General features: G+C 41.7%; 1 protein-coding gene across 1 annotated transcript; it reads left to right on the top strand.

Moving 5' to 3' along the window:
- Positions 1-29,996: 29,996 nt before the first annotated feature.
- LOC148023391 (uncharacterized) lies at positions 29,997-61,193 on the top strand. The gene is made up of 5 exons (XM_087695395.1): positions 29,997-30,273; positions 30,369-30,800; positions 57,208-57,922; positions 58,018-58,086; positions 61,141-61,193. Exons 1-5 carry the CDS (start codon positions 30,103-30,105, stop codon positions 61,191-61,193), a joined length of 1,440 nt encoding a protein of 479 aa, XP_087551521.1. The 5' UTR covers positions 29,997-30,102.
- Positions 61,194-72,089: the final 10,896 nt, after the last annotated feature.

Raw genomic sequence — 72,089 nt, 5'->3', positions numbered from 1 at the left:
CAGGGTTGGCCTAATAGGATATCGTAGTCCACTCCCTTCATGACTATAAAGTCCACAGAGAATTGGACACCTGCGATCTTCACTGGCCAATTCTTAAGCGCCCCGAATGGCTTGACTCTCATACCGTTTGCTAATGTGACATTAAACCTAGCAGTTTCGACAGGCGGGTTTCCCCAAGTCTGAAGCACTGCGTGGCTAAGCACACTAACCCCAGCTCCCGTGTCCATGATTCCCTTTCTCGTTGTATCGCTTAGGGCTAGAACCAGTAAGACCACATGCATCTCGAAACCTTCCCAGAAGGCATTGACGTGTAAGGATTTAGGCATAGAGTGCAGCGTCAAACTCGATATTTGTGTCTTTGCATCATGGTCATGAGGATCTATCGTGACCTGCTCTCGTGACCCTTCAACCCACTGCTTAAGATCTTGCCATAGGGTGGGATGCTGCCTAAGCAGATCTCCCAGGCTAAGTGTTACAAGGGTAGTCACCAATGTGGTTAGGAGATCGTTGGGTGCTCGTCTTTCTCCTAACTTGGATTGTCCTAGCCAATGGCTATGATTGATCTGTGGCCATGTAGCATCAAGGCTTGGCCTTAGCGGCACTACTTGTGGTGCAGTTGCTTCTCCTGACCTTGGTTGAGGAGGTGAGATTGGCGTGCTAATGCTGGAGTGATCATCGATCTCATCCTCTATGATGGGCTCAGCATCTTTTAGATGCTCTTGAGCCTCCTTCACCCATTCCTTCACTTTTTCTATGGCCTCTAACTGTCGCTTCGGATGCGGGTATTCCCCTACCTTAGCACTTCCCTTTTTGGCCATCTAAGGGGCTAATGTCTCTGCCTTCTTTCCAACAGGCAGAGTTGTAGCACTCTTCATTTTTAGTGCGATTTTAGCTTTCGACCTCTTCTTCTTCCGCCTGCGAATTTTCTTTCCTATCGAAGCTGCATCAAGGTTGCTAGGTCTTGGAAGTGATATGCCGGCCTACTTTGTCTAGGCACCGGTCATGACCCGCAATAGGATAGGTGTAGCCTCCCCATTGAGGTTCTCGACATCAAACAGTCCCAATGGGATAGATGGTACGTTGGCTAAGCTAGAAGATGGATTTCCCTTTGGGCAATCGACGAAGAGATGAGTGATTCCGCACTCAGCACACCTTTGGTCAGCCTTGTCTCTGTTTTGCTACTCCCTTTCAGGGCAGCGTGATGAGACATGACCTGGGTGACCAGAAGTCCAACAGGTGATTGGATCCTACGTCTGCCCTCCTAGGCCTCTACCTTGTCCTCTTCCTAACGCCATCACCGGCACGGGGTGATAATCCATGAGGACAACGTTGCCCTCATCTCATGCTAAATGTAAGGGCATATGTAAGTTTCTTCCACATTTGGTTCTTCCACGTAGTTGACTGGAGCATTGCTCGGTGGATGGCTCACATAAGGACCACGTGGTCTGGGTATGCCAGTAGGGTTTATGTCCATCCTAGGAATAGCTAGCTTAATGTCGTTAGGCACAGGAAGGGCCAATGGGGCTCCCCTTCTGAAGAATGGTTGCGGCCTATCTGCTAGGTAAGGCTGGCCGTAGGGTTGCGAGTACGGAAGTCTTCTTGGTAATCTACAATGCGCGACGTCATGACCAAACCTATCACAATTAGCACAAGGTCTTGACCTAGGGTCTTGACACTCGGCTGGCAAGTGGTTTCCGCCATAGTACACGCATTGGACGTGTGGGCGCGTTGGTCGCCTCAACATGTCTTGCAACTTGGCTAACTCCATCTTTACATCAACCAAGTCTTGGTTCATCTCAGTGGCCTTCCTCTTATCTTGGGATGATGGGACTGATCGTTCACTACAGGTTGACGCTCTCTCTGAGCTTCATGAGTTGGTCTCTTCTAGGTTCGAGCTCCTAGAGCTTCGCTCTTTCAGCTGATCATCGACTCTGATGGCTTCCTGAAACACTCTAGCTAGCGCGTCTTGTTGCAAGCTCGAATTGCCTGCCAAAGCCTTATATAACTCCTCGTCTCGAATTTTGCTGATGAATACAGTCGAAACTACTCTTTCAATCGGTCGCTCGCCCAATAGGGATTCTCTTGAAGAGACTCCTCTGTGGGTTACATAGTTGCAAATGTCCTCCTTCTCTTTCTGCTTGACGTTCATCAAGCGTATTAGTAAATTATCGAAGTATCCAGGCTTGGCAAATCTCTTAATGAAGAGATCCTTGAGGCCACTGAAGTTGGCTTGTTGTGCGATATCTAGGCTTGTATACCAAGTCCTTCCCTTGTCACCTAAGCAAAGCCCGAACGTTTGAGAGCGTTGAGTCAGGTCATTGAGACCGTTGGCTTCATAGACTTGCTCGAACTGCTCTACAAAGTTGTATGGATCGTCGTGGGGTTGGTATTTGTCGAGTTGCTTGGCAACAATAGGGATTTTAGACTGGCTTCTTGAGCCTTGGTTCGCTCCTAATCTTGTGAGCAGCGATGTCGCTAGTGCCGCGACACTTTGCTATGTTGTCGTGTTATCTAGCAGTCGCTTCATGAGAAGCTCGCTCAACGTCAAGTCTCTTTCTAGGGCTCTCTCGTGATCTGTTCAGTTTCTACCTGCTAAGTTCAGCGCACTCACTGTATCTCACACAACTCCGTGCTTTGCCTTTGGCTCCTAGCTTGCTGGTCCCTATTGTATTCGACTATGCTTTGTAAAGCCTTGTGGGCTAGTTTTCTCTCTTCCTCTAGGTCTGTGATGATAGCGTCTACCGTCCTGCCGTGGTGCTCGTACCGGGTGTGTGCATCGTAGCTGCGGACCAGCTACTGAATAGCCTCTAGGAAGACGTTCAAGTCGAGTTCCTCATTAGACCTATGGTCTAAGCCTCCTTCTGCCATAGTCGTGTTGTCATGCTCCACCAAGCTGTCGATCAGGTTGAGTAGATTTCTCAAATCCACGTCATTGACGCCACCTGCTTGGTCCTACTTTACACATTGATGGTTTGTCTACGTCTTGGGTCCTCTCCTACTGGTAGGTTCCTTGAGTGGTTTATCTGAGTGAGTTCCTTTAGTTATTGAATACAATCCTCACTTTATGGTCACTCAGTGTGCGTGTCGCTTCTCGTGCACTTGTGCTGAATCAGGCTTTCAATTTCCTTAAGTACATTCAAGTGCGAAAATTCAAGGTGAGTGCAGCAACCAATCTCGAAGCGTCTTACGCACTCTTGCTTTGTTTTGGGCCTGATAGGCTTGTTGGTCAATTTTTTGGCCACCTTGATAGGGTTCAGGGTTTTGCTAATATGTTGCCTTGTTTGTTTTTGGCCAATCAGGTTTTAACTACTCAGCACTTTGCATCTAGGTCTCTAGGTCTCGCTACTGCCTACTTCAAGCTGCTAAGTGGCTGCTTCCTACGATTTCATATATTTCGTGTGTCAGAATCAAGTTCTGAGCATCAGGACTTTCGACAGTTTGCGCTGCTGACTAGCTGGGTCAGGTCAAATTTCTGAGAATTTGATAAAAATTTATACTCAGCCCAGCTGGTACGAATTGCAGGGTCCGAGTGGGTCACTCATATGGGCCGAGGTACATGGGTCGAGGGCCGAATTTGTGAGTCGGACAGGGTAGACTTGGACGGGCCGAGACGCAGACTCGGACAAAGTCGCTCGGATAGGTTGGCTCGGATTGGCTCGGACGGCGGGCCGAGGGCCGAATTAGTCGATGGTTCGAATGGTTGACTCGGACAGGCCGAGTAGGTCTGGGTCGAGGGCTGATTAGGGTTTCGAGCTGAGTGGGCCGAACGAAAGAGGGCCGAGGGCCGATTCTAGGACTCGACCCAGAAGCGACCGCTCGGACGGGCCGAACGCGGCACAACGACGATAGCAAGAGGTTCGATTTTGCTGGATTCTTGCGATTTAATCAATCATAGCAAGCATAAACCTCCATATCCTATCTAGGGGGATAGGGGAAGGGATTCATATACGTGAATAGAGTGGTAGGCTCGTTGATGGTGTGATCCTATCGAATCGTGCGATGGCTCTCTCTCTCTCTCTCTCTCTCTCTCTCTCTCTCTCTCTCTCTGAAATGGTCACAAATAAGCTCTCCCTTGGCCTCTTGGCTCTTATACCCTTCGCGGGTATGGTGTTGATGCCCCCAATCACTCACTTGCCGATGTTAGGCATCACAAGTGAGTTTTTTACCATTTTTTGCACGATGTTTGCCATGTTTTGCCCTATTTTGCAACAGTAAACCCTACCCTTCTCCGGTGCAATTTCCTAATCCTAACCTACGCTAAATGCAATAATAATCTAAAGAAAAAAACTGAAATAATTTCTCCATGTTTCCCAATCATCAAACAAATAAAATATCCTAAAATACTTACTTGTTTTGAATATAAAAAACACCTAAACTTCCTACCTATCTCAAGCTCTGTTTCGGGGATGAATCCCTTACTTTGATGCTCGATATGAGGTGTGCAAGTGCTCAAGCTTAAATCCGTTGGTCCCAGCAATGAAACCAAAATGTAGTGGGAGCTCACGCTCAAACGCCAAGACCCATGGACCGGTTATTACTTCAAGCGTTTCAAGCGAGCTCTAATGGCTATCTCTCACCTAGCCGACGCGCCGTCGATCCTATGAGTGTAGTGAGCTTACCTTGATGTCGATACGAGTTGCCTCCTCTCTCGCACACCCCGGTAGCTCCACGATCCTAAATGCAAGCTCAAGTATTCTCAAGCCTCCTCCATCTCCAAGCTCCATCCTCCATAGCCGCACGCGTAAGAAAAGAGAAGAGAAGAGAAGAAGAGAAGAGGAGATAGTGAAGAGCTTCACCCTCTCGATCCCTCACTCTCACACACTCACTCCCTCACACTCTCACACTCCCTCTCTCAAGAGCACACACAAGCAAGAAGATGAGGAGAATAGAAGAAGAAGAGAGCTCTTGTTAGCCACACACCAAAGAATGAGCTTCCATTCATTTTTTGAACTTTATATACAAGCCCTAAAATCCCATGGGCAGCCATCCCTTTTTTACATGACCGGCCATTGTGGCAAGGTCCTTTTTCCATTTCCCTCTTCTAGCCTTATGCCTCTAGCCTACACCAGTCTAATATTTTACAATTGGCACAGGAGGGAGCCTGTTGCTCTTTTACAAGAGTTTTCCAAGTTTTTTGAGGTGCCTTTCATTTAAAATTGTGCTTTTTGCCCCGGCTTAGATTTGGAGGTCGCATGCGTGTCTTTGCTCTTTTTTCGTGTTTTTTTTAATTTTTTTCTTAATTTTTCCGCCATCTTGACTTGGGGTTAACAAGGCTTGAAAGTGAAGTGCTTGAGATTAGATAGAGGGAGAGAGTACATCTCTAATGAGTTTAGTGGCTTCTTGAGGGCTCATGGGATGAAAATGCAATTTACTTGCAAGTATATCCCACAACAAAATGGGGTTATAGAAAGAAAAAATAGGCATATTGCAAAAGTTGCACGGGCATTAATTGTTAAAAAGAATATGCCAAAATATTTTTGGTCTGAAGCTGTCCATACTGCTGTACACCAGGTGTACAGTGAGCTTATAGTAATGTAAAGGCTCCATTGAGTGATCTAGTGGTATGTAGGTCTAGCAGGGTCAGATACCCTATTAAAATATTTAGCTTTCAAGGTTATGCAACTCACTATTATGCTTATATGGTGAAACTAGTTGAGGATGTGGAGCCTACTTGTTTTGAGGATACTGTTGATCCTGCTCATTGGGATGTAAGATGAATGAGGAGATGGCTACATTAGAAGCCAATAAGACTTGGGATTTTGTACCCTTGCCTAAGGGTAAGAAAGCTATTGGCTATAAGTGGGTTTACAAAATCAAGCATAATGCAGATGGTTCAGTTGGCAGGTATAAGGCTAGGCTGGTTGCAAAAGGTTATGCTCAAACATATGCCATTGATTATGAAGAGACATTCAGTCCAGTTGCTAGGATGGAAATTGTCAAGTGTGTGATTGCCTTGGTAGTAGCCAAAGGTTAGAGTTTGTAGCAAATGGATGTTAAGAATCTAGAGCAGCCAGTAGGTTATGAGGATTTAGAGCATCTAATATATGTGTGCAGGTTAAAGAAGGCACTCTATGGGCTGAAGCAAGCACCTAGAGCATGGTATGACAAGATTGGAGAGTATCTAATCAATATTGGATTTTATATATCTGATGTTGATCAGTCACTTTATGTGAGAAAGGGAGATTTGGTCATCATAGTCATTTATGTGGATGACTTGATTATTACAGGTGACAATAACAATGGGATTACTGAAGTTAAGGACTTCTTAAAGAAGAAGTTTGCGATGAAGGATTTGGGTGATCTGAGATACTTTCTTGGTATTGAGGTTATCAGATGTGATGATGGTATATGGTTATCACAAAGGCACTATGGCTTGGATATGTTATCCAAGTATGGCATGATAGCATGTAAGTCTCTTTCAGTACCATTGAACATAATATTAGTGAGTTTGGGAATCTCCTAATTCCCATTTTTTGAATACTAAAAAGGTGGTACCCAGATAGCATGCCCATACATTTTTCAAAACTATATGATGTGACCTATCATTGGAAAGCACTTGAAAAATGGAATCTATTGAGCTATAGAATACTCGATTTGGAGTTATATTGTTCAAGTTAGGACAAATCCAAATATTTGACTATGTGTCCCAAACTTATGGGAAATTCCCATATTCTCCAATATGGTGTTATTGGAGCAAAATGTAAATTTGAGTGCCGATGTTGGGGATGAGATAGATGACCCTACTATGTTTAGGAGGATGGTAGGGAGTTTGATTTACATGACTATCACAAGGCTAGACTTGAGCTATGTTGTTAGCCTTGTTAGTCAGTTTATGCAGATGCCTAAAAAGCCTCATTTGGATGTAGTTAGATGTATATTGAGATATGTGAAGTCCACTTTACATTATCGACTTTTTTATAAGACAGGTAAGGATATACAAGTCTTTGGATACATAGATGCAGATTGGGATGGTAGCATGTCAAACAAAAGATCTACTAGTTGATTCATGTTTTCCCTTGGTAGTGCAGTAGTTACATGGAGCAGCAAAAAGCAACCTATAGTTGCTTTATCGAATACAGAGGCTAAGTATAGAGGTGCTGTTATGGCAGCATGTGAGGTGGTATGGCTGCAAAATTTATTAGGTGATTTGGATGTGCAGGGAGATGGTCTAGTTGTTATTCATTGTGACAACATGAGCAGCATACAGTTAGCTAGGAAACTAGTGTTCCATGCTAGGACGGACAAAACACATTAAGGTGCACTACCACTTTGTGAGAGAGAAGATACTTGCAGAAGAGATTGACTTGGTATATGTCATCACACATGATCAGATAACTGACATTTTCACAAAGGCATTGGGTGTAGAGAAGCTTAGAAAGTTCTGAAGCTTACTTAGAGTTGTAGAGATAGAGTTGAGCTTGAGGGGGAGTGTTGAGATGGCAAGTTGAGCACATGCAGACATTGATGATGGACCGCCTGGCTAGATGGGTATGCATGTCTATACTTAGCACGTTAGTGGTCACTATGATACTTACATGACCACTGACTTATCCCTTATTATATTTAGCTTGTTACACCTACCTACAGCTGGTAAAGATATAGCACCACTTAATTAGTGTAGTCTGTTATGCACTATTTGACTTAGTCACAGGGGCTAATATCAACATTGTGAACAAGTTTCCAACTGTCTACTTTTCGTTAAGCTCTACACTTTTTTGCCAATGATATTGGGTAGTTTGCCTACCTATGGCATCTAGGCTCTATCTATACAATGCTACGCGGGGTGTAAATGCATCTCTTAATATTAACTGAGTAGGTGAGATTGGTGTGCTCACGCTAGAGAGCTCATTGATCTTATCTTTGATAATGGGTTCCGTATCCTTCAAGTGCACTTGGGCTTCTCTCACATTAGGGCCAAAAATGCTTCAAAAAAGGCACTTATTACAAAGAGATTTTGGAAGAATGAAAATACCAAATTTGGTTTCTCAGATGTGATTAATGAGAGAATATTGAACTCATTAAAGAGCTCAACCATTAATTCTCCCTCATCTTTAATTTATATCAGGGTCACCTTTTTTATCATTTTTTATCTTGAAACTTGGGAGAATTTGTATTTTCGAGAAAGGTCCACCTATACCTTTGATCCATTTCTTATGCAGATTCTATATACTTTGTGGTCCATTGGTCAACCCAAATGGAACCATGGTCATTCCATCCAATACCCCGAGATCTTCGGCCTCTAAGGTCTCTCTATAGGGACATCAACAAGATCGTTCGCTATTAGAGGAACTTCTTTATATGCACTTTCATAACCTTCTTCATTTTCCTCCTCATTATTTTCATCCTCTTCCTTTGGAGACTCTGTCTCTGCTTCTGTAGAGGCTCTGTAGGAGAACAACAAATCCTCTGCCTCTGTGTCTGCTTCTACTTCTGCCTCCGTCTTTGGCTTTGTCTTTGCTTTTTTCTCTGCTTCTAACTCTGCGCCTGCCATGTAACAAGGATAATTGTACATCCATGCTTCTACTTCACTGCCAGAGGTGATTTCAGAAGTCAATTCTAGTTGAGGCAGGATGTATTCTCCCATGGACAAAGACTTTGCTTCCTTCGGTAGTTGGCTTACAGTGCCCACTGTTAGGGACTGTGCCTCTATTTTCTTGGGAAATATTTGTTTAACAACCTCTTTGTATCTTGATGTACCATCTGTTACTTCATTGGAGGAGTCTGCTATGACTTCGATGGATGTGGATCCATTGCCTTTTTGCGATCTATACAATTTCAATACCACTTCATTGGGTTCTCTGCCTAGGGTTAGGGTGCCTTTGAACCAATCCGCCCTAGCTCTTGCTTCAAAAATCCAAGGTCTTCCCAACATCAGAGGGTATGAATTCCCATAAGAATTTGGTTTGACTACTAAATATGTCAGCCAATAGTCTCTTCATGCTAGAGTTGTTTTTACGTATGGGAGGATGCCCAACGATTTAATTCTACTTTGTTCTGTCAATCAGATAAGCCACTGAGTAGGTTGCATTCCTTGCAAACCTAGATCCTTCATTGTCACATCCGTCATTATGTTTATTGATGAGCCTCCATCAATCCATGCATCTGAAATAAAGCATCCTTCTATCTATACACTGGTTTTTGGGGTTCCAAGATTTAGGAATGCATTACCCACCTCTATTTTCTTCACAAGTTCTGAGGCTTTGTTGGACTTTGTTGTTGTTGGGGGAGCAATCCTTAGTCCACGTCTTCTTGCCAAGTTGCTTTTAAATCTTTTTCGGCAACTAGGAGATATAATCAGTAATTGTTGGAATGTTAGGTTTGGTTTAAAGGTGTCTAGGTCTTTGACCAAATCATACTCTTTGATAGGATCCACAAGCTTTTATGAGGCCACATCCACTTTTATCTTCCCGTTTTCTTACAGGAGTGGCAACATATGCGCTTCGTCTTCATGAGGAGGGACTTCTATATCCTCTATTTCCTGGACCTCTAGTCCTACCTCTGCACAACTGTCTCTATAGCTCTCTGTGGCTCTGTGGTGTTTAGTACTTTCTTATTCTGGATTGCATTGTTTTGTTTTTCATGAAGGAGGTTAAACTTTATAGTCTTGGCAAAAGGAACGTTCTCTTTTGGAACTATGGGTTCTCCTTTCTTTGCTCGTGTTATTATGGCCACTTCTAATTCCACCAAATTGGAAGCAAGTTCTTGGGTCTTTTTTTCGGTATCACAAGTAGATTTGACATGGGTTGGACTTGGACAATCTTTTGTAGTATGACCTTCTCCTTTGCATCGGTTGGACAAGGGCTTATAATCCATAGATCTTCTAGGGTTTGGACAATTTGGGGAGATATGAACCTTTTCTCCACATCTGTAACATTCCACCTCTGATCTCTGACCACCGCCAGACTGTCGTCCTCTGTAACTTTGAGAGAGAAACCTCCTTGGACCAAAATTAGGACCAAACTCCCTAGGCTTTGGTCCAATGTCGTGTGTTGTCATTTTGGATTCTAGCAAGTTGAATCTTGCATTTCATCTTTCCGTCTTCATTCGTGTATCTCTTTCAGAGAGCAAATATCCTTTGTATGGTTCTTCCTCAAACAATATGAACAGAAGGCTCTAGGAATGGTTGGTTTTCCGGTACGTTTAGTGGCTAAATATCTCACTTGATGAAACTTTTTGCACCATGTATTAGAACACATCACATCTCTCCCACCTCCCACAGGAGTGGATATATTGGTGGTATTCACCTTTAGTGTGTCTATAGCTGCTTTGTAATCACATCCGTAAGCTCTTTCTTGATACTTGCGACTGAGTTGGATAAGTAGTCCTTCAGATTTTCACTTCCTGGAGTATTGTAGTAGGGTTTTGAGAAGCTTCTGTTATCACTGCATACACTGGTTGGGTTGGTCTAGAGGGTCCTCTGTTTTGGTTCTGATTTAGAGCTTTTGTTAGAACTTGGGGTTGTTGATTCCAATATGTAGGGTTCGACTATTGTTGAGTCACCATTGGAGGAAATGTTTGAGGCCACTGATGTTGTGGTTGAACCATCATTTGAGGCATTGTTGTTTATGGCCACTGTGGATTAGGTGCATTATAATGCGGCACTATTTGCATCTGGGAATAGGGGTAGGGAACCATCCCTGGGACTGTATTTGGGGGTATGCCATTCCTGGCATGGGAGGAGGTAAGATTCCTCTTCTTGAAGTCATTGATATCCTTGCTTCAACTTTGTCATATAGTCTTGCACCTTCCACTGCAGCTTGCAAATTTTCTGGTCTTCTCAATTTCACGAACTTGCGAATTTCTTATTGTAGGCCTCTAAGGAACACTCCTTTCTGGATGCCTTCATCCAAATGATGGTTAGTCCATCTCTTCAGGATCGATTCCATTCGCAAGACATAAGCTTCTACTCTTTCTCCAAAGGACTGACTTAAGTTCATGAACTCCTCTCCCATCTGCTCTTTTTCACAGATTAGCCCATGAGTAGCTAGGAGTCAGGTCTCAAAAAGGTATTCTAGCTCTACTAGGCATTTTGTCCATGCCTTCTTTCCATCCAATCTCTCTTGCATTGCCACTCTCACTACAAGGATATAAGAGAATAGCAATGGCCATTTCCGACGCAAATTAGCAGCGTCGTTATTTGCATCGCAAAACAAATTACGACGGTACTTAGATGAGAAAAAGTGGGCCAAAACCCGAGCACGGCATTTTGCGTGAAAGAATGAAAGAGGGAGCGAAAGAGAGAGCGAACTGTATCATGAAAATGATTTATACTGAGAGAGAAAGAGAGGAAATGAGGGAGGGAGAAGAAGAGAGAAAAAGAAAGAAGGAACAAGAGAGAGAGGGAATAAATATGAAACATAATAAAGAGAGAGAAAGAGAGAGAGAGGGAGTGAGAGAGGAGAATGAATGGATAAAAAACAAAGAGAGGGTAAGATCTTGTTATTTAATTTCTTCTTTTCTTGTTTGTAGTAGTAGTAGTAGTAGTAATAGTTCTTTAATTTCTTCTTTTCTTGTTTGTAGTAGTGGTAGTGGTAGTGGTAGTGGTAGTAGATATATATATATATATATATATATATATATATATATAAAATTAAAGGTGCACCTTGGATGTGTTCAACACTTCGGGAAGGCGAGTAGTGGTGGTGATGGTGGTGGTGGTAGTAGTAGTAGTAAAGAGAGAGAGAGAGAGGTTTTGTTAAAGGTTCACCTTTGCTGTGTTTGAGAAGCCGAGTACTAGTAGTAGTAGTGGTCTGGTACAATACCACGGGATGGGAAACACTTGGACATAGGGTAGCTACTCCCTTGTCCCCATGCATAGCATATTAGATTTGACATACTGTAGGCCCGGTCCGTAGGTAGGTGGAGACTTTACATATGTTAATTTTGTTGAGTTACAAGAGAAGAAATCCCTTCTCAAACAACTTAAGAGAGAAAAAAAAGAATGATAACAAAAACAAATTGTTTGTCATAACGTAGACCAAATGGAAAACGATGAAGGCCGTGATGTTCAAGATCGCGAGGCGTATCTTAATCAGCGTGTCCCATATCCTTGCTCTCAATTTAAGTTGGAAATTAGATAAAAACATGGATTGTCTATGGAACACCTACGATACTTCAGTGAGTTTCAATTAGAGATCATTGATCAGGCGATCTAAGATTTTGAGCAAATGGTAAGAAAAGTGTATATCAATCATGCATTCTATTCACAAACTAATTGAATATCATATACAAAAACTTTGGATGTGGCGTATAATTTATTATAGGGAGGTGACATCTCATCCCAAGGAGAAGTGCACCCTTTGTGGCCAGTTAGAAGAGTTCATGGGCGTGCGATGGATAGAGTGCTTGAGCCAATCCACCACTTGTAAGGTACTACCCAATCTATACCATCAATTCTAGAGGAGAGAGGTAGTCTTCCAAAATGTTCTACAATCTTGGAGTATGAGATGGAGACAATGATCGATGCATTGATGCCCATGGATGTCGAGACATCTGATCTGCTTAGAGAGGAAGCATCCATACCATTATATGATGGATACCGAGTACCTCGCTTGAAGACACTGTTCACACTCCTTAGTGTGCAAGAAAAATACGGGTGGAGCGATGTGAGTGTGACTGAGTTGTTCAAGTACCTTCTATGTATGCTTTGTTGATTTCTTTTCGGCACCTTCATAAAAAAAATTATGCTTTTTCAAGGTGTTTTATGATTTTCTTTCAAGTTACTAAAGTATCATATATTACCCAAGTTTCATGATGATGCGTGACATGTTTTACGAAAGCTTGGTATAGACTACAACAACATCCATGCATGGGCCAAGGATTGCATACCATTTTCGAGGAGAGTACGAGAATATGGAGACATGTCCAAAGTGTGGTGCTCACAAGTATCGACAGGACTTGCAAGGACAAACCATCCCTCAAAAAGTTCTTAAACACTTTCTGCTTATCCCTCGTATACATCACATGTTTCGTACGTCCAACATGGTGAGCTTGACAATGCGGCATGCACATAATAGATCCACAGATGGAGTCTAATGAATATCAGCGGATTCATGCATATGGAGCCACATTGGTTCTATCTTTCCAGGCTTTGTTCGAGAGCTAAGGAATCTTTGGCTTGGTCTTGCTATGGAAGGTGTGAACCCATTTGGTTTAAGCTCAACTTCTTACAATGTGTGGCCTGTAGTCCTTGTTAACTACAACATCCCTCCATGGCTTTCTACGAAGAAAGGATACCTCATCCTTAGCTTGCTCGTTTGTGGCTGCTAAAAAGTTAAGAATATGGACGTGTATCTTCGTCCATTAGTCACTGAGCTTAAGATTTTGTGGGAGGAGGGGGTCACTGTGGAACATATGAGCAAGCGTGATGGTCGATTGTCTGCCAATATTCGAGCCATTCTCATGTGGATCACCATGCATGAATTTCTGAGATTTAGGGAGTGCTTAGGTAAGTAGACTTCCGTTCTTGTTGGTAATATCTATCATAGCTCATTCAAGTTTGTATTCACTGGATAGAGGTGTTGGAATAGGTCTCGTTACCTCAAGTTATTATGCATGTCCATTGTGTTGGCCAGAGTTAGACTCTCGAAGGTCACAAACCATGAATAAGATGGTATATCAAGGACACACTACTTTCTTGTCGGAGGGTCATGAATTGAGGGAAGGTTTTCTTGGACGACCTCCAGCACGAATGAATGCCCAAAGCTAGTACAAGCAAAAAATGGTCCACACGGAGTCACATCCAAATGGAATGAGATGGTTCTCAATTTTTTACGAGTTTCCATAGTGGACCCACTTACAAATCAACCACTTATTGGATTCCATGCATATTTTCAAGAATATAGGCAGCTTACTGTAACCACATCACAGGAAAGAGAGACACTGCAGAGACATGAATGGATTTGAAGGAGGTAGGCAAGATTAAGGAGCTTTGGCCGCAATCGAGTGCTGATGGTTACTTGCAGCTACCTCGGACTCCTTGGATTTTGTCCACTAAAGAAGAGCGCCTTGTGAAGAAAATTATCAAGTCTATCTGCACGCCTACGGGTATGATGCATTTTCTCAGGTCCACATTTTCTAAAGACGATCAATTATTAGGGCTAAAATCCCATGATTGACATAAGATATGTCAAGTTCGTAGTACAAATGCATTGTAAGTGACCTGCGTATTTTGCTATTTGGAGTGTAGTCGTTGTTCATAATGCTTCTTTATTTGTGGCAGTTTCTACTACCGATTGCAATCATAGGATGCCTTACTCTAGAAATACATGGGACAATTTACAGGTTGTCAAATCTATTGCAATGGATTTCATAAAAGGAGATCGAGAGATTCTCTATTGAATCTGCAAGGCGGGGAGTAGTGGAGATGGTCTGTGTCTTTGAGAAGTACCTGCCCACCAGCATGCTCACGATACAAACCCACCTTCTGGTGCATCTTGTAGATGAAGTGGAGATTGCTGGACCTATCCATATGCGATGGATATTATTCTTGGAGCGCTTCATGAAAACCTTGAAAGGATTTGTGCGACAACGAGCTTAGCCAGAAGGTATCATGGTTGAAGGTTGGTTGGTGTCTGAGGCGTTAGTACATATTTCATAGTGGCTACCAATGGTGGATTCAGACAACAGTATGCTATGGTCACTGAAGGATGATGATAGATTGACTAGAGATGTGGTTGAAAATGGGGTGGAAAAAAGAATGGATGCTGCAATGGAGGAGAAAGTGAATTGTTTTTGTATGTTGTACCATGCCTTCGTGGAGATATGACTCGCTAGGTACGAGCAAGCGAGAAAAGATCAGGAAGAAGCGTGATCTGAATTTTGACGTAGTACGTGCCATTGATCGATTCGATATCTTGAGGGCATGGAGGAGATGCCATAGTTTATATCAATGCGATGGTTGCATGGAGCTTTGAGCATAGTGTCTCACGAAGGGGCAGAGGTCTCAATTAAGGAGTGGGAATTCTCGAGGGGATGAAGTCCAAAGGTGATTATATGTTTAGGGTTTGTCATATCTAGATTTTATATGTGAAAACTAATTGACTATTTCAATATACAATACAAAATATACAGTGCAGTGCGGTCGTGCAGATGGTATTTTCACGTGGAGCGTATGGACAAAATGCACTCCACAACAGATTGTGGTATCATGGCAAAGTTCGAGCAAGAGAGCTGACGATGAGCAACAGATCCAAATGATGTTATAGATGAGATGGAGTATTTTGGAAACTTGCAAAGTATTATCACGGTGGATTACCGTAGCTTCTTCATGATCCTATTTAATGTGCAATGGTTCAAAGTGGTACTTGAAGGAGCTGGGGAAATAGTTTGATGAGGTCCATCTGGATTTCTCGAAATAAATTCCGAAAAAAGATGGATGGATTTTTACGACACGTTTGTATTGTCGGCCCATTGTGAACAGGTGCATGAACTCATGTTGTTTAAATTTTTATTATGACATGGTATATGTCACAAAAGTTAAATCTCTCTTGTACGTGATTTTGAATATGTAATTTTCTATCCAAATCCTCGACAATCTCGATGGTGGTATGTTGTACCTTTAGCTCCCCAAAGTGTGAGAGTATATGTTTAAAGCAATGTTTATAGCATAGATGAGGACAATATGCAAATAGAGGGGTCGATATTGCAAGGGGTAGACGCCATCGAAAACTTGGAGCATGTAGAGGAGCTAGAATTGGGTAACAATGATGCAAATATAGGAGTCCAAGAATTCTTTGAGAACGAGGTTAACTCATCCTTTTGTGGTGACCCGTCTATCGAGCTTCCTATGTATGTGGAATTGTGTCACAAAATTGACATGGGACCATAGAACACAATATTCGTGAGTTTGGGAATCTCCCAATTCCCATTTTTTGAATACTAAAAAGGTGGCACCCGGATAACATGCTCATAAGTTTCTCAAAACCATATGTAGTGACCTATCATTGAAAAGCACTTGAAAAATGGAATCTATTGAGCTATAGAGCGCTTGATTTGGAGTCATAGTGCTCAAGTTATGACAAATCCAAAGATTTGACCACGTGTCCCAAACTTATGGGAAATTTCCATATTCCCCAATATGGTGTTATAGGATACTTCATACTTGGAGTATCCACCTACTCAATTCATTGATGAATCACTTATAAGGGTACATAAGATATGTGTTTTAAGTAATATCATTTTTTGAGGATTTATATTACTGCGCTTTTCTTGATTTATATTGATTATGCTAACATCAATTTTCTCTGTGCAGGCGACCTTTGTGGATATTTGGATCCACACGATGAGTTGAGGGATGAGCAACGAGGAGCTACAAGATATCTTCATACGTATGTCTCGAGATTAGATGGCTCGATTCAGAGATATAGCGGACTAGGAGCTGTCTCGAATACCATTAGGCCATTTTGTTAGATCTACTTTGGTGCACTCTGATGCTTTAGTTTCCAATGGATGAGGTCGACGCTCCAGACTTGGGTTATCTACCTGAGAGATACTACCCTTGTACGTACACTAGATGTATAGGGGTCTTCTGGATATGCCCAGGAGTGTGGTCGCAAGTGGGAGAGGACACATCTTAGGTATACCCCAAAAAGGTATAGATACCTTATAGATGATAGGACATGAGCCATCATAATGAATGATGAGGGGAGGAGGGTGATGGCTCGTATGAGAGAGTTGTATAAATAAGTTTTTTGGCACAACGTCTTGGATCATTGGAAGAACATACCCGAGGGGAGTAAGGACTACATAGTAGCATCCTTGCATGAGGAGTTTTCAGTACTCGCCGCACTAGATAGGTTTTCCATAGGTTGGATGATGGAGTGCATGCGTGCGTACATGTCACACATATGATCACATGCATGCAAGGCACCTAAGAGTAGGGCCTCAAAGCCCAAGTGGCTAGACGTAGATGACTGGTGTCGACTCAGGGAGGAGGCTACAGATTCTCCAGGATGATGGAGACATCAGTGTGAGGTGGCAACGGCACGACTCGAGGTAGGAGTGGTCTATCATCTTAGGAGTGGTGGCCACAGGACTTATCTGGAGGACTTTGTAAGTTTTTCTTTTATCACTTGTAGAGACCTCATTTATAGAGACAATTTCCCCAATCTCAGCCTCTTTTATCACTCGGTTGTTTGTGTCATACTCTATTGTCTCAGCCTCTTCCTCACTATTTGCAGTCATTGATAATACTATGTTGGGACATAGAAGAAATGTAAAAACTCACATGCATCTTGGACAATTTTTGAGAACATGTTTTCAGTAAATACAAAGGCACGAAAGATTCAACTCAACCAAGAGTTGAATACATTGAAGAAAGGGAAAATGTCTATCAATGAGTATGTTTTGAAGGTGAGAAGCATTGCAGATGCTTTAGCAGGATTGATGAAATGCCCGATGATGATAATTTGGTTTCATCCACTTTGAGTGGACTCAATAATGAGAAGGCATGGAAATCATTTGTTACTTCAATATACGTATGGAAGCCCTTTCTAGATTTTGATGAGTTGGTCTCTCTCATGATTACCGAAGAGATCAATATGTAAGGTGACTCATTTGAAAGAAATGGTGAACATGCCTAAGAATTTTACTCATGTTCAGGAAGGGGACGTGGTAGATCCTCTTTGAGAGGTTATGGTATGGGACGTGCTGATGATAACCAACAAAACAAGTTCAATCACCAATTTGGTAAAATAAAGGTTTTAGGAGGCCAAGGAAACTTTAGAGGTAAGGAGAGCTCTAGAGGAAGAGGTGGATGGCAAAATAGAGGTTCTGGAAATTCTATTATTGTTTGCCATTATTGTGGTAAGTTAGGTCATATTGTAGCCCATTGTTATGCTAAGAAGGATGATATTCAAAGTGGTAAATTGCAGCAAGGAAACTATGTATCGTCTTCACAAGAAAATGAAGACAAAAATGAGCACTTGTTTGTTATGCAGCATATGATGAATGTAGTTACAGAAAAGGGGACACATGATGATGTATGGTGTGTCGATTCAGGTGCATCTAGTCATATGACTAGTCATGTTGAATTGTTTGGAGATATACAGGACTTACAAAATCTAGGTTATGTGCAAATGAGTGATGATTCATGCCACCCAATTTCATACATTGGAAAGGTTTCCTTGTCCTTGCATGATGGCCAGACAAAGAGTCTAACAAATGTATTATATGTGCCATCAATCGCAAAGAATCTAGTGTCTGTTGGCCAAATGTAGAGTAGGGGCTACATGCCTGATTCAATGCAAAAGCTTGTTTTGTAGAAGACTTTAATGATAAGGACAGGTTGGTCACAAAAGGAAGTAGAGTTGGCCGCATGTTCACTTTAGATACTGGAATTCTTGCAATGGATGCTTCTATGTATGTTAAAAGAAAATGAGTAGCTGCAGATATTGAAATATGGTATAAATGTATTGAACATGTAAATGTGCAAAGGCTGAAATTAATTCAATCCAAAGGATTGGTTATAGGGTTACCTTCTTTTAGAGTCATAGAATTACATAAAGTCTATGAAGCATGCAAGTTTGGTAAGCATGAAAGACAACTCTTCTCGCATAACAGAGAACTAAGCAAAAATATACTTGATGTAGTGCATATAGATGTTTGGAGGCCTACATAGAATGTATCTCTTGGTGGCAATAAATACTTTGTCACATTTATTGATGATTGTTCAAGGAAGCTATGGGTATATTTCATGAAGAAAAAGAGTGATGCATTTGAGCACTTCAAATCTTTCAAGGCAACTGTTGAAACAGAAACAGGCTTGTAGTGGAAGCTCAGGCTCAACCGCCAAGACCCACGGACTGCTTATTGCTTCAAGCATTTCAAGCGAGCTCTAATGGCTATCTCTCATCTAGCCAACGCGCCGTCAATCCTATGAGTGTAGTGAGCTTATCTTGATGCCGATACAAGTTGCCTCCTCTCTCGCACATCCCAGTAGCTCCACGATCCTAGATGCGAGCTCAAGCATCCTCAAGCCTCCTCCATCTCCAAGATCCATTCTCCATAGCCATGCGCGCAAGAAAAGAGAAGAGAAGAGAAGAAGAGAAGAGGAGATGGTGAAGAGCTTCACCCTCTTGATCCCTCACTCTCACACACTCACTCCCTCACACTCTCACACTCCCTCTCTCAAGAGGGTGGCAAGAAGATAAGGAGAAGAGAAGAAGAAAAGAGCTCTTGTTAGCCGCACACCAAAGAATGAGCTTCCATTCATTTTTTTAACTTTATATACAAGCCCTAAAATCCCATGGACACCCATCCCTTTTTTACATGACCGGCCATTGTGGCAAGGTCATTTTTCCATTTCCCTCTTCTAGCCTTATGCCTCTAGCCTACACCCATCTAATATTTTACAATTGGCACAGGAGAGAGCCTGGCGCTCTTTTACAAGAGTTTTTCAAGTTTTTTTAGGTGCCTTTTATTTAAAATTGCGCTTTTTGCCCCAGCTTAGCTTTGGAGGTCACCTGCGTGTCTTTGCTCTTTTTTTGTTTTTTTTTTGCTTTTTCCTTACTTTTTCCACCATCTTGACTTGGGGTTAACATGACCCCCTCCTAGACGGGTGCCAGTCCCATGGCACTTCTGTGTTGTTGTATATTGGCAGGCAATTGGCCAAGTGGTGTAAAGGTGAGGGCCACTTGGAGACTCAGGTGCTTGTGGAAGCTGTGAAATGATTTTTGTCGGAGAAGCCAAATGGATATTGCGGGGTTGACGGGGACCTCCGAAGTTGGTGGTTTGTTGCTTTTTGTGATGCCTGAAAGGAGAAGGTGCAGTACTGTTCCTAAGGGGAGTGCCTATCCATTGTGTTAGTGCATTGTGCTCGTGCTAGTGGAATGGGGAGGTGGGTCTAACCGCATGCAAGCCTGGGTGATGTTCCACACTTGAGGATCCCATTTGTGCCAAGGGAGGTGCGATGCAAGTGGCTAAGGGTGACATGTCTAACCATAGGTGAGTGTTACCTCTCTAGGTATGTCTTGCCCTTGATGTGCCCTAAGCATGAAGTGGGGGAGCAAAAGAGCTAGGGGGTTAGGAGTGGATCCGGCCAACCAAAGCCACCGGGCATGCCTAACTTGAGAACCCCTAGGTGCAATGATTGTGCTTTATGTGGTGGTAAGGAGAGTGTTTTTCATGCTTTTCCTTTCATGTTGTTCTTTTCTTCGCTTTTACTTTACTTTAAAAAAAAAAAGTTACAGTAGTGGAATGACAGCGAGGGTCTAATTCTCTTCATCTGAATGAGGAGGGGAAGGGGGTCGGATGGATTTGCTCAAAAATTGGTAGCTTTGCATGTATCCTTTCAGATTCATGCGCACGTGGAAAGAGGTGGTGGAGAGGAAATGGAACTCCATATTCGGGATTTTGGGAATTTCCCATCAATATGGGAAAACCAAATCAAAATGGATTTCATGAATTTTGGGAATTTCATTAATTTGGAGCTTGGTGCAATTAAACATATTACTACTTAGGGTTGTTTCCAAGAGATTGAAAAGAACTCAAAAAGGTGGTGTTAATAAACACCTTAGTTTTAATATCCTTGAAATATTCAAGGAAAATCTTCAGTCGATGGATTCATGTAGACTTTCTTTAGCCTTCAATACAACCTTTGGGGGAATTTTGATTTTTTTGGGAGATTTTGTACCTTTCTTCATCCAAGAGAAGACAATGCTATCTATTGTTTCCCATTGTTCAGGATCTTTTTTGTTGCACATCCAATATTTATCCCAACAATTAAAATACACCTCTGCATCTGTAGCATGTTGACGACTACAAACTGGTGCCCAATATTGTATACGTACCTTGTTGAAGTTTTTGGAATGTCTATTTGTATCAACCTCAGTTTGTGCAACACCAAGCCATATTGGATATATTGGATCTAAAGGTCTAACAAGCACAAAGTCATCTTTCTTAACATCAAGCATTGGTTCAAATGCATGTTTGGGTCGTTTGCTCAGAGGACCACAATAGTGATCATTCAACTCTTCCAATCCAATGAAGTCATCTGCATTATCTACATCTATATTGGTTACATCACTTTGTGTTCTTGGCCAAAAATCTATGAAAAATAAATCTTCTTGGACATTTGGAGTTTGAAGAGCGTAGATCATATGTTTCCAATAATCAATCACTGGTGTTATAAACTTTGTGAACTCTGCTTCAGGTCCTTGTACATTTGACCATCTTTCCCAATACTTTAGATAATCTTTAACTCCACTTACTACTTCTTGATGATCCTTAACATACTCAAACATGGGCAGCAACATTGGAACACCCTTTGGAAGAGTAGGCTTTCCTGCAAGGTCTCTCTTCCATAATTCAATCCCACCTTCTCTTGGTAACCAGTCTGGGGACTTTGGATGCATCTTGTATTGCATGATAGGTGTATCTCCTTGCATATAAAACCGAAATTGAAGAGGTTTTGAGTGACCAACAAGTGTATCTTTCGAATCACACAAGTATCCCTCAATGTATCTCTTAAAGTCAGGCACATGTGTCAATAAGAAAGGTGTAGGACTAGTCATCTGGCATGATTGAAAATGTTGCATAAGATGAGGAAAAGTGAAGGTCATGCTCGTCCTTAGCTTCTCTGAAAATTTGCTGAACATTGCATCGATGTCTTCATGTGTATGGCCCACCATGAGAAACCCAAGCTGGATCATCTTGAATGTTCCTCGTGCAACAAGCAATGATAGATATGCAAAGAGATAGCGATTTTTGTTTTCTGACCCACAATTATCAAGTTGTAGAAGTAAGTTCTCTGGCAATCGTTTGAAATGATGATGGTCATCCTGTGGTGTATTATCTTCCATGCATGATTTATTTTGTGCAACACCTTGATGGTGGTCTAGTGCTTTTTTCGAGTTGAGGGCATTTAGTAGCACAGAGGTTGATCTTGGCATTCCATCTACTTGTAGATCACCATTTGCATGCCTATGTAGTCGCTCCAAGTTCCTAAAGCACAATGACAATGAGGCAATTGTGAAGTTAGGATCATGAGGCCATAGATCAAGTGAGAAATGTCCATATCTACCTTCTCCATGTCCATGTGTAATCATGCCTGTTAAAGAAACTGGTAGTTGAGTAGATCTTTCAGTCTCTTTTGATCGAAGCCTTAACCTAGGGATAGCTGTCTTTTACTGGTCCATTTTATCATGTATGATGCACAAGTTTTTATCTGGATCTAATGCTGAGGCCAAGCGCCAACTGTAGTATATGTTCCGACAACTTTGTTGTTGTAGCATGTGACATTGACGCTTCTTTAGAAGCACATTTCGCTCTTGAAGACACTTTGTTGCTGCAAGTTGCTCTTTGATCTCTGAGCAAATACTACATTTGGAGAACTCACTTGTCTTTGCTAAGGTTACATGCTTGAACTCTGTGTTCCAAATACGATTGAAGGTGGACAAGGACATTTGCTTACATCCAATACCACTCAATGTTGTATTTACTTCTGCCCATATATCTACCTGCTTATAAACATCTGGGATGACCAATTGTGTCTCCCTTGATCCATCTTGCATTGTTCTACTCTTGTGTGGCATTTGCTCTGCATTCTTCTTAACAAAGTCTCTAAGGATGGCTCTTCCCATCTCTGTGTGATCCCAAGCTGCTCTTATTACCCCCTTGTTTCCATGCATTGTCCTCCTCACGCCATGCTCAAATTGTGTTTTGTACCTATAAAAAGATGTCTTTGGGATTCCATGAATCTCATACCATGCCCTTCCACATACCACTTGTCCATTGAAGATAAAGCTGTACTTCCTTGTTCCCAAGTAATCAATCCTGCATGATGATTCAAACTTGTCATAAACATAGTTTGTGCGGTCTTCAAATTGCAATCCCCAAAAGTATTTACGTAATTGTTGCATTGCTTCTCTATCAGCAAACTGACAACACTTCTCTTGGCAACAATAAATCATGGAAACCTGTGAAATGGAGTCCATAGAAGTCCTCAAGTTTGCACCTTTAGGGGCAATAATTCGAGGCTTTCTATTGACCATACAATATGATCTCTTCAAAACAAAAATTGATTTTTTTGCAGAAATATAATCTTCATTGGTATCTTCCATGTTTTTGGCACAAGCATTTGTAGAGACAAATTGCATGTATGATTGTTGTTGTAGCAGTGATGTTCCATCATCAAAGGTGACTTGTTTAATAGGCCATCTTTCCAAAGTGACACAGTGGAGGTTGTCATCTATGTATGTTCCTGTGGTTTGATCAAGGGCTTTATCTACCACCACACCAACATCCTCTTCTCCTAGCAATTCAAAGTTTATCACATCATATGGAAAAGCCAATAATATAACCCCTGTCCCAACACACACAGTGTTGCCTTCTGTCCATAGCATCACTCTACGTTCTCTCCAACTTTCACGAATGCTAAGCACATCAATATCCTCAGAAGGTAGGACATGGTCTGATTCGTAATCATCTCCTCTGTCATGAATTGTTATTGAGTTTGAAACAACCACCACATCTTTCTTTCCCCATTTTGCAAAACCACCTACAGCTTCATGAACCTTCGTTGCATCAATTGTTGGGAATGGCAAATACGCTGCTACATTTAAACATTTATCAATAGCCACTGAAATATATCCATCTTCAAGTGTTTCTCCATGGCATGTCTCATTTGGATGTATTGCATGCACTCTACCAAGTGCAACAATCTCATGATCAACTAGCAAATTTACAGTTTCTCCAAAATAAAATTCGTTATTCATGATACCTGTACAAGTGAGAAAATGGAGATTTTATCATTTATATGTTGTCACCTCTCAGAAAGAAGAAAATAGTGATGAAATTGCTAAATACAATGAAGTATCAAATTTCATTGAAACAAAAAAAGTACTTAAACATTAGATAGAATGAGTCCAACTTCCATAATAGAAAGTATTAATGGAAACATCATACAGAAAGAAGGGGATAGATTTGACCATATGGCCAAAAACAAACTTTCTCATGAACTGTGCCGCCCTAAAGTAAATAAGAAAAGTTTCTTCTATTATTTTTAGTTGCCTTGACTTTACTTTATTTTAGTAGCTACTCTTTGAGTAAGCAAAAACTTCATTGTGTGTTCTCATTAGGAAAAGATATAGCAGATGTTCAAAACTTGTACTATATCTATTCAACACAAGAACAATGAGTAAAATTATTTATAATGTGTATAGGAAAAGATTTAGCCACGTGGTCAAAAATCTATTGTATGTATTCCATACCATAGCAAATATAAAAATTATTTGTGATCCCCATAGGGAAAAACATAGTCAAATGATTGAAACCTTTGTTGTATGTATTTCACATGACAAAAATGATAAAAGCTCATTGTGGTCTCCATAGAAAAATATTTAGCCAAATGGTCAAAACTCAAGCCAAATACATATAACAAGGATAAAAGTTCATTGTGATCTTTATGGAAAAGGATTTAGCCAGATGGTCAAAACCTCTATTGCAACTATTTTAGACAAGACTTAGGATTAAAATTCTTTGTGATATCCACAAGAAAAGATTTAGCCATATGGTCAAAACATGTATTTAACCTAGATGATAGCAAGAATAATAATTTTCTGTGATGTCCATAGAACAAGATTTAGCCAAATGTTCAAAGCCTTTATTGTATGTCAACAAGAATAAATAATTTCTGTGATCTCCATTGGAAAATATTTGATCAAATGATCAAAACCTTTATTTCATGTATTCCACATGACAACAAGGAAAAAGATATTTTTGAGAAACTTTGACCTTGTGCTTAAATGTTGAAACCACAATGACCTCTAAAGAATAGGAGATTTCATTCACTATGACACAAAGTTATAAATATTGAGAAAATTTTAGCATCAATTAGAAGCTATTTGAGAAGGAAAGATAATTTTTATCATGGTTAAATATTTATAAATCTTATACTACCTACTTGTTGATAATAGTAAAATGTATCATATTACATTTTATTTTTAAGTTATACTATTAGTCTATATTAGTATATCATACTATGTGCATATTATGGAATATATTATCAAAATATAATTTAAAAATATATATATTAAATTAATTTATTAATAATTAATAAATATAATTTAAATATATTAAATCATATTTTGTAAGATTATGTATATTAAATGTATCTAATATGTAATGTGTAATATCATTGAGGATTTTGAACCCACCTTAGTGATAGTTCGAGAGTAGAATCTCTAGTAGGGTAGGATAGAGAGTATGTAGGAAAAATCTCTAGCTGTGGAAACATGGGCAATATCACAATGGTGGGTTCTTAAGGAGGGGCGAGGGGGAAAGAGCTAGTTTAGGAGAAATGCCCCTAGTAAGAGTTTGATGGCAATGTCTTCCTCAGTGGAGGTTTGGGAGCAATGCCCCTAGTTGGGGTTTCAAGATAGCACTCGTTGTAGGGATTTGGGGACAAAGCTCCCAATGGGGGATTTAAGCAGTAGGGCCCTTGGTGGGGGTATGCGGGCAACACCCCTAGTAGGGGTTGGGGGTAGTGTCCTTGATGGGGGTTTGGGGGCAACGCCCCTAGCGGGGAGTCGGTCTTTACAACTAATCATGACGTTTTTCAAAATGAGTTTCTCTTCCCCTCCCTCTTTCTTGCACGTAACTCTCTCACCTGGGCATTTTCTCTGTTACGTTTTTACAGTTGCAGGTTTCGCATCTCTGATCCTCTGCGTTTTTATCTCTGCTCCTGTCGCCCCTCTCTTAATATAGGTGTTGCAACCCTAATCTTTGGCGGTTCTATCCCCCTCCTCTTCTTTGACTACTCTCCATTGTTTCATTTTCTCAAACTGAAACAGATTGTGTAGTGCAATTTCTGGTTTGAATCAGGGTATTTCTTTGACTTCTCTCCACTGTTTCATTTTCTCAAACTGAAACAGATTGTGCAGTTCAATTTCTAGTTTGAATCAGGATATTTCTTTGACTACTCTTCAGTGTTTCATTTTCTCAAACTGAAACAGATTGTGCAATGCAATTTCTGGTTTGAATCAGGGTATTATGACCAAAAGTACGTGCATCTTCAAATCAAAAATCTTGCTCCAAGGCTTCAGCAATTCAACAAGCTAGTGAATGATCGCTAGTCCACACCGTGCCTGCTCCTACTTCACGGGTGATTTCTGTTACGTTGGCACACATTACTGACCTGCTAATTACAACAGGTTTTCAACTTTTCCCTACTTCATTTTTGATTTTGAGCTAAACTACATTGATTATGACTATTTCAATCCATACAATTACTACAAATCACACTACTACTCTTTTGTATGATTAGTATTGAATAATATTGAGATTAAACACCAAAAGCATTTTCTAAATAAGAATCATGTATGAAAACTAAATGCAATATGTATTTCTGTATATGTATTTCTGTAGCAATGAGATTAGGCACTCACTCTTGAGAATTCAATGTCTTCTTCTTCTTCTTGATTGCTTGATTGATCTCCTGGAGTGCTTGTGTTTTTTGTTCTCCAACCACTACCTTGCAAGTGATAGCTTCACTCTACGTCAATATTGAAAACATGACTTCTTGCACTGTTGAAAATACTCTTTTTGTTGTGAATATGAAGTATATGATTTGTGTAATGTTGAAAAAAGTCTCTTAGATGTGAATATGGAATAAATGGTTTGTGCAATGCTTTTATCAATGATGAGTGCTTTCAAAATACTAGCCTTTCTTTCTTTCTATTCTGTGATGCTATATACCTCAAGATTTTGCCTCAAGGCTAAACCTAGCCTTATATTTATTGTATCATTCTGTAATATTAGAGCATTTTATCAAGTTCTTATACATTGTATTATACTTTACTATATAGAACTTTCCATTATACTGTATTTTCATAGTAAAAGCATTACCATCAGATTTTATGGTTACACTGTTTATAATTTTGCAATAAGCATATGGCTATACAATACTTACAAATAGTCAATATGATTTTGCCATAGGATGTAATTTGATTTTCTAACAACACATATCATGATCTTTCATCAATTTATAGATTAGACCATATGGTCAAAAATTTTCTTGCAATATAAGTACTTTTTGTTAATTTATTCAATACAATCTGAGATTTGGCCATGAGGTCAAATCTTTTTTTATAATATAAGAAGTAATTTATGTTCGTTTTTCCAATATACTATGAGATTTTGCCATGTGGCCAAATCTTCTCCTTAAGCTATCTCTTTGCCAAAATAAGGACTCCTGTAGTATCACAATATCTTGGAACCAATCAAGCACTTTGTTCATTTTACTACAAGAATGACATTTTGCCATTTGGTCAAATGCTTTCTTATATTATCAACCCTTGCTTACTTCCAAAGGGAAAGGCTAGTTTCTACTTAGAATTCCTTACTTTCTATAATTTGGCCATGTGGTAAAATCTTGTCTTGCAACAAACGAACCACTTTTTTGGAATTTGATCCTAAAAAATTAAGACTAAATCTATGGTGGGTTCAATCACACAAATTTTGGGTATGCTAGATTTGGTTGTATGGAAAAATATTCTAAGAAAAACATCTTCTATATTATCTCCAAAAAAGGAAGACCATGTTCTACTTGGAACTCCTTGATTACCTACTATATTTATAGGAAGTCTCGCCATGTGGTCAAAACTTGTTGTGCAACAAAAAAACCACTTTGTTTCCATTAACCATTTCTTTCATTTCAATTTTTCATTACTTTCTATAAATATCATATCATTTTTCCACAAATTAGCCACTTTTTCCATTCCACTACAAAATAAAAATTGGCCATATGGTCAAATCTTTCATTTTGTTATCAATGCTAGCATCCAAGAATCCCCCATTCTTGTTTTGTTCAGCCATATGATCAAATCTAATCTCATAAATCTTACAAACCATGAGACTACTTTTTCATTCCATTATAAAACAATATTTGGCTATATAGTCAAATCCAATTTCACAGCATGTTACAACAAATGAATCACTTTCTTCATATGGTTATGAAACTAGATTTGGCCATATGGTTAAAACTAGTTTATAGAAATCATCTTGTCTTGTAGGTTTTGCCATGAGGTCAAATCTCCACCTTTCAAGTGTTTTTGCCTTTATCTTATATTGATATCTATGGGATTTGCTACATAGCTATATTTGTTTATATGTGAATCTCATATCACAATAAACTGCATCCTCCCTTTAACTAGCCTTTAAGAACCCTATGGTAAAAAACCATGGCAAAGTTTCTAATCTGATAGATAAGTCTTATGACTAAATAGGATTTGACCACATGGCTAAAACCAATGACAATGTTTCTACAATATAGCTCATTTCAAGGGAAACTTACATGCGCAGTAATTAAAATGTTAACTTTGGGCCAAATGGAATTGTGAGATTGCTACATAACCACATCGATATATAGGTGGATCTCATATTGGACTAAATCTCATTCTTTGATTAAATAGGATTTGACCACATGGCCAAAAATCTTAGCAAAGTTCGTAGAGTATGATCCTTGCATGGAGAAGAAATCCAATATTAACCTAGGGACAAAATCATCCATGATATTTTCTACATAACCACAATGATTTTTCACTATATCTCATACCACACTCACACTCAACATTTCATTATCACTTGACCATTTGGTTAAGCCCATGGTCAAGTCTCACTATTAATAGAATTTGATCTTCTCACCGAAGTCCATTGCAAAGTTTTTACTATATGATTCTTGTAAGAGAAACATAATTAATGCTAACTTAGGGCCAGGATAATCCATGAGATTTGATACATAAGCACACATATTTATGGTTGGATCTCATACCACACTTAATCTCAAATTTCAATATTCCATTTTATGGAAGAGTCCCTTTAGAGTACATTTGTCTTGTATTTCGTAAAATCTTGTGTTGTTGTGTTTTCAATTTTCAACTTAGAAATCTTATACATTTATTTGGGTTTTGTGAATTTTGAATATTTTTAAATCCACTTTTGTCTAACAACTTTTTCTCTTTGTAGAACTATTCAATGGCAAAGAAAGATAGCACATCCAAAAAGGAGACCCAAACCATTGATGGAGTTAGTGGTGGTTTTGTGTATCCATGGTATGTGGATGTTTATGATAGTCAAGGAAAAAGAGCTGACAATGTTCTCTTATTCACTTTGAAGAGTGATATTGCATTTTTTCAACAAGATGGTGTCATAGAGAAGATAACAGATGGATGTGCTGGGAAAGAGGGAATACCATGTAATCTTGTTAAGATCAAGGGGAAAAATGTAGTATACAAACTTGATCCTTTGTCATTTCACTTTGCCAGTATTAAAGAGGAAGAAGAATACTCTTTGAAAACAATGAGATGGACCTTATTTGAGGAGGTAAAGGGCATAGAAGACATTATATTAGCATTCCAAGCTGTTCAAAATAGTGAGCTACTTTCCCTATCAAGAAAATGTGATCGCCCCAACAAAAGAATGAAGCTCCAAGATAAACAAATAGACTTGAGATCTTCATCTTCTCCTCAAGAAGAAAATAATTCATGGAATCCCACAAGCTCAAAGTCAAAATCACCTCAACAAAGTTCCTTGTCACAAGCTCTTGTTGTTAGTATGTCTGCTAACACTACTAAGAATGATGCCACTTTACCTTCCATGTTAGAAGTTACACCTGCAAAGCCAATAATTTCTCTTGAGGTCAAGGGAGTAGAAAGAACATTCGATTTTCCTGAAATAGTTAAGAAGAAGGGAAAGAAGGAAGAATCAGGATTTCACATGTTTGAAAAATTCTTTCCATTTGGGCCAACAACACAATTTCCTATTCTCGTTGATAGGTGTTATGAGGCACCTCCTTTGTATGCTTATAGGTCACTATGTTGGGATTATGTAGAGAAGCTAACCACGTCTTTCATAAAGACTCCCATGAACCCAGCAACAGCAGCATATCTTATGCCTTTTGTACAAGACAACAATGAGAAGAGACCCATGCATCGTGATGAGGTGGATGCTAATAAGTTGGACAGTTATAGTTATTGGATTATATCAGGGCTTCACTCAATTCATGCAGCAAAGATATATATTCAGAGTAATACTACACGTTGTCTAGCAACCAAGCATTTATACACCACAAGAAATGCTAGAATATTAGTTGATTGTCCTGCGGAAATGTGCATTGAGCTTTCACGAATGACAAATATGGAATCACATAATGTTATGAAGAATGCACCTTATGTTGAGCAACTTCAACAATTAAGAGATCAGTGGCTAGCATTTGGTTCTCCACCAAAACCCCAACAAGGGCTTTCTAAGACAAGCTCTCAAAGAGTACCATGGCAGGTAATCATATATAAGCTTACCTTCTTTTTTTGTGAAGATTAGTGTGATGCTCTTTCTTTTGTTCTATGCTCACTATTTTGATCTTTTTTTTGCAGAGATTTGTGGCATACATTGGAGAAAATTGTGCATCTAGAGATTGCCATATGATTGTTAGCTCCCAAGAAATATTTGATAGTTGGATCAAAATCATGAAGAGATACTCTAGAGGTGAACTTATATCCCAAGAGGAGAGTTCGAGAAAAAAGGGAAGGCAACCTTCTCCTGCTGCATTTCGTTGCCTTATGGGTTTAAAGGATGGAGACATCCTTACACTACAAGAGGAGATCAATGAAGGTCATATCCTTTTTCTTAGAAACAAATGGGATAAGGAAGATATGATTGACATGGAAACAAGGGCTAAGCAAATCAAGCAAGATAGGGTCCTAAAGGAGGAATTAGTCACTCTTTTCAATGCTTCAGTTCCAGAAAGTAGCGCTGTGATGAAGACTTGGGAAGAGCTTGTTGATGATTATGATATCAATGATGAAGTCTACACAAAGATTTTAGGCATTTGCAATGATTGGGTATCAAAGAAGCTCACACGTGGAGCTGATGCAGGGTCCCTACCAAATGGAGCAAAAGATATTGTGAACTTCCTAATTGGAAAAAAGCAAAATCCTCTTCAATCCTCCACTACTTCCCCTTGGCGTGTATATGTTGTCGGATGCAATCTAGAAACCTTTTATCTTATACATAATGTTTACAGAGATCCAATTACCATTGGGGTTGTTGTTCTAGATGCAGCACATGGGGTTGAGGGAATGAAATGGGACTCTATAAAGTTTGGAAAGGTTATATCCACTCTACTACAAATGACATGTGAACCTAAACAATTCATGTTGTTATCATTTCTTGATCGAAAGCAAATGGCAGCTTTGAAAAATGCTCTTGAAAGCATTTCTTGCAAGTATCGCATGCTAGTTGGTAGTGTTGACTTCCTACCAATGGATAGAACGTTTGCTTTTGGATCTATAGATTCTTTTGTGGTTTTGACATTAGTGACCATGGAGAAAAGTTTCATCAATTTTGAGCGATATATAAACAATGTCAACAAGCCTTCCATTTTGGACTTTGAAGGCTTGGACAAGGAGTGCAATGATGAAGATCTTGAAGAAGAACAAAGGATTGCAAAGGCCGTTTTGAGAAAGAAAATGAAAGTTATGGAAACTACAATCAAAGCATTCAATGATGCTCATGAGGTTGTATTTGATGTATATGCAAGTGGACTTGCATCTAAGGTGGCATTGATAAATCATATGAAGACTATTGCAGTGGTTTGCAACACTCAAGAGCAAAGAGAGGTTGAAGCACAATTGTGGAGGGTCCATGAGAGTGCCAAACAAAATTCAAACTCCCAAGAGGTTCCTCCTACTGAAGTTCAAGTTCTTGAAGTACCACCCGAGGGCATAGAAGAATCAAGCCAAGATATAGCAAGTCTAATTATGAAAGAGAAATTAAGGGCTACTTCAGGTGTTTAAACTCCGTTCCTTCTCCTTTCATCAAGGAAGACACATTGATGTAATTTTGATTTTTTTCTTGAGAAGTTACTTTCATTAGCATTTGCAATATTTTCTTTCTTTGATGATATTAATTAAAGAAACTATGTCTTTGGTTTTTTAATTTTTTATAAAAGGTACCAAGCATGTTTGGTTTAAAAATTTTATTTAAGTAAATATTTTACCAAATCGGTATTAAAGAGCTCATTAAAATTTATCATCCTTTGTAAGGATAACTATTTAATTGTAATCTAGTGTGTAAGAATACTTATCATAATGAAAAGTTTGAGCTATCTATGAAAAATTTACTTAAGTCTATTTTAGATCTTATTTCAATTAAACTCTTATATGTGTTGTGTTATGATCTTGTCATGTTAGTTTTGGTTAGATTTGTCCACATGGTCAAATCTCTTATCTCTTATAGCCTCTTTTACTACATCACTAGTGTATGTCTATGCATGTACCTTAGGATAAGAAAGCCAACAATATATTGCACACCCCAAAAAAGATTCATTGCACCTCCCAAAGGAGTTTTACCTCAGTTATAAATATTGCAACAAAGATTTCTCTCCAATGTATCTTTTGAGATGTGTATATGGAATATTAAGATAAAATCCTTGTTACAATTCATGAGTTTAAATATCTATGGGATATAACTAGTTCAAAAATAGAATGGTTAGTCCTTAAGAAGAAACTATGAAAACTTGTTCAAATAAGGTATAAATTATCTCAATTAAATTGTCATGTGTCACTTATATGTGACATAGTTTTGGTCACATGGTCAAAAGTATCATGTTTAAATTTTCTTTTAATAATTAGGACTAATAAACATCTTCTTTGTACATGCCATTTTGAAGGTCTTTTAAAAAATTGAGTATGTTAAATATTATAATGATAGTATAATTTGTGCAACTAATTACAAGAATCTATTGTTAGTATCTCAAGTATACTTATAACTAGCAATAAAAAGTAGATATGGAAAAATGACTTTATTAGAATAGATTTTACTTCAAAAAATTTGTCATATATATTTTTTTCACCTCATGATATTACTTTTGATTAGATTTGACCACATGGTCAACAGTCTCTTTTCTTAAGACATCATTTTTAAAGTAGTACCTATTTATGTATTTATCAATGTGAAGTTAAATTGCTTTAGTGTTCTATGCCAGTTTATAGCTCAAAAATTAGGTAGAATGATGAGGAAGTAAATGAATCTAATGTGCTTCTTTTTCTTCTTTGTAACTTCAACTAAGACATCTATGGTTGGATATCTAGCAGATTCAACAACAGTAGAGCACGATGATGTGATTGATGTTTCCTTGATAAGAAATGCAACACAATTATGTGTAATACTTGATCTCAATGGTCTTCTTTTACAACGATGCTTTGCTAAGTCTAAAAGGTTTCAAAGCTTTCAAATGGGAAAGCAATGGCTTGTTCTTCGACCAGGATGTATGGAGTTTCTTGAAGCCTTATTTGCAAGATTCCAAGTGGGAGTTTGGTCAACAGCTTTACATAAGAATGTCATGGCAGTTATTAAGTGCTTGGAGATCCATGCAAAAAGGAAGTATCCTTTCTTCATGATTTGGGGCCAAGAACAATGTCATAGACATCGACTCAAAATCATATATAGGCCAGATAAGATGGGAGTAGAAGCAATGTTCAAGCCTCTGAAGTATGTATGGGATCAATATGGAGATGTTTGTCAGCATACCAAGACTATTCTCATAGATGATAGTCCTTACAAAGGATGTCCAAATCCTGTTGAGAATTGCATTTATCCAAAAACATTTGATATTGATCGTGAAGACTCTATCTTGATCAAAGAACTACTACCATACTTGACTCGCTTAAGCAAATACCATGATGCACGTGAAGTCATCAAGTTTGATCGATATGGACAGGATCCAGTTCAATATGGACATGAATTGTATGCTCAATTCAAGGTTGTCATTGATGAATGGACTAGAGCAGAGAATGATGGTATTTCATCTTCATCATCAGCACCGCATGAGACCATGATTGATAAAGATGGTATATATGTTCAATCTTCAATTACTTCTTGCTTCAAGAGACCATCTATTATACAAACATCCTCAACAAATGCTTCACGTCATCCGTCTCTTACATTGAACAGCTCACAATTATCCATGTTGAAGCAAACTCCTTTAGTCTCTACTTTGAAAGATATGGAAGCAATGCAACTTGCTCATGAGTTAGGATATCACAAACATTTCATAAATGGTAGTGCAGCCAAACGTTTTATACAAAATCTACAAAATTTGTATTTTTCCAATATACATGATGTAATAAGAAGGCGCTGACTCTATATGGATTAATTTTGACTTTCATAATAGATATATCCCTTACATTAAAGGCTTTTGCATGGCTATGAAATATATGCTTGTTAGAAATTTAAAGTGTTTTATGTAATTACCTTGGTGTTTCTAAACACCACCAATATCAATGAGAGAATCTACTTGATGTTTCTTATTGTTTCAATAACATTAGTTAATTGTATTGAAATTTCTTATAAAGTGGTTTAAATCCTATTTTGTACTTTATGATAGTCTACTATACAAACATACTCAACAAATGCCTCGCATCGTCTATCACTTACATTGAACAACTCACAATTATCCATGTTGAAGTAAACTCCTTTAGTCTCTACTTTGAAAGATATGGAAGCAATGCAACTTGCTCATGAGTTAGGATATTACAAACATTTCATAAATGGTAGTGTAGCTAAATGTTTTATACAAAATCTACAAAATTTGTATTTTTCCAATATACATGATTAACAAGAAGGCGCTGACTCTATATGGACTAATTTTGACTTTCATAATAAATATATCCCTTACATTAAAGTATTTTATATGGCTATGAAATATATGCTTGTTAGAAATTTAAAGTGTTTTATGTACTTACCTTTGTGTTTCTAAACACCACCAATATCAATGAGAGAATCTACTTGATGTTTTTTATTCTTTCAATAACATTAGTTAATTGTATTGAAATTTTTTATAAAGTGGTTTAAATCCTATTTTGTACTTTATAACAATCTACTATACAAGCATACTCAACAAATGCCTCACATCTTCTATCACTTACATTGAACAACTCACAATTATCCATGTTGAAGCAGACTCATTTAGTCTCTACTTTGAAAGATATGGAAGCAATGCAACTTGCTCATGAGTTATGATATCACAAACATTTCATAAATGGTAGTGCAGCTATCTACAAAAGTTGTATTTTTCCAATATACATGATGCAACAAGACAATGACTCTATATGGACTAATTTTGACTTCCATAGTAAATATATCCCTTACATTAAGGGCTTTTGCATGGCTATAAAATATATGCTTGTTAAAAATTTAAAGTGTTTTGTGTAGCTACCTTGGAGTTTTTAAACACTACTAATATTAATGAGGAGAATCTACTTAATGTTTTTTATTCTTTCAATAACATTAGTTGATTGTGTTGAAATTTCTTATAAAGTGGTTTAAGTCCAATTTTGTACTTTATGTCTTAGCTAACAAATAAGTCTTGATTGATTATAAAATTTATGTCTATTTCTTTGGAAACACAAACCATTGGTCAAAGGTTAAATCTTTAGTCTTAGAAAAATCATAAACTTCTAGCTTGGTATATAAATCTTTATTTTATGATATGAAAATTCATTTAGCTAGTCAAGGTGTGAAACTCTTTAATTTTGGCCAAAGTCAATATCCATCTTGTCCATATATTGTCAAGATAGATAGAAATTTTGAATAAAAGATATTTATATATCATGCATATACATACAAAAAATGTAAATGGAGTGAGCAATTATTTGACATACTTGTGTCTATTGGTTTACACAAAAAAAGAACCATCACATCATAGGTTATCCAAACTTATTACGATATGATATTAGATCAAGTTATTAAACCACACCTAGTTAGTGGTGACTCTTTTAAGGTCCTAGTTCATGAAACTATACATGTCACTTTAAATGATGCTATATCTAAAAGAAAAAACTCGTATTATAATATCTTCAAATCCATAACATTATAAATTTTGGCCATGATAATATATTTTCATACAATGTTTAAGGCTCTTGAATTCTAAATTCTCTCTCCACTCCATCAAACCTTTGTATTCTTATATTAAACTTGGAAATTTCCTAGGTATATACTAGTTAAGCCTCCTTGATGTTTCCACCAACATACAACATCATATTTTGTTAGTATGCTAGAAAAGATAGAGGTGAATTCCAAATCTCGTAACAGCCACATAGCTTACATTCATCATTTAAGCTCTCAAGATGTCTGATCTCATATTTGTAACATACAAAGTGCCCTTTAAAGATAAAGATAAACATAGTGCTCTCTTTCATTCACAAAAGTAAGACATTCATTCAAAGTGGGACTTGGAAAATTCCCAAAATCTCTAATATGGTGTTATGGGTGATTGCATCTAGTAAACTGGCTATCATTCATGTCTTTTAGGAGGGCTAGGCAAAAAGAGAGGAGGAGACTAGCCCTCATCATTACGAGCCATGGCACAGCTGTCAATGGCATTAGGGTCGAAGAAGAGGGGAGGCAGGCTACGCTCTTGTGGAGTTGGGTCCTACTTAAGTAATAGTTTAAGTAATCTAAGGTAGCTACATGTAGTTACAAAAGCTAGATTGGGACATGAAGAGAAATGTGCGAAAGGAAGCATGTCATAGAGTCATCTAGGCTTTCTGAGTTAAAGAGGAGGGCATGTTCGAAGGATACTACATTGGAGTTATAGATAATGGGAAAATCGTAACACCCGTGGAGGGTGGCATCAAAATCCACACCTACCCTTCGAGGGTATGCCATGTATGTGGGGTTGTTTCTCTCGAAGGGCACCGTGGTACAAAACACCATCTAGGCGAGCATACTAATGTCGCATACTCAACTCCTCCACAGGGGTTGGCTTTTATAGCCCTGTACTGTATGTGGAACTTCAAAAACTTTGTTTTGCCAGTAGTCATCCTCTTCAGTTCCCCAAGAGGTGGGGGTCTTCTCTCTCTCTTCTTGCCACTTTTGGCCTAGTCGACCACCAATCGCGATCACCTCCTCCATCACCTTAAGTAACAAGACCCTCTGCAGGCTATTGGGGAGGACAAAGCTAAAGGTGAATGGATCCTTTTCTTTTTCTTGTCTCTCCCAAACCACTAGCTCTGTGTAGAATCCAGCTGGGATGTCATCAGGGCAAGGTGGGAGGGGTGTGGACGCTTGCACGACTGGCTTGGCCCTTAACTGCTTCCTGGCTTCTTCGACTAACTTCCTATGTCTCTCTTTAAGTGCGGCTTGTCTCTCCACAGATGGGTCCTCCTATTGTTGCTCTTGAGACTGCGGCGAGGGGGGTTGTGGGATCACATCCTCTCTGAATTTTCCCATGTCGAATTTAAGTTCTACTTCCTCCCCCTGCCGGTATCCTTGTTGTGCTCCCTCTTCAAATCCTATGGTATCTATTTCCTGGGGGGTTAGGCTGGCCAGCAGTAGGTGTTTCCTTTGCTCTTCGAGGCTCAGTCTAACCTCCGCAGGTTGGGGTGGCACCTTTAGTCCTGCATGCAGGGCTCTACATGCAATATTAAACTTTTTTTGTGCCACCTCCAACGATTCTCCCTCCTCTGGGCAGCTGGTGTCCATGATTGTGTTGAGGAAGGCCTTTTGTTGGGCACCGAAGGCCACCTGGACAGCTTCTGCCTTGTTCTCTGCGATGATCTTCTCTTTTTCCACCTGAGCAAGGTGCCGTGCCAGTGTCTTCACTCTTCTTTCATTCTGCGTGGCCCACTCCTTTGCTCTCTTATTCATCTCTTCTAGGCTCTCTCCTTGCCTTAGAGCTAGGGTCGTGAGCCTTTGTTCTTGGTCTTCCCGTTCTCTAACCAATTTCTCCTGTTCTTCTTATTTGAAGTTCAGCTGATCGGTTAGGGACTCGATCTCGTTTTGCTATTGCTCCATGTTCTATTTTCTTTCCTCATCCCTGGCATTGAGCTCAGCCATAAGTGCTTCAACTTTGGCGGTTTTTGCAATGAGCTCCTCATGCTGCATGATCAGAAGCTTGTGTTCTCTCTGCATTTTCACAAGTTCTTCTGTTTCATTGTCTAGTAGCTGCCTCCAATGCTCTTCCCTATTGTCCTTAGCCTTCACTTCTTGCTTGAGATCTGAGATCTCCCTTTGTTGCATGGCTATCATTCTAGTTTTGTCGAGTTGGAAGGCAACTACTAACTCCTTTTCGACCGTCAACTCAGCAACAGCTATTTTTCATTCCTCCTTAGCTTTCTCCAATTGGGATAGTAGCTCAGTGGCGTACTCGTCATAGTTAGCTGATGGCGTCATCATTGTGCGGATTGGTGATGTCGAGGCTTCCACCTTCTGCCATTTAGGGTCTTGCCTTGATTCTACATCAGTGGTTGGCCTCTTTTGCCCTGTGGCCGTAGTTTCGGTGCTTTATCCCTAGGCCATTTCTTTGTTGATGAAGTATTGTATCCATGCCATGAAATTCGAAACATCGGCACTCGTCAAGATGCTGGGGGTGACGGTGGTTGGTTCGGTGGGAGGCACCATGAGGGGAGGAATCAGGTGAATTGGGGCTTTGCCCTTGCTCTCAATGATAGCGAGCGGCACAATTTCCGACGCATGTGTGCTAGAACCAGGCCCTTCCCCTCTTTGCGGGCTCAGATTTCCCAATTTATCTGCCCTGCTTTATTGTTCAATAGATCGACGTGTAGCCTCACTCAAGTCTTCTTCCTCCTTTCTTCTTAGTTCCTCTTCTTCCTCAACAGCTTTTCTTTGCCTTTCCACTTCTGTTTTTTGGGCGTTCTTCCTCCTTTTTGTCATTTTCTTCATTTTCCTTCTTTTTTCTCTCCTCAGCCTCCTTTTGATGCCTTCTTTGCCTTCTGTAATTCCTCCTTCTCCTTTTCTTCTTCATGTTTCTTATTCTTATCCCTCTCCTTGGCCTCCTTAAGGGATTCTTTTCTAGCCCTTTCCAAGTCCTCTTTCTCCTTCTTGTGGCCTTCATCATACTTTTTCTTCCTTTGGGTTGTTTTCTTCTTCGGTTTCTTGGTCGTCTTCTTGCTTTTCTATTCTTCCCCTTCTTCCTCAGTCTCGGTTCTGTCGACCCTTCTTTGTCCTGGTGAGGGGGTGACCTATCCGGCATTTCTCCTTCTCCTTCTTCTGCATTTTGTATCTCCTTTACTACCTCCTGGATGAGCGCAGTCGAAATGCTTCCATAGCCGATAAATGAGGCCTTCTTCCTTTCTGTGGCCTTGGAAGCTGGAGAATCTCTACCTGCTGGCGTACTTCCCAAAGCCAGTGCTTTAGCCACTTGGTCGATGGTTTTGCGGATATATCCATTCTAGTGGACTTCATCTAAGGTGTGGGCTACTACATTCTCCAGCACAGGCTGATTCAATGCATTAAGGCATTGTAGCGCTGGTTGGAGAAGAGCTGATGGGACCTAAAATGGGCCGGCACTAGCTCATGCACTAGCCGGACCTCTATCATGTGCTCAACAACCCCACGGCCTTGCGGATCAGGAGCGTTGATGACACATACATCATCTTCCTCAACATCTTGCGTTTGTATCACGTCTCGTAGTCCAACTCTAACCCAATTAACACTCCTCAGAGGGAGTTCCAACACATTGCCAAATAGTACGAAGTACAACATAGGAGGTCCTCCAATGGCTGAATGCCGCTACCTCACTGCAACTCTCCTACATCTTGGGGATTGGCCCCTCGATGCGTTGCTAAACATATATACACTATATCGCACATAGTTCCACTCAAGGTACCAATTGATCATATCCAGGAATGCACAATTTTCCTCATTTTCTTTCCCCTAGACCCAACGCCTAGCCTAGAGCTTAGGATGACCTTACTCACTCAATGTTGGTCATGTCTCTAGAAAGCAATTGCCGTGCATCCAGGAGGTATTGTCTGATACACTTTAAATTTCATGCTTCATGCAAATTGTGAATGTCCATGTGCTCAAACAATTAAGAAAATTAGCATTGGTGCACATGTGGAAAACATTTCTTTCAATGATTTTGACTATCGCTCGTATGCTGCGTTGCATGAACCTAGCACTGAGAAACCCTCATGCTACTAGATCCATAATTTTTAATTATCGACCAACCTAAATGGTATGCATAAAAACTAGCAAGCTTTTCATCATTTCATTAAGCATTTAAACACCTTTTATACACTCTACCCCCTCACCCGTTTAGGTTGTGCATTATTGATCGGTTTAGGGTTCATTTTCATATTTTTGTTGTATGAAAAGCAATAAAAACTCACTAAAATATAAAGATAGGATTGAACTGAAGCTAAACCTCATACTTCAGACCCCCCATACATCCACAAACATGAATCTTATTTTTCCTTAATTTTCGACACTCAAAATCCATTTTCTCCTATTTTTAGTGGTTTTTTCCTATTTTTCTTGTATTTTTTACAATATTTAATGATTGAAAATACAAAATGAGTTATGGGCTGTGGCCCTTAGGTTCATTTGCAGCAAAATCACAAGTTTAGTTGGTGTGTCTTATTATATTTTCCATTTGTATCTCAAAAACACCCAATTTTCCCATATTTCACGTGTTTTACGGGTTTTACACTATTAATTTCATCCACAACACTTATGATTTTTTGATTTTCTGATCATAATCAGTTGGAAGACATTGCAAACAACATTATAATGCATAATCATCTCATGGGAACAAGTATTCATGAAGCAAATTGTATAAAAACACCATTTTCCTTTGTAAAAATGAGATTACCGTTCTTTGCGGGTTGCGGGTTTTTATTTGCCATATCTCGGGACTGATTTCTAGCCACCATTAATGCTCATGACAATCCACAATCAACAATCTTCAATCTTCTTACACCAGGGAGCAATCCGGTCTTCATTGGACAAGCATCCATCATTCTTCTTCTTCCTCTTCACCACATGAATCTTCCTTTAGGGGAGAGAGAGGGAGGAGAGAGAGAGACTGAAATCAGAATTCTTCACAGAGACCGTCAATGGAGGAGCGAAGCACGGCGATAGAGTCAGCATCCAGGGGGGATTGAAGCCCCATGATCATTGATGTGGGTTGTATTGAGCAGGTATGATCCATTGATCAATAATGGGGCACATTTTTCGGTGCCTTCTTGATCACGTTTTTCTCCATCTCCTTCATCCCACAATTTCCTATTTTGCATGCCTTTTGGTTGGGGGGTTATAATTCCCCCAAAGGGCACCCCCTCTTTGGTCCATGTTGTGGCCACCCTTTCAAATCTTGATCAATTCTTGGCCTTTTTCCCGTCTGGACTCGGAATCCAACTCTAAAAAATCCTCGGTGTCTGGCTCGTCATCCTTCATTGGCCGGTAACTCTTATCAACCCGCATGACTGTCTGAAAATTTATGAAAAATCAACAAGTGTCACTCGGGCGCCTTTAAAGCACTTTGTCGCTTAAAATCGTCCTAGATCGAGCCGCCGCCTTTGACGTTGAATATTTTTCCCTTGATATTCGTAATTTTTAGCTATTTTTAAGCACTTCTTGGCATCAAAATTCCGCTCTCATTGGCGACCACGGGATAGGGCGACTCAGCCCGTCCAATCCCACAGGAGATCTGCGCAAAACAACCAAAGGAAACATCAAGCTGATACAAAATAGATACATATTAAACACAGCACAATGCTCACCCTACCCCCTGACCAAACCAAGGCATGACATCCACAAGGAGTAGGCCTAGCATCATCTGATAAAAGATCCAAAGCTAGTCATTAACCAATGGCTCCAACACGGCCAAACTAAAAAGAGCTATCAAAGAGGTTGCCCTAAGTGGTGGTCTGAACTACCTACCTAACTAAGCACAACACAACTAGGAGCTCCTACAAGGCAAGGACTCCTATAGCTTGATCAAGAAGTATTTTCTTGTAACACATCTCTTCATTTAGGGTTTTCATTTTATACTTGGGTATGTAAAAAGGAGGGAGCTGAGCGTAGTGACCCAAGGAGAACAGGGCATCGGCCTCAGGACCTATCTCGGTACCTAAGAACCTACCAAGCCCTCGCAAGGCGACACTTAATCCTTTTCTGACGCTCACTTTTATTTTCGCTCCAACCTTTCTTATTATTTTTATTTTATTATTATTATTTTTTTAAATCAAGAGCCACCCCTAGGAAGACAAGGCATCGGCCCCGGGTCTGACTCGTCCCCAGGAACCTACTAGGCCTTCGCAAGGCAATGATCAACTGCTTATAAATTCTTATTTCTTTTCTTTTCTTTGCTAGGGGTTAGAACCCCTTTTTACACACCTTTGTATATTTTTATTGTCTTTTGGGATATTCAGGGTTTCTTTTCCTTTATCCTCATTTTTCCTTTTTCGGCAGGCTTCTCTAACTGCCTCACAACTAACAAGAACTCCTGGAACAGTTGCCTAGCAGGCTAGTAGAACAGGGTCACTAGGACTTCCTACTAAAACAAGTCTTTTGATGCTTGACAATGTCTTTAGAGGAGGCAACAACTACTCAGACCTCCCTCAAACATACTGAACCTAATCCTAGGACTTCATGCCTTGGACGTCGGTCCCCAATAAGAAATGAAAAACCCCCTTAACAAGTACACAAACACATATAACATAAATAAAACCCACAGTACTCATAAAGGAAAGATATCACCTGGATAGGGCCACAAGAAGCTTCCACGCAACAAAAGGCTCCTTCCAAGCGATTCTTCTGAACCTATCTAGCAAAAAACTCAAACAAGAAACCATTAACCGCACCTGCACTAAACAGACCACTGGCCCTTTTGGCCTAATGAAATAAAACACTTCACTACAAAACTTGATTGGCCCTCTTGGCGTAACGAGATCAAATAGAATAGCACCTACACATCCCTCCCTGGAAGAATCCAGATATACAACCTTTCCAAGGAGGAAAAATAGGCTCGTAGCCCTAAACTAGATGCATAAGGTTATGACCCATCCCTCCTGCATAGATAGCAAGAGGCGGACGCATAATATGTTGTCTAATCAACCTATGGGTCCCAAATAATAATGGTAGATTGGTCTTGGCTAATCTTTGCGTCACCCATATCAACCATCGTCTGCCATATACTGCATGTTCTGATAACATACCCCACAAGCGACCGGGTCTTGTTTCATCATTGATCACAATATCCAAACTAGGACCACAATTAAAGAAGAGGTCTTCCTCATAAGCAAGATTTGCTAATGAATCCACAAAGTGATTCCAGTAACGTGGAATCAGTTGAAAAGACACTCTCTCAAACTCTTCAAGTAGGGTCATAGTAGTCTGATGATACATACAAAGAATGGGATTTCGCACTGTGTATGTCCCATCTAGCTAATTTAGGATCAACTGGGAATCCCCTTTTACTAACAATCGACGAATACCACCTTCTTTGGCAATATGCAGTCCCATAATCAAGGCTTTATACTTCGCCATATTGTTAGTGAATCCTACCCCGAGATAAGCAGCTAACTTCATTGCAACTCTACGTCGGGGGTCTCGGATTACTACTCCAACACTTCATTTTCTATTAGGGCCCCTGGACGCTCCATCAAAATATAATGTATACGTCCATAATGGGTTTACACAGCCGGCCATCACAAACTCCTCTATTCGTAATTGTGGTAATCAAAGTTTAGCATGTTGAGAGGATGAACTGATGGCTCCATCTCACCTTCTTCATTGAACTCAATAGGGATGCTCGTCAACAGCCGTAAACAGTGATGGGAGAAGACTTTGATCTTCCACACAAAGTTTCTGTCTTCTTGCTCAATCACTTTATATCATTTGCTCCACTAGATGAGTTTCCCTTGATGGTATCTTTGCTCCAGATATGGGTGCTCTAAATAAGGGATGAATCGACCCATCAACCAACTTTTAGCTCTTTCGCAGGTCTCAAATCATTCCCAGCATGGACCTGCAATGCATTTTCTTTGTATTAGCATACTTAGAAGTAATAAGGTTTAATCTTATTAAGATTAACCTTATTCTTAAACTCTACTCCCTGTAGATCAGCTAATAGGGCTGTAGACCTGTTCTTCCCTAACCTAACAATCTTGTAGGGTCCATCCCATTTAGGTTCCAACTTTCCTGGGAACAGCTCCCTATGCGCATCGTAATACAAAACCACTTGTCCTTTCTTAAAGGTATACTTCTTCACTTTTAGGTCATGCAAGTGTTTCATGTGACGTTTAGCCACCTCTTGGTGTAATAGACTTTGCAACTTAAGTTCATCTAGGTGTGCTAAGGTAGTAAATCACTCTAATAGGGCGTCCTCATTACCCAAAGAATGGTTTATTGTGAATCTAATGGTCGGTAACTCAATTTCTAAGGGTAAAATGCACTCTTCACCATAAACTAGTTTGAACGGCATGTGGCCAGTGGCTTGCTTAAATGTGGTGTTATATGCCCATACTGCCACATATAGCTTCTTATCCCAGTCGCGTTTCTTTTCAGATAGGACTTTCGATAGGATACCCACAAGCTGCTTGTTGTTACTTTCAACGTGCCCATTTGCCCGCGAATTATAAGGAGTCGTTTTGTTGTGCTTGATTTGCTAAGCCTCTGTTAAGCTTTTGATCACCTTATTCAAGAAATGGGTTCCGCGGTCCGACACCAATTCTTTTGGGGGACCAAAACGGCATATTATCTGCTCTAAAAGGAAACTAGCAGTTTCTTTAGCATCATCTTTCCTTGTTGCACGTGCTTCTGACCACTTTGTGAAGTAGTCAGTTGCTACAATAATATACCTCTTTTGCGCAGTCGATGACGGAGTAATAGGACCTACAAAGTCTATTCCCCACTTCTCAAATGGAAGTATCGCCATAATAGGAGTGAGTGGTCTTTTCCTATTCTCTCAACTATCATGTCGTTGACAAATATCGCATCTCTTAACATATGCAAACGCATTCTGGAAGATGGCAGGTCACCAATAACCTGATCTTAAAGCCTTCTGTGCTGTAAGCCGTCCAGCAAAATGGCCTCCGCAAGTGAAATTATGGCACTCTTCCAAAATGAATGGCACCTCGTCAGGCATTACACATCGGCAATAGATGTCATCAACCCCTTGCCAATATAGTGTACTTGCGATCAAAGCAAACTTTAATGCCTATTGCTTAATTTTCCTTCTCTCAGCTTTAGATAGTTCGAATCCAGCCTCTCCTGTTGATAAATAATGTGTGATTGCAATGTACCATGAGGGAATAAACGCTATATCTATCTTAAATAACGCCTCCATGTCACTACCTTCAGCCCCACAGATTCTTTTGGCTCCGCAAAGTCCACAAGACATTCCACAATACCTTGTAACCTTGGTGGCTTACTCCTAATCTCATAATCAAACTCCTGCAAAGTGATTAACCACTTCGCTAGACGATCAGGCGGCTGCAGCTTATTCATCAATAATCGAAGCCCCTCCGCCTTCGTATAAAGCACAACTTTCTCATAGAGGATATAGTGCCTGAATTTCTTGGTCCCAAAGACCATCGCAATACACAACTTCTCCATGTAGGTATAATTGATCTCTAAAATGCCCAATTTTCGACTAGCAAAGGATATCGGATGATACCACTTTTCCTCCCAAATTTGGGCTAAATAGCCAGCTGATACTATGCATGGTGGCTGCTGAAAATATATAGAACACCTAACCTCTTTTAGGTGCTTTTAAAATGGGTGCTTTTACTAGTTCCTGCTTTACATCCTCGAAAGCTACCTTACAAGGGTCACCCTATACAAACAAATAGCTAAAGGACAATAGATTTGTAAGCGGCAACGTTCTTTCTGCCAAGGCGTTTATGAGTCTACGGTAATAACCAACTGAAGACAGAAAGCTATGAACTTCTTTCGAAGTGCGTGGTGGACCCATAGCAATTATGACTTTGACCTTATCGGGATCTGTCACAATTCCTACTGAACTGACCACATGGCCCAGCAAGAGCCCATAAGGTACACCAAAAACACACTTCCGTGGGTTTAGAGCGATGCAAAATTGTCTGCAGCGCTCAAAGCATTTTCTTAAAATGATCAACTGCCTTTCTCTCACGATGGCGGCCCCTAAGTCATCAATAAACACCTTCAACTCTTCAAGGAATATGTCACCGAATGTCTTATCTGATGTTCGTTGCCACGAACCAGGCACATTACATAAACCAAAGGCCATCACATGGTACACAAAAGTACCAAAGACAGTAATAAAAGTTGTTTTCAACTTATCCTCTTCTACAATTGCCATCTGGTTGTATCCTGCAAAGCAATCCATAAACGAATATATTTCCCTACCCGCTAATTGATCCAAAATCTGTTCAATGAATGGCAACGGGTAGTAATCCTTAACTGTCTGCTTATTCAGCTCTCTAAAACCCACACACAATCGGATTTGATTATTTTTCTTCTTTCTGATCACAGCTGGCGAACACCATTCTGGGTGTTGTACAGGGAAGATCAAACCAGCTTTCCTTAGCTTCTGTAACTCCTCAAACAGCCTGTCTCTCAATTCAAAAGGCATACGCCTTACTTTTTGTCGTACAGGACGAATGCCCTTCTTCAACGGAATTGTATGGACGGCAAGACTAGGAGGAATGCCCCTCAGATCATCATAACTCCAGGCAAAGATATCCCAGAATTCGTGAATCAAGGACACATAGTCCTCCCTTTCTGTTGAACTGAGCATAAAACCTAATTTAATTGGCTGCGAATCCTTTGGCGTACCAAGGTCTAGCTCGATAACATCTGCATCTCTTATACGATATTGGGCCTCTATCAGATCATTCAAAGTGATCTGATAGACGTCTTCCGTGGTGGATCCCTCTTTGGACTCATCACTCGATGATGTCTCATTGGCAGATAAATCCTCTAATGTCTCCAATTCTGTAGAAGACAGAGGAGCTCTCTCACTTTGCGGGGACTCAGGATAGGCATCAATCACCACGCATTGAGCACCTCTGTCGAATATTAGCCTACCGGTGGGTATATCCACTTGGCAGTCCGCTTGCAAGATCCAATGTCATCCAAGTAATACTTGGTAACTTGGACGCCCTACAAAACGAATCACCCTAAAGTCCAACATGCATTCTACATTTGTAACAGTGACATGGACCTTAGTAATGCAGCCTTCCGGCTATCTCAAACTATCATCCGCCATTCAGACAATTGTGGAGGTATCTTTCTGGATCGCAAGACCCAACCTTTCCATCACTTTAGAACTCATAATGTTAATAGATGATCCCATGTCGACAATGGCATAATCTACTAAATCCCATCGACATAGGCTACAACCCTTGGGCAATGCTTCTCAACATGCTCGAACCAGTTATCACCAACTCGCGCAATACCCAAAGGTTTCACGATATACCCGGTATGCTGGATCTTTCTAAATTCCTTGCGTACTCCCGGAGAAAGCTTAATAAGCTGTAAAAGGTTCACATCCGGCTTGACTTCACAAAGCGAGCTCGCCAAATCAAATTCATGATAGTTCGGTAGAGTTTGCTTTTCACGCCAAACCATCCGCTCTTTAGGTCGCTGAACTGGCTTTACTGCCTCTTTTTTAACTTTCACCTTCTTTCTCGGTGGTTCCTTATCCTTCTTAACATCGGCTTTACTCTCCATGGGCTTCAAAGGTCCCCCTTCCATGGCAGGATCCAGAACTTGCGTTCCTTTGTCGCCCTGTTTAGGGTTTCCGTCGATAGGCTTAGCCTTGTCGGCCTCTCTACCTTTTGATCTCTTTTAAGGACAGCTCGCAGATTAGAGGTTTCAGCGTCATTAACGTGCATAGCCTCAATCAAACTAACCCCACTACCACTAGGCAGCTCCTCCACTGTAGTCTTTGGTCGTTGGAGTATTTGTTTAGGTCCGTCTTCTCGTTGGGAATCATTTCCTTGCGCACGATGATTAATAGGCCCTGGTTGTCGACTTCCTCATTGCTAGAGGGATTTAATCTTACTTTAGCAAGTGGCTGCTAAATGGCCGGATTTCCTACAGATGTCACACTTGACATTTGGGCAATTTCGTGGATAATGTTACCCACCACACCATTTGCAGCTAAACCTCGAAGGTGCACCCTCATCCGGGTATCTACTTCCTATCAAATTTTGTTGTTTTTTAAGAAAGTTGATATCAACGGCTATTTGTCGATACTGCTCCGTAATCATGTCAGTATAATGCTTCATCATGTCCTTAACCTCACCAAGAACATTGGAAGCACTCGACTCGTAGCCTTGATCATTACCCTGTTGTTCCATCAGCCTAACAATTCGATTAGGCACTGGTTGTTGAACCACAGGTATGGTATTAGGATTAACTGCCTGGCCTCCACCATTTGGAGCTATTTGACTGCCTGTAGGCATCGACATGCTAGGGGGAGCTGGTAATAGAGGCACATTCTGCATCATGTTCCCTCTCCCATTAGGATTAGCCTTCGCTATCCCTTGGCTACTACTGCCATTGGCCATTGCCATATTATTTCCCAATGCTAGACCCATATTCAGATTGCCTCGAGAGGCATAGACTACTTGTAGTCGGGATTCCACTTCTTGTGCTTGTGTAATGGCAGTATCTATATCCCCCAAAGGGACACTACTCAATTGCAACTGGATATTAAAGTCCAAGCCATGCAGAAAATATTGCAATTGGGCAGCTACGGGGATAGGAATAGAGGTGTTCAACTTAGGGAAAACCTCTTTTAGTTTCTTCGCATAAGCACGAATATCCTCGTGTGGTTCTTGGCGGGCCATGTTAAGTACACGCAACCAATATTACCCACCCCGTTCAGGGGCAAACTCCCTTCGAAAAGCTCCATAAAATGCATCAATATTCAATATGGTTCCTACTTCTAAGCCATGATACCATATGGCAGCTCGTCCTTTGAGAGTCATGTTGAAGAACATCATTAAATGTTCTTCTTCTTGGATGTGACAATTAAACATCAGCTTTTGAAACTCCCTGATATGGAGTTCTGCATCTTACTCAACTAGCCCATTAAAAATGGGTAGCGGGTAACCTAGAGTCAGCAAATCTGTCGTTCCTGCAGGAATTGCAATAGGCTGCGCCATGACGGAAATTGGATTTGCACTAGGAATAGGAGACGGTGAAGTCACACCTCCCGCACTTGATGTAGACTACCTTATGGAAGGAAGGGGAGCCCTCAAGCTTCCACCTTCTCCTAACTTACTGCTTGTGGCACCAAGACCACTAGATCCACTTCCTCGTAAGGGTTCAGCACCGCTACGCTTAGGGGAATACCTCCTAAGAATTTCAGCATGTCGCCTAGCTCTTTTGTCTCTCTCTTGCTTTTGGATTTCTGCTAGACGATGCTTATAGAAGAATAACGGATCAATCTCAGTATCCTTTGGCATAAACTGCTAACTGGTCCCTAGATAACCAGGATTTGAGGACCGCCACTTCTAAGCGGCTCACGACAGATGCACCATTGATGGGACCTAAAACGGGCCGCCACTAGCTCATGCACTAGCTAGACCTCTATCATGCTCTCAACAACCCCACGGCCTCGCAGACCAGGAGCGTTGATGACACATACATCATCTTCCGAAACATCTTGCGTTTGTATCACGTCTCATAGTCCAACTCTAACCCAATTAACACTCCTTAGAGGGAGTCCCAACACATTGCCAAATAGCACGAAGTACAACATAGGAGGTCCTCCAATGGCTGAATGCCGTTACCTCACTGTGACTCTCCTACATCTTGGGGATTGGCCCCTCGATGCGTCGCTAAATATATATAACAATATATCGCACATAGTTGCACTCAAGGTACCAATTGATCGTATCCAAGAATGTACCATTTTTCTCATTTTCTTTCCCCTAGACTCAACGCCTAGCCTATAGATTAGAACGACCTTACTCACTCAACATTGGTCATGTCTCTAGAAAGCAATTGCCGTGCATCCAGGAGGTATTGTCTGATACACTTTAAATTTCATGCTTCATGCAAATTGTGAATGTCCATGTGCTCAAACAATTAAGAAAATCAGCATTGGTGCACATGTGGAAAACATTTCTTTCAATGATTTTGACTATCGCTTGTGTGTTGCGTTGCATGAACCTAGCACCGAGAAACCCTCGTACTACTAGATCCGTAATTTTTAATTATCGACCAACCTAAATGGTATGCATAAAAACTAGCAAGCTTTTCATCATTTCATTCAGCATTTAAACACCTTTTATACACTCTACCCCCTCACCCGTTTAGGTTGTGCATTATTGATCGGTTTAGGATTCATTTCCATGTTTTTGTTGTATGAAAAGCAATAAAAACTCACTAAAACATAAAGGTAGGGCTGAAATGAGGCTAAACCTCATACTTCAGACCCCCCATACATCTACAAACATGAATCTTATTTTTCCTAAATTTTCGGCACTCAAAATCTATTTTTTTCCTATTTTTAGTGGGTTTTCTCTATTTTTCTTGTGTTTTTTGTAATATTTAATAATTAAAAATACAAAATCAGTTATGGGCTGTGGCCCTTAAGTTCATTTGCAGCAAAATCACAAGTTTAGTTGGTGTGCCTTATTATATTTTCCATTTGTATCTCAAAAACACCTAATTTTCCCATATTTCACGTGTTTTATGGGTTTTACACTATTAATTTCATCCACAACACTTATGATTTTCTGATTTTCTCATCATAATTAGTTGGAAGACATTGCAAACAACATTATAATGCATAATCATCTCATGGGAACAAGTATTCATGAAGCAAATTGCATAAAAACACAATTTTTCTTTGTAAAAATGAGATCACCGTTCTTTGTGGGTTGCGGGTTTTTATTTGCCATATCTCGGGACTGATTTCCAGCCACCATTAATGCTCATGACAGTCCACAATCAGAAATATTCAATCTTCTTACACCACGGAGCAATCCGGTCTTCATTGGACAAGCATTCATCATCCATTCTTCTTCTTCCTCTTCACCACATGAATCTGCCTTTCGGGGAGAGAGAGGGAGGAGAGAGAAAGACTGAAATCATAATTCTTCACAGAGACCATCAATGGAGGAGCGAAGCATGGCGATAGAGTCAACATCCATGGGGGATTGAAGCCCCATGATCATTGATGTGGGTTGTATTGAGCAGGTATGATCCATTGATCAACAATGGGGTGCATTTTTCGGCGCCTTCCTGATCACGTTTTTCTCCATCTCCTTCATCCCACGATTTCCTATTTTGCATGCCTTTTGGTTGGGGGGTTAAAATTCCCCCAAAGGGCACCCCCCGTTTGGTCCATGTTGTGGCCACCCTTTCAAATCTTGACCAATTCTTGGCATTTTCCCCGTTCGGACTCGGAATCAAGCTCTAAAAAATCCTGGGCATCCGGCTCGGCATCTCGCATTGGCTGGTAACTCTTGTCAACCCGCACGATTGTCTGAAAAATTATGAAAAATCAACAAGTGTCGCTCATGTGCCTTTAAAGCACTTTGCAGCTTAAAATCGTCCTAGATCGAGCCGTCGCCTTTGACGTTGAATATTTTTCCCTTGATATTCGTAATTTTTAGCTATTTTTAAGCACTTCTTTGCATCAAAATTCCGCTCTCAAGAGCGCGTGCACTAGCTTTTCCTGTAGCCTGGCTTCAGCATCGGGGATGTCGTGGATGCTGATTCATTGGTTAGCACCTTCTCTCATTTCATTTTTAGCATGGTGTAGACATCCCTTTTTTGTTTTTTCTGTATCTTCGATTCCAATCCCAATGCCTTCTCCACCAAGGCTGGGTTCAAGTGCACCTGTACCTGTTTAGCATTTTCTCCCCTTCCCACCGTCACGGTGCCGCACTCCTGGTCGGGGTCATATGTCTTGAGAAACTCCACATACTTCGTGTGGTTAGGCTCTTGCACAAATTTCTCTAGGTACTTGGTGAGGTTGCACTACTCGACGACTCTCTTGGTTGCTTTCTCCTTCGACACTACTACTTCGATGTTCCGGATGGTCCAAAACTTCAGTTGATTGTAGGTGCGATTTTCTAGGCATATGCCATACTGTGCTCTTTCCTCCTCCGTGAACGGGAGTCAGTGGGCACGGTCTTGTTGCGACATTTTATGTTCCTGTCATAAACCATAATTTTCATTAGTGCTTTTCACATAGTAATTTGCTGATTGTTGCTGAAAAAGAAAAAATCTATGCTTTTTGAATGAATTCATTAAGAACCAATATAGATTTTCCTTTTCAGACTTTGACTTTTTTCCCTTTACTTCAAAGTTTCCATTTCCTTTTTCCTACACCATCCGTTTTTTATAATATATGTTTATGTGTTTCACTAATTTTGATTTGATTGGCCTGACTTGATTCACCTTACCCCCTCCCCTTCCAGCTTGAGAAGAATCCTTCCTAGGATTTAGGGTCAGAAGGGCAAGGGCATTTTGCATGGTGGTGTAGGAGTTACTTGTGAAGGAGCCAATCATAGAACTGGGGGTTGTATTCTAAGTGAGCTTCGTGGTCCAGATCAAAGGGTTGAATCCCCACTTACGTGATGTATGTGATAACATCTATTAGGAAGTCATCAGAGTTGACACGGCTAGCAATGTGTAACTCTTCCTCAGACAACAAGCGGTCGAGGTAGGGGTGTCCTTTGATGTATTCTTCCATGGGTCGGCCTTGAAGAGTGGTTAACACTCTATACGTGGTTGGCGCGACATATGTGGGGTCGTATTCTGTTGTTTTGATAGCTCGCGCTGCTCAGCGTTGTTCATTATGTGGCACCCTTCAACTTCCCATTGTAGCCTAAGAGTGTACCAATGCCTCAAGAATGGGGAGTCAGTATCAGCGAGCTTTGATAATGCTGTGATTTCTTGATCAATGATAGCAGAAGTGGTTCCCTGATCGTATGACATGATGAGGCGCTATTTGATGGCTTCCTCCTTGGAGATCTTGCTATTGAGCAATTCAGTAGTGGAGCGAGAAGCTTTTTTGAATGCGAAATCAAAGGTCTCCTAGGAGCATGGCATCGTTTTAACTTCAGTTGCAAAGGGTTCCTCCAATAGTCCTAAGTCCAAGCGGTCATAGCTTAGTGCTAGTGACATGAAGGTGGTGTCTAGTCATTTAATGCATTCCACCATGTCATCCCCGGTGTCCTCAGCGAGGTTGATGGCCAGCGCTAAAAAGGATTTGCATTCATAGGAGGGCATAAGGCCAACGGGTGGTCGAGGTTTGCTAGAACTAGAGCCAGTGACAACAAAGAGTTGCGGTTGGGAGCGTTCTTGAGTGTATAGTTGGGCTGCTTGGATTATGGGTAGATTAGGAGCAGCCACGACGGACGACTGCTGCATTCAGGTTGGATTTGGGGATTTGGATTGACTTGGTCGGGTGATGACTCTTGTGACAGAGTTTGTTGTTTGGGCCGATAGGCTTGTATGACTTTCTTGGGTTTAGGCGTAGATGAGTCGGATGGCTATGGTTTTGGAGAGCACTGCGGCTTATGGTTTGGAGGGTTTATGGGACTTGGGTTGATCAAGCTTGAGGGCAGCATATGAGTAGTGTCTTTGGACGCGTAGGCCTTAGGGATCTACAACCAGGTGTTGCCCATGTAGTAGCCTTGCGCATGCAAGAGGGATTTAGGGACCCATTTTTGCTTGCTCATGCGGTGCTTTCTGTGACTGTGTCTTAGCCTCCTAGGTTTAGAGTTTTTGGTTTTATGAGGATAGGAGCATCGACTCCTAGGCGGCGGTTACGATTGCTTAGGCTGCCATTGAAATTTAGGCTGTTGGGCCTTAGGTTTTGCTGTTATGGGCTGTGATTCATGAAATCTGGGAGGGGGCGGCTGCACACTACCCCCCTCCTTGGACTTGGTTACGGATATTTCTACTGGTGGTGTTACGGACAGTGATGAGGTCGCCTAGCCCTTGCTGAAAGCTGTGATAATGCGAATGTTGCCTATTGCGAGGTGGATGTGCTGCGACTCATGATCAACATTGTAGTGAGTCTGCTTTTTTAAAGTTCGCCCCAGCAGCAACTCCGTGCTTGCGTTTTTAGCATTTGGCAACACGTAAAAAATCATTGGGACAGTCCCAGACTCGATAGAAATGGCGGCTCTGCACTTGCCAAGAAGTGCGTAGGAATGGGCCCCATATGGGCTTAATTTTGCAGTAGTGGGTTGAAGTGGTGGTCTGCCAAGTTGAGTCCAATGATCGTGAGTTAAGACATTGAAGTCTGCTCCCTCATCGATCAAAGTGTTGAAAGCGCATGTTTGTTTTGCAGTAACCGTGATATGGAGGTATGCTCCCTCGTCGATCAAAGCTTTGAAAGCGCATGTTTGTTTTGCAGTGACCATGATATGGAGGTATGCGGGCTCTACGGCTTCCTCATCCTCATCATCAATCTCAGTGATTATGGCCACTTGTATCTTGACAGGCGGTTCTAACATCGAGGACTTGTGCAAAGGATGGGTGGGAGGGTACTACTTCTTGACACGACTGCCATTGAAGAAGCCTATGCCCTCATTGTCTAAGGTCTCAAGCTTGACATTGCCTGTGTGGATGATCGCACGAACTTTGAAAGGTCCAAGACCCCTAAATTTCATTTTCTGCTTATGTCCCTTAATTGAGTAGAGGAGCACTAAGTCCCCTTGTTCAAAGTCGCGCTACTGGACATGCTTGTCAAACCAACTCTTGCGTCAGGCCTTCTCACATATAAGCGCATGGGTGGCTAGAAGGCGAGTCTCTGAGAGGCGTTCGAGTTCGACCAGGTGTTGCATCCATGCCTCCTTCCCTTCCCATCATTCTTGAAGTCCTATTCTCAGGCTAGGAACGAAGAATTCTAATGGTAGAATCGCTTTAGTTCCATAGGTTAGCCTGAAGGGGATTTGACTGACAGCCATTTTACAAGCTGTGCGATAAGCCCACAAAGCTACCATCAGCTTGTTATCCTAGTCGCTGTGTGAGGCTGAGACCACCTTGGTCAGGACATTGACAAGAATCTTATTTGTGGATTCTGCCCGACCATTTTCCTGAGCGTAGTATGGCGAGGATTTGCGATGGATGATGAGAAAGGTGGACATGAGATATGCTATCACCTCGTTGATGAAGTGCATGCCTTGGTCAGTGACCAGTTTGATGGGGTAGCCGAATCGCGAGATCACTTGCTCCCATAAGAACTTGGCAGTCGTCCTAGCGTTGTTTTTTTGTGTCGCTCTTGCCTCTGTCCATTTCATGAGGTAGTCCGTGGCCACAATGATGTACTTGGCCTCTGAATACTGTGCCGCAGGACTGATGGGTCCTATGAAGTCAATTTCCCATTTTTCAAAGGGTTGTCGTGCAATAACTAGGGTCAACTCCATCTAAGTCTTGTGAATTGGGACTTTTGTCAGTTGGCACTTGTCACAATGCTTAATGAATCGTGCTGCATCGCAGAAAAGAGTGGGCCACCACAGTTGAGATTGCAACACCTTTCGTGCTGTCGTATCTCCGCTAAAGTTCCCTCCAACAATGCCACTGTGTGCCTCTGAGAGCACATCGTGCATCTCATGTTTGCATACGCATCTGCACAGCAATCTGTCTTGCCCCAGTCTATAGAGTTGGCTTGCGATCAACTGATAGGGTTGGATCTTAAGGATTAATCACCTAAGTCCAGCTTTTTCTATCGGTCGATCAGGCAGTCCGTGTTCAAGCACTTGGACTATGTCATCCGCCCAATATGGTGTTAGATCATCCTTGAATAAATCTCTCGCTGGACAGGTTAAATAGATGGGTGTCGAGTAATTCGTCAACAATGCCTTGTCCAGCAGCTTCTCCCGTGGAAATACATGACATATGGTCAGCAATGTAGTGCTGTTTTCCTTTTCGTACAACCATGGAGAAGTCGAATTCCAAGAGCAGAAGGAGCCACCGACCTATGTATCCTGTAGCGCAAGGTTTGTTTACTAGATAGAGCAGGGTTTGATGGTCCACAAAAAAGGTAAAAGGTGTGGCCAATAGATAGTGCCGGAATTTCTTCACAGCAAACACCATGGCTAATCCTTCTCTTTTTGTCGTCGAGTAGTTTATTTCCGTCCCAGCGAGTTGTCTGCTAGCAAAGCTCACTGGATAGTCTAAGTTGTGTTCGCGAGGTTAGCACAACATTGCTCCCACGGCAAACTTAGAAGCATCGATATGCACGTGGAAAGTAATGGTCCAATCTGGGGCTCATAGAATTGGTGCTATGGTTAGAGCATTTTTCAACTCTTCATATGCTCGTTGGCATGCCTCGGTCCATTTGAAGACGATCAGCAGCTTGTACAAAGGTCTGGTGATCAATGCATAGTTCAGTACAAACCGCTAATAGTACCCTGTATGGCCTAGGAAGCATTGAACTCCCTTGTAGTTGATTGGGGGTGGAAGGTCAACAATAACCCTAACTTTTGAGAAGTCAGTGGCAATGCCATCCTTCAACACCACGTGCCCTAAGATGCATCTATGCTTTACCCAAAACTGGCACTTTAAGGGGTTCAAGGAGAGACGATATAAGCGACACCACTGAAAGACTGCGTGGAGTTTGTCTAAGTGTTCGATCCAGGTTGAGTGGACACAGAGGTCATCGACAAAGACTTCCAACTCCTTGCAAAGCATGTCTTTAAAGATGGTGCACATGAGGCATTGGAAGGTGGTATATGTAAGCAAAGACGTCCCACTCAGTGGTGAAGGCGGTTTTGTGCCTGTCCGCATGATGCACTTGCACCTGGTTGTACCCTAAGAAGCCATCTAGAAAACTGTAGGCTTCCTTGCCTGCCTCTCTCAAGCATGTGCTCGGTGTACGACAATGGATAGTTGTCCCTCCTAGTAGCAGCCTTCAACTTCTTGTAATTGACACACACTCGCTGGTGAATTGAAAGTATTAAAATAACTCATGGTGTGCAAATTAACGGAGCGCGTTGTAATATATATACTGTGATTGAAGCAGGATGCAGTACCACACCCTAACATGGTGCCATACGCACGGCGAGAGCATGCAAAGCGTCGACGAGATGATGCTGGAGCTTCGGGATCTGTTGTCGGAGATGAGTGGGAAAGGGATGACAATAGCCCTGCACCCCACGAAGTTGTGGAAGAGGAAGTGTTTGATGACATGGTGCGGAATCTTTTTAGGGATGATCGCAAAGGTGTGGACGACAATGATATGGAACAAGAGCATCTCTACAACGCTTCATCGACACCGGTTTTTGAAGGGTGCACATTCTCTATTTTACGTGCTTCACTTGAACTGCTCAATATACAAACAGTTTATGGATGGAGCAATGCAAGTCTTGACGCATTATTGAAGTAAGCATTGTAACTTGCAAATTTCAGTTAGTGGTTTTTGGTTTACAGTATAGGGTTTAGGGTTATGGGCTAATTGATGATATTGGATGCAGGCTATTATCAAACATGCTTCCAAAGGGGAATAGACTACCCACCTCAAGAGACAAAGCGAGGCGCTATGTGACATCTCTTGGAGGATTGGATTATGATCGCATACATGCATGCGTCAATGATTGCATTCTCTTTCGTGGGATGCATAAGGAGGCTCGACAGTGTCCCACTTGTGGTGAAGCAAGGTATAGAACAGATGTGAAGAGTTTTGATGTACCTCGTAAAGTCTTGCGACACTTTCCTATAATTCCTCGCATCAAACACATGTTCAAGTGCAAATCCATAGCAGAGCTCATGTCATGGCATTCCTCGCATCAATCGGATGATGGCATGTGGAGAATTCCTGCAGACACTCCTGCTTGGAAGCATATTGAAGATGAGTGGCCCAGCTTTAAAACAGAGCCCAGAAACTTGAGACTTGGCCTAGGTATGGATGGAGTGAATCCGTTTGGTTTCAAGAGCACCGCATACAGCGTGTGGCCGGTTGTGTTGGTGAATTACAACCTTCCACCATCAATGGCGATCAAGAAGGGACATCTTATGTTATCCCTTCTGATTCCAGGGAAACATAAAGTCAAGCATATGGATGTTTATCTTGAACCGTTGATTGATGAGTTGGAGGAACTATGGAGAGGTGTTGCGGTAGTGGACATTAGTAGGCCTCCCTCCTCTCGACACTTTGACTTAAAAGCAGTGTTGATGTGGACAATGCATGACTTTCCAGGATACAGCGATTGTTCTGGTAAGAATTCTAACTACCTCCCGACTCTAATACTACTAGCTATATCAATTATAACTATTGACTTTATTATTCTAACTTTTTTTTTATTTTAACAGGTTTGAGGACATCGGGTAAACATGCATGTCCTATATGTGGCCCTTCATTGGTACATGAGTATGCTGATGGTTTGTGTAAGACCATATTCGATAATCATCATCGATTTCTCCCATCAGATCACCCTAAATATGCTCCTAGTAAGAGGAACATTCATCCACAGACACTTCGTGCAAAAGATTGGAAGCGTATTTGGGAGTCTTCAAATGTTCTTCCTCCAGATGGCATGAATAGGTACATCTCCATTGTTTTCAATCTTGTTTTGTGTAGTCTCTAAAGTTGGAATAAAGATGACAGTCTGCAATCCCTTGTGTAGGTACTCCATTTTTTTCCGGCTACCATATTGGACCCATCTCAAGATCAACCATCTTCTTGATCCCATGCACATCTTCAAGAATGTGGGATCTAGTATTTGGGAACATGTTATTGGTAAAAGAGACAATGTTAGCATACGGGAGGACTTGCAGGTCGCTGGACGTATGCGTCAAGCTTGGCCACGAGAGGAGGGTGGGCACGTTCGTCTTCCGCCTGCTCCCTGGATTATATCAAAGAAGGAGGAGAAGCAGGTAAAGCAAGCCATCACCACTTTGCGTACTCCCACTGGATGCATGAGATCGTTGAAGGGAGCATTTACAACCACTAAGAAAAGAGGGGTTGAGCAACTACATGGGTTGAAGTCCCACGATTGGCACAAGATGCTCCAAGTAAGTGTTTTCCAATTATTGTAGGTTGAAATTAAATTTTGTAATGCCCTAACCCAAATATACATGTGCTCTTATGTGCGCAGTTCATACTACCTACTAGCATCGACCATTGTGCAGACAGGAGTTTGAAAAGATGTATTTATAAGATGGGCGAGCTTGTGAGGTATGTAAATCCCATGTAAGATCACCCTTCATTATACCTTGCAAAATGAATGTGCATGAGGTATAACGTACTGTGCATTTATTTTTCAGATATGTTAGTTCCAAAGAAATTGATCCAGCCACATTGGATGATGCGCGTGTTATGGCAGTGGAGGTGGTTTGTATGGTAGAGGAGACTTTTCCGCGAACCATTCTCACAAGTCAACTACATCTCATTGTGCATTTAGTGGATGAAATTGCTTTATGTGGCACTGTGCATGCCCGTTGGATGTTCTTCCTAGAGCGCTTCATGAAGACCTTAAAAGACTTTGTGAGGCAAAGTGCAAGGCCCGAAGGAAGCATGGCTGAGGGTTGGTTGATACAAGAGTCTCTTGTATATATATCAGAATTTCTTGATCAGGTGGATAGCTCTTTGCCGCGACTATGGAGCAATGAAGAGGACTTGAGGATGACGTCTATTGTGCCTCAAGGAAAAGAACAGAGCAAAGTAATTGAGAGAACATTGATTGATGATCTTAATTTCACTTGCATCCTTAATAGTGATGTGATGAGCAGATGGGTTACAAGATACGAGGATGCAAAGACAAAAAGGCAAGCAGACAGAGCTCTCTTTCGGAGGCAACATGGCTCTCGTAAGGCGTACCCTAAGCATCTAGCAACACTTCCGAATGATATTCATGTTGATTGGTTGCATGAGGAAATGGAGAGAGCAGAGAGAGATGAGGGGCTGCATATCACGGTGGAAGAATGGGAGTATGCACGAGGATGCATGTTAAAGGTACATAGAACAAATGTAAATTTGCATTCTTTGTAAGTGATTGGCTTTTCATATTTATTCACATTAATTGCTTACATAGATATTGCTTATATTTTGGTCCAGTGCACTATGTTCAATGCTATATGGTGTGAAGGCAAGCATTTTCGAACACAAAGAATAGATGAAAAGAGGAATACACAAGATTGCGGTGTCATTAGTAGCTTTGAGGGAGCCAATGGAAAAATTGATGATTATTGTGGCACAATCCAAGACATATACAGACTTGACTTTTGCCGCTTCTTTGTGTATGTTTTGGATGTCAAATGGCAAATGAACGTGGTGGAAAAAGGGCCTAACGCAACGATAAAACGCCATGCAAGTGGCTATGTAACTATTGACTCTACAAAGTTTTGGCAAACAAAGAAAGATAGGCTCGTATTGCCACAACAATGTGAGCAGGTATGCATTTTTTTACAAATGTGTTTCATGTACATATATATCTAAGCTCGCGCACCCCTTGACTTTTGATATGCTAATTAATTAATGAATTATGTGTATTTGAGCAGGTTATCTATCTGCCAATGGTGCATGACAATAAATGGTGGTATGTCATCCCTATTGCACCACGTTCCAAAGTAATGTATAATACATTCACTAATATGGAGCATATGGAGGATGTGGCAAGCCGCAAAGAAGATGATGTCGAACATGCCAATGCAGATGATCATGATAATGAGGATGAGCGTGCCATTTCTCATGATCATGAGGATGACCCTTCCATTGAGGATGATGGTGATGATGATGAGAATGATCAAGGCATCGGTACCATTATCAATGGGCAAAATAGCGATAGTAGAATAAATTTAATCGTAGCCTTACAAATTGATCAAATGGATATTGATGTTGATCGTTTGGCAAGGATGGATCTTATTGAAGATGAGATCGAACCCTAACCAATCCATCACTGTATTGTTCCAAATTCATGACATTTCTATTGTATACTTTGTCTTTCAATAACCATATGAAGATATATTTTTCAATATATTACGTTGTTGTAAGTGCATGTAGTGGGATTTTGTAATGGTTTGTAAACACTGCAATGCACAATGACATTTTTAAAACTTAATGGTTTTCTGTTTTGAAAAGAAATGGATTTCTGTAGTTAGGCTCTGTGTCGCGTGTAACAGAGCGTGTATTATGACAGACTTAACGTGCAAATACACGCGCCCACACATGCAATTATACACGCGTTGTTACATGCATGTATACACGCGCCCGATATTGCTGTAAGTATAAACGACCATACACGCGCCCGTAACTTTTCGCGTGTAATGGACGCGTGTATGGCGGCATTGTGTTGTAGTGTCGGATTTTTCCATTCTTCTTCATCACGATGACTATGGGCAATACCCAATCTGTGCGTTCAATTTTGTAAATGAATTCTGCTCTCATCAGCTTATCAATCTCCTCTTTGACAACATGAGCGGTTTTTGGATTCATAGGGTACGGTCGGTGCTTGATGGGCGTTGCGTCTGGCATCATGGATATGTTGTAAGTCAGGACACTCAGATCTACTCCCTTAAGCTCTTCTAAGGACCAGGCGAGCACGACTATGTACTCTCGCAAGAGAGCGACAAGACTCGTTTCTTGTTCCTTAGTCAAGTCATCGGCAATGAAGACTAGTCAGGGTGTTTCCCCTTCCTGGGCTAGGTTAACCTCCTTGATGGTCCCTCAATCGGTTTGCTCGTTTGCCCTTGATGCTTGGCACATAACAAAACTACTACCCTTTCCCCTTTTTTGAATTTCGTAAATCGTTTAGGGAGGTCCTACGGTTTTCGCTATTCTTCCGTTCGTGTATCCCTGGGTTGTTTTGCATTTTTTTGCCTTAATCGTCTGCGCCTCATGTGGATGGGTAGGTCCCCGTTGATGCGTCTGGCCATGGGCAGCCTAGGGATTTCTGGATCACTATCCAAACTAACCTTCAACTCAGAGTCGAACTCCCCGTCCTCGCTAGAAGAGGTGGTCTCCCCTGGTGGGTGCAGTTCGGACAATGACTTTGTCCTAAGCACTGATGTCATTCCTGGTTGGGCTAGGCCTGCTTGCTCAAGGTCTATGGCTTCTACATGTTCCAACCAGGCATGTTCACATTCCATTGCCATGACTCCTCGCTTTATCCAGAAGATACTCTTTTTCTGTGGCTTGGAGTCTACTCGTATTTGCTCTATTTCTTGTCCTTCAGTGTCACATTCCACGGTATCTACCTCGCCCTCACTTTCGTCACTGAAGGATTGGCAGTCTTCGTATTCGTCATTAGAGTCCTCTTCGTCAGATTGCTCGTTGTCTCCTAAGGCTTGGTATATCTCTTGTCGTTGGTCAGGAACTAGGGCCCAGTTATACATGAGATTTAAGTCATGCACTCCGGTCCATTGCCACTTGGATTCATCTAAGAGATCCTGGAGTGGTTTGAAGTTTGCAACTGGATTGCAAGCTAGCTTGTTCATTAAGTATTCCAGTATCTCTTGGAGTTGCCTTTTGTTGGTTGGGACTTGGAAGTTGACAGGTTTAGGTTTCCCACGAAGGGTTCCTGCCATCATGTAGACTGGTACGAAGGGTGTGTCGTTAGACTTGTCGATTGTTTTGATGGCTTGCTCATACACCTCATGATCTGAGAATGGCAGGTCAATTGTAGCAAGGACGTGCATCCAATCCCGCTCGTCCTCTGGGCATGGAATATACTTGGTCATGGGCCCATAGGACTTCTTGACCTGGGTGTTACCCTTGAGCATAGTAGAGATGGCATCTAAGTCGGCTGGTGAGGTCTTCCAAGTGTCCATCTCCATTCTCACGGCATCCATTCTATTGCCAAGGAAGATCAAGCCGTTACCCCGATCTTCGATGACTCTAGTGTTGCGCATCCAGGGTTGGCCTAATAGGATATCGTAGTCCACTCCCTTCATGACTATAAAGTCCACAGAGAATTGGACACCTGCGATCTTCACTGGCCAATTCTTAAGCACCCCGAATGGCTTGACTCTCATACCGTTTGCTAATGTGACATTAAACCTAGCAGTTTCGACAGGCGGGTTTCCCCAAGTCTGAAGCACCGCGTGGCTAAGCACACTAACCCCAGCTCCCGTGTCCATGATTCCCTTTCTCGTTGTATCGCTTAGGGCTAGAACCAGTAAGACCACATGCATCTCGAAACCTTCCCAGAAGGCATTGACGTGTAAGGATTTAGGCATAGAGTGCAGCGTCAAACTCGATATTCGCGTCTTTGCATCATGGTCATGAGGATCTATCGTGACCTGCTCTCGTGACCCTTCAACCCACTGCTTAAGATCTTGCCATAGGGTGGGATGCTGCCTAAGCAGATCTCCCAGGCTAAGTGTTACAGGGGTAGTCACCAATGTGGTTAGGAGATTGTTGGGTGCTCGTCTTTCTCCTAACTTGGATTGTCCTACACAATGGCTGTGATTGATCTGTGGCCATGTAGCATCAAGGCTTGGCCTTAGCGGCACTACTTGTGGTGCAGTTGCTTCTCCTGACCTTGGTTGAGGAGGTGAGATTGGCGTGCTTATGCTGGAGTGATCATCGATCTCATCCTCTATGATGGGCTCAGCATCTTTTAGATGCTCTTGAGCCTCCTTCACCCATTCCTTCACTTTTTCTATGGCCTCTAACTATCGCTTCGGATGCGGGTATTCCCCTACCTTAGCACTTCCCTTTTCGGCCATCTAAGGGGCTAATGTCTCTGCCTTCTTTCCAACAGGCAGAGTTGTAGCACTCTTCGTTTTTAGTGCGATTTTAGCTTCCGACCTCTTCTTCTTCCGCCTGCGACTTTTCTTTCCTATCGAAGCTGCATCAAGGTTGCTAGGTCTTGGAAGTGATATGCCGGCCTACTTTGTCTAGGCACGGGTCATGACCTGCAATAGGATAGGTGTAGCCTCCCCATTGAGGTTCTCGACATCAAACAGTCCCAATGGGATAGATGGTACGTTGGCTAAGCTAGAAGATGGATTTCCCTTTGGGCAATCGACGAAGAGATGAGTGATTCCGCACTCAGCACACCTTTGGTCAGCCTTGTCTCTATTTTGCTACTCCCTTTCAGGGCAGCATGATGAGACATGAACTGGGTGACCAGAAGTCCAACAGGTGATTGGATCCTACGTTTGCTCTCCTAGGCCTCTACCTTGTCCTCTTCCTAACGCCATCACCGGCACGGGGTGATAATCCATGAGGACAACATTGCCCTCATCTCATGCTAAATGTAAGGGCATATGTAAGTTTCTTCCACATTTGGTTCTTCCACGTAGTGGACTGGAGCATCGCTCGGTGGATGGCTCACATAAGGATCACGTGGTCTGGGTATGCCAGTAGGGTTTATGTCCATCCTAGGAATAGCTAGCTTAATGTCGTTAGGCACAGGAAGGGCCAATGGGGCTCCCCTTCTGAAGAATGGTTGCGGCCTATCTGCTAGGTAAGGCTGGCCGTAGGGTTGCGAGTACGGAATTCTTCTTGGTAATCTACAATGCGCGACGTCATGACCAAACCTATCACAATTAGCACAAGGTCTTGACCTAGGGTCTTGACACTCGGCTGGCAAGTGGTTTCCGCCATAGTACACGCATTGGACGTGTGGGCGCGTTGGTCGCCTCAACATGTCTTGCAACTTGGCTAACTCCATCTTTACATCAACCAAGTCTTGGTTCATCTCCGTGGCCTTCCTCTTATCTTGGGATGATGGGACTGATCGTTCACTACAGGTTGACGCTCTCTCTGAGCTTCACGAGTTGGTCTCTTCTAGGTTCGAGCTCCTAGAGCTTCGCTCTTTCAGCTGATCATCGACTCTGATGGCTTCCTGAAACACTCTAGCTAGCACGTCTTGTTGCAAGCTCGAATTGCCTGCCAAAGCCTTATATAACTCCTCCTCTCGAATTTTGCTGATGAATACAATCGAAACTACTCTTTCAGTCGGTCGCTCGCCCAATAGGGATTCTCTTGAAGAGACTCCTCATGTGGGTTACATAGTTGCAAATGTCCTCCTTCTCTTTCTGCTTGACGTTCATCAAGCGTATTAGTAAATTATCGGAGTATCCAGGCTCGGCAAATCTCTTAATGAAGAGATCCTTGAGGCCACTAAAGTTGGTTTGTTGTGCGATATCTAGGCTTGTATACTAAGTCCTTCCCTTGTCACCTAAGCAAAGCCCGAACGTTTGAGAGCGTTGAGTCAGGTCGTTGAGGCCGTTGGCTTCATAGACTTGCTCGAACTGCTCTACAAAGCTGTATGGATCGTCGTGGGGTTGGTATTTGTCGAGTTGCTTGGCAACAATAGGGATTTTAGACTGGCTTCTTGAGCCTTGGTTCGCTCCTAATCTTGTGAGCAGCGATGTCGCTAGTGCCGCGACACTTTGCTATGTTGTCATGTTATCTAGCAGTCGCTTCATGAGAAGCTCGCTAAACGTCAAGTCTCTTTCTAGGGCTCTCTCGTGATCTGTTCAGTTTCTACCTGCTAAGTTCAGCGCACTCACTGTATCTCACGCAACTCTGTGCTTTGCCTTTGGATCCTAGCTTGCTGGTCCCTATTGTATTCGACTATGCTTTGTAAAACCTTGTGGGCTAGTTTTCTCTCTTCCTCTAGGTCTGCGATGATAGCGTCTGCCGTCCTGCCGCGGTGCTCGTACCGGGTGTGTGCATCGTAGCTGCGGACCAGCTACTGAATAGCCTCCGAGAAGACGTTCAAGTCGAGTTTCTCATTAGACCTATGGTCTAAGCCTCCTTCTGCCATAGTCGTGTTGTCATGCTCCACCAAGCTGTCGATCAGGTTGAGTAGATTTCTCAAATCCACGTCATTGACGCCACCTGCTTGGTCCTACCTTACACATTGATGGTTTGTCTACGTCTTGGGTCCTCTCCTACTGGTAGGTTCCTTGAGTGGTTTATCTAAGTGAGTTCCTTTAGTTATTGAATACAATCCTCACTTTATGGTCACTCAGTGTGCGTGTCGCTTCTCGTGCACTTGTGCTGAATCAGGCTTTCAATTTCCTTAAGTACATTCAAGTGCGAAAATTCAAGGTGAGTGCAGCAACCAATCTCAAAGCGTCTTACGCACTCTTGCTTTGTTTTGGGCCTGATAGGCTTGTTGGTCAATTTTTTGGCCACCTTGATAGGGTTCAGGGTTTTGCTAATATGTTGCCTTGTTTGTTTTTTGCCAATCAGGTTTTAACTACTCAGCACTTTGCATCTAGGTCTCTAGATCTCGCTACTGCCTACTTCAAGCTACTAAGTGGCTGCTTCCTACGATTTCATATATTTCGTGTGTCAGAATCAAGTTCTGAGCATCAGGACTTTCGACAGTTTGCGCTGCTGACTAGCTGGGTCAGGTCAAATTTCTGAGAATTTGATAAAAATTTATACTCAGCCCAGCTGGTCCGAATTGCAGGGTCCGAGTGGGTCACTCATACGGGCCGAGGTACATGGGTCGAGGGCCGAATTTGTGAGTCGGACAGGGTAGAATCGGACGGGCCGAGACGCAGACTCGGACAAAGTCGCTCGGATAGGTTGGCTCGGATTGGCTCGGACGGCGGGCCGAGGGCCGAATTAGTCGATGGTTTGAATGGTTGACTCGGACAGGCCGAGTAGGTCTGGGTTGAGGGCCGATTAGGGTTTCGAGCTGAGTGGGCCGAACGAAAGAGGGCCGAGGGCCGATTCGAGGACTCGACCCAGAAGCGACCGCTCGGACGGGCCGAACGCGGCACGACGACGACAGCAAGAGGTCGATTTTGCTGGATTCTTGCGATTTAATCAATCATAGCAAGCATAAACCTCCATATCCTATCTAGGGGGATAGGGGAAGGGATTCATATACATGAATAGCGTGGTAGGCTCGTTGATGGTGTGATCCTTTCGAATCGTGCGATGGCTCTCTCTCTCTCTCTCTCTCTCTCTCACTGAAATGGTCACAAATAAGCTCTCCCTTGGCCTCTTGGCTCTTATACCCTTCGCGGGTATGGTGTTGATGCCCCCAATCACTCACTTGCCGATGTTAGGCATCACAAGTGAGTTTTTTACCATTTTTTGCACGATTTTTGCCATGTTTTGCCCTATTTTGCAACAGTAAACCCTATCCTTCTCCGGTGCAATTTCCTAATCCTAACCTACGCTAAATGCAATAATAATCTAAAGAAAAAAACTGAAATAATTTCTCCATGTTTCCCAATCATCAAACAAATAAAATATCCCAAAATACTTACTTGTTTTGAATATAAAAAACACCTAAACTTCCTACCTATCTCAAGCTCTGTTTCGGGGATGAATCCCTTACTTTGATGCTCGATATGAGGTGTGCAAGTGCTCAAGCTTAAATCCGTTGGTCCCAGCAATGAAACCAAAATGTAGTGGGAGCTCACGCTCAAACGCCAAGACCCATGGACCGCTTATTACTTCAAGCGTTTCAAGCGAGCTCTAATGGCTATCTCTCACCTAGCCGACGCGCCGTCGATCCTATGAGTGTAGTGAGCTTACCTTGATGTCGATACGAGTTGCCTCCTCTCTCGCACACCCCGGTAGCTCCACGATTCTAAATGCAAGCTCAAGCATTCTCAAGCCTCCTCCATCTCCAAGCTCCATCCTCCATAGCCGCACGCGTAAGAAAAGAGAAGAGAAGAGAAGAAGAGAAGAGGAGATAGTGAAGAGCTTCACCCTCTCGATCCCTCACTCTCACACACTCACTCCCTCACACTCTCACACTCCCTCTCTCAAGAGCACACACAAGCAAGAAGATGAGGAGAAGAGAAGAAGAAGAGAGCTCTTGTTAGCCACACACCAAAGAATGAGCTTCCATTCATTTTTTGAACTTTATATACAAGCCCTAAAATCCCATGGGCAGCCATCCCTTTTTTACATGACCGGCCATTGTGGCAAGGTCCTTTTTCCATTTCCCTCTTCTAGCCTTATGCCTCTAGCCTACACCAGTCTAATATTTTACAATTGGCACGGGAGGGAGGCTGTTGCTCTTTTACAAGAGTTTTCCAAGTTTTTTGAGGTGCCTTTCATTTAAAATTTTGCTTTTTGCCCCGGCTTAGCTTTGGAGGTCGCATGCGTGTCTTTGCTCTTTTTTCATATTTTTTTAAATTTTTTTCTTACTTTTTCCGCCATCTTGACTTGGGGTTAACATGTAACGTGTCCACTAGAATCCTCTAGAACACGTCTTAGCAGCCCATCGGAAAGGTTGTCTAGAAAACTCCACCCGGCACTCCCATGGAATGTTGCGGGTTTTGTCTTTCTAGGACTTTCCGCGTCTGCCACGTAACGGAAGTGTCCTAGCCGTTCCCACTTAGGATCGACCGGAATTGTTTGGTCATTTACTAACAGCGACTAGCGTCAGACCTGATCGAACTACTTTACGCAGAAACGCCTGGTCTGAAGCGGATTCATGCTGCACTTGGTTCAAGGAGAATGGGAAACGAGAGGGATGCAAGGCTTGACCTCTCTGCCAAAAGGCATAGTCCCATTCCATTCCCCTAAAACAGCGTGAATCGAGTAATCGGTAATTCCAAGTCATCGTTCTCATTACTTGTTTCGGTGATGTTGATCATCCTTCTGTTCGTCGAAGAATTTGAGAAAAGTTCCCGGCTAACCGGGACCACCCATCCGTAGGACGGACCCATGGTCCATCCTCCGCACTTTCCTCGGTTTGTTTTAGTTATGTAATTACCTACCACATTAGTTTGACATATACAAACAGCTTCTTTGAATTAACCCTCTTATGCACTGGTTCCTTCACGTAATCTTATCACAGGACATAAAGAAAACAATGCCAAACAACTTCTTTATTATCATTTTATCCTTTTATCTTTGAAATACAAGGAGTTCCCGCCTGTAGGCGTATTCATAATCCACCCGAAGGCTATCCAGTAATCCACCAAGGATCACTAATTCAAGTTTCCGCCCATAGACTAGTATGCGGGCCTCGAGATCCAATCCCGAGTCACGTTAGTCTCTTGTGCAGGGCCCGGAAGGCGAGGGATTTACGGCCAGAGCCCCCTCTGCCACCCAAGCGTCCTCTTGCTCCAAGTAGAACTCAACGGAGAGACCTCTTGCGGCGGGTTCGGTCCACGTTCCTGGCGCGGCTAACAACCCCCTTGGTTAGGGTCAGGCAGGCAGTCGGGGGTAACTGAAGCTGCCTCTCCCTTCAGGCTTCAACCTGAAGTATTTAGATATATTTTTGTCCTTTAGTTCATTGAGCAAACAATGCAAACAGTGCTTTCCAAACTGTTACAAGCACAATCAATTTCCAATGGTCGTTTAGCTGGCAAACTGTTAAGGAGTGACTCCTTTTCTCCGAATGCAACCTGCATTCGATCCGGAATCAATTGCAACTTGGCAAGATTCCTATCATTCTTGGGTTAGGGTCATACCCTACCAATACTTTTGTTGTGGTAGGTTCCAGCGACCATGTCGCTTTAGTTTATTGTCTGGTCATTTGCTTCAAGGCAAATACCTAACTTTCCTTTTCCTTGGCAATTATTCCCCAAGAAAAGTGAGTAACAGGATGATTACTCATCCTCTTGTAAGTTAAATTCTTTCAATAACTTGCCAACCTCATTTCGAGAGATGACAAAACTCTCTTGTGGACAAATCTCAAGTCTATACGATGTTGCAACCTTTTTGCACATGTGTTGCATCATTCCACGGGATCATTCCACCCATTGAATGGCGTCCTCCGGCCACGGAATTACTTCTAGCCGAGTAGCAGGGTTTAGGGTATCCTCCAACCCATTCCTAATTATGTTGTCCCATGGTCCTAGAAATTTGCAACTCCGTCGGAGTTTCATCATTAGAACGAATGATCCTTAGGATAAAACCTTAGATCATTTTATGCATGAACATCCAATTGATTCGACATTTCGTGAACGTGTGTAAGATCTTTGGGTTTGCGGTTTTAGACTTGGCAACAAGTGTAAAACTAGGTCGAAATCTTATTGCACTTGGCACTTGGGATACCTATCATATCGACTGAGCCATGCCCATATGAATCCTTTGTGTTTTAGGTTACTTAGACAACTCAATATACTTGTATTGCAACAAGGATGAACCTTCTAAAGGTAATAAACTACATCTAATGGAGAACAATAGTTACAACTATACCAATACGCATAAACATGCGATTTATTGCTTTTACGCATCACATGGTTTATGATAATTTTATCTTTCCTTGGTGTAGCAAAAATGCATGATAATCTGGATACTAACTTTTCCTAAGACCTATTAATCATGCCTACAACCTTGTAGTCTATACTTTCGAATCTTATGCTTTGACGAACCATGCAACCTTTCCTAAATGCGGCTTCTGATGAATGACGTTTCCGCATGATGACTATGCAATACGCAACATTCTCCTAGCTACAATGTAGTTGACGAAGTTTATACCAAACTAAAGCTAGTGTTAATTCATTCCATTTTACATGCTATTTGCAAGTCCATAAGATCATTTCCGTACTCTATTATTTCTTTTCGGATAATATCTTATGGTGTTAACCTTGCCTCATGAAATCATTACGAGGAGGATGTTGCCTAACATGCGGCACACGCTTATTCCTACCATGTCTAGGACGGAAGAGAATGCACTTATAAATTCCATTTCTTTGCCCTAAGTTTAGACTCATTACTTTGATAATGTACCAAAGAAACTACATGCAACTAGTCTTCTAAGGTGGATAACTCGTTCAAATTTATGACATATTTCAATCTTGCCTAATGTTTCAAGAGATACTTTACCAAATGTATTTTTTTTTCCAATTTCCACATGCATTAAAATTAAGCGTAAAGATGCAATCTCCCTTATGAACTAAGCGCGCCTAATCATTTCTTTATGCGAAAATAACTCGAAAGAACCTAGACTTGAGGGGTCGGGGAGATATCCACTTGTATACTCGGAGATGAACCTCCCGCAGTCGCATCTTGTGTCCTTTTTGGGGCCATCGTAGGTGTAGAGTCGGCTTCTGATTTGCCTTTTTGGTCTACGAATTTACTTTCCTCAGAATGCAACCTCCCGACCTTTGGCCTTTTCCTCGTATGCGGAAGATTCCTTTGCGGAATGGCGCTTGCCGAAAAGGGCTTTAGGAGATCTTTAGGGAAAACCCCGTGTTGGCACGGAGTTGATTCTTGGATGGCTTGCGGCTTTAAAGTCCTTTTTGCGAAAGCCTTTTTCGAAGGGTCTTGTGGGAGTCTTTACAGCCTTCACCCTCTCTTCTTCAATTTCCGGGAAGGGGTATGAATGGGTCTTTTGGGGAATGTGGTGGGAAGGGGGCTTAAGGAGGCCCCCCCCTTAGAAGCTTCTAAAGAAGCTTCAAGAAGATTCTGAGCTTCAGCTGTGACGTCGAGGGGGGGAAAAGGAGTCGAATTCCAGCGTGGCGGCGGCGGCTGAGATGGCCTGGCGGGACTGAGGCGGCAGCTATGGCGGCTGGCGGACAGGGCGGATTGCAGCTCGGCGGCGTCGGCGACCTCCTCTCCATGGCGACCTCACCTCCCTCCTCACGGCCCGTCCTCCTTCCTTCACACAGCCTTGGGGGGTTTTTATAGGCATTTGGGGGTGGGGAAGAGGGCATCCACCACGGGGCCCCCTTGCATGGGTTCCCCCCCCCCATGCAGGCCACGTCTGCCATATCCCCATCCTCCCCACACTCCCCCTTCTCCAGCCATGCATCGGCTGGAGAAAAAGGGGAAAAAATAAAAAAATTTGCCTTGAATGCCCCTCCCAAGAGGGTGTTTTTGTGAGACTTGCGGTTTTGAACTCCCGGTTTTGATTTACCAATGCGGAGGATCCCATTTCACGCGTGCGGGTCACACATTACACTGCCAATAATTTCAATGCAAGAGATAACCTTTGCACAAGGTTTACGTCGTGTGCGGGACGTCAATATTTACGGTACGCAGTTGCGGAAATATTACATTCTCTCCCCCTTAGAAGAATCGAGATGTCCTCATCTCGAGAAAAACTGGGGATATTGAAGACTGAAAGAGCTTTCATCCATCCAGGTAGCATCCTCTTCGGGATAATCTTTCCACTGGACGAGGCATTCTTTCAAGGTTCTAGATCTCAATTGTCTCTCCCTGACATCTAAAATCTTTTCCGGTCTTAGTTCAAGGACTCCTTGACTAGGAATTACAATTTGTTGGTCATCAAGTACATGATTTGGGTTGGGCACATATTTTTTTAAGAGACTAACATGGAACACATTGTGAACCTTTAGGTTATCAGGAAGTTGCAATTTATAAGCATTGGGTCCCAGGCATTTGAGGATTTTATATGGTCCACAATACCTTGGACTTAGCTTCTTGCATTTACCTAGAGATAAAGAACTCTTTTTCGGCCGTACACGAATGAAGACCATGTCTCCTTCTCCGAAGACCCTCTCTTGGCGTTTCAAATCTGCATATGCCTTTTGTCTAT

The sequence above is a fragment of the Lygodium microphyllum genome, chromosome 16 (genome assembly GCF_053477565.2).
Source record: "Lygodium microphyllum isolate KBCC chromosome 16, Lygodium_microphyllum_v1.1.10, whole genome shotgun sequence".
NCBI classification, from domain to species: domain Eukaryota; kingdom Viridiplantae; phylum Streptophyta; class Polypodiopsida; order Schizaeales; family Lygodiaceae; genus Lygodium; species Lygodium microphyllum.
This window is presented reverse-complemented; position numbering and strand designations above follow the sequence as displayed.

Excerpts from the sequence above, each read along its gene's own strand:
- LOC148023391 (XM_087695395.1), top strand. The coding sequence starts at position 30,103 with ATGTGCATTGAGCTTTCACGAATGACAAATATGGAATCACATAATGTT. Across the intron at positions 30,801-57,207 it reads ATTATGATATCAATGATGAA|GGGAATAGACTACCCACCTC; the intron begins GTCTACACAAAG and ends ATGCTTCCAAAG. Across the intron at positions 57,923-58,017 it reads AGGATACAGCGATTGTTCTG|GTTTGAGGACATCGGGTAAA; the intron begins GTAAGAATTCTA and ends TTATTTTAACAG.